This window comes from Marmota monax, unplaced genomic scaffold (assembly GCF_021218885.2).
Source record: "Marmota monax isolate L192 unplaced genomic scaffold, Marmota_monax_Labrador192_F-V1.1 WCK01_AAM20220418_F8-fsc00004, whole genome shotgun sequence".
In the NCBI taxonomy this organism is placed as follows: Eukaryota; Metazoa; Chordata; class Mammalia; order Rodentia; family Sciuridae; genus Marmota; species Marmota monax.
Genome location: NW_026692881.1, coordinates 26061331 through 26133419, shown reverse-complemented (window position 1 = coordinate 26133419; position 72089 = coordinate 26061331). Strand labels below are relative to the sequence as shown.

General features: G+C 41.6%; 1 long non-coding RNA gene across 1 annotated transcript; it reads right to left on the bottom strand.

Annotated features, from left to right (window-relative positions):
• Positions 1–18155: 18155 nt before the first annotated feature.
• Positions 18156–54674, bottom strand: LOC131424396 (uncharacterized). The gene is made up of 3 exons (XR_009227327.1): positions 54543–54674; positions 48779–48910; positions 18156–18764 (listed from the first exon to the last, which is right to left on the bottom strand). It is a non-coding gene; the product is annotated as an uncharacterized LOC131424396 (long non-coding RNA).
• Between the last annotated feature and the right edge of the window lie 17415 nt (positions 54675–72089).

Below are 72089 nucleotides of genomic sequence, written 5' to 3'. Positions count from 1 at the left end.
ACTGCAGCAGCAGCGGCTGCACCACTCACATTAATGTGACATTGACTAGGAGCCAGGCCCTTTGCGTATGCATATCATGTGTTTAATCTTCCCAACAGCTATGTAAGATAGTTAAGACTGGCACACTTTTTTACAGGAGAGACAACTGAGGCAGAAAGAGTAAGGTAACTCCCTGCAGATGGATAGTTAGTGTCAGGACTGGGACGAAACCCTGGCTTTTGGCTCTAGCATGCATGTTCCTTTGCTCATATGCTGGACACACAGGCCGAGGCAAAGATGGACCCGCCCCAGTCGACAAGAGCTAATGGCATATCATGTACTAGAATGTTGTTTTCCAAGGCATGAATCCATGAAGACTTAGGAAATGACTTTATTGATACTGAAAGCGTATTAAACAGCATCAGACACTGTGTTAGGGAGGGCATTTCCTTTTCATTACTGAATTCTCTCTGTTTCCCAATCTCCGGATATATCATGAGGAAGGCCTGGATGTCAGAGACTTTGGCACTGACCATGACTTGCTGATCCCACTTTGGAGGAAGAGAAAGGCCTCAGACACAGCCTACTCCAGGCCACAGGGCCCCATGGGTAGAACATTGTTTTGTCTTCGTTGTTTGTTTTTTATTTTATTTTTACCTTCTCTTGATGGGAAGTAATGCTATCTTTCCATTTATGGCAGTGATATGGTTTCATTTTAAACTATTTTTGTTTAAGTTAAAAAAAAAGAGCAAGCTGTTCTAATAAAGCAGAAAGTAAAGAGTATGGGCTATAGGCAGAAGACCCTGAACAGTACAGCAGCAAGTCAAGAACTGGGATTTGGGAAACAGCGTTGGGGAGGGATGGTTTGTAGAGCAACAAGCTGGACTCCGAGAAGATGACAAGAGAGTCTTTTCCTCTGCCCAGATGCTGTTCAATGCCAGTGAGCATAGAAGACATTAAATAAGAATCTCCTCTGTTCCAACCTGACATGTTAATATCTCTCTGAACTCTGAGAAACTACAAATTTAAGATGAAATAAACCTGAGAGAAATCAGTGAAGTGAAATGAAGAGGCTTTTTGGTGAACGGGAGGAAAAAGAGCCTCAGATCAGATTGGTAATGAGCTTTGTGACCTGGGCACATTTTCTACTGCCCCAGAGCCTTTGGACCATTATCCACAAACTGGGTGAAATAAAACCTATTTCACAGAGCTCTTGTGATTATTAAGTCATATAAGAGGAAAGATACTTCCTGACTCACCTTGTTGGCTCTTGGGAAGATCAAGCATCACCCCATAAGTTTTTAACAACTTTACCATGTGTTGGGAAGTCAGAGGATAGCCTTGGTTTTGACCCTCACACAGCCCAGGTGAATTGGAAAGCTCACCAAGAGGGGCCAGAGAAACAAAACCAAGCAATTTCCATTTATTGAGGAGGCCAGAGGTATTGAGTTAAGTGTTATACATGCATAATCCCATTTCATCTTGATGATAGATCTGTGAAGATTATTTACATTATTCCCATTTTGCAGATGAGAATCTCGAGACTTAGAGGCATAAGGAATTTATATAGTTATGGAATCCATGAATGGCAAAGCCAGGACTCAAACTCTGTTTTCTTCTTACACAGAAATTATCCAGGTAAATAAGGGTGGGATGGATTTTAGCAAGGAAGATAAAACTTTAGTAAAAGTACTTAGAGAGCCAGTCTTGTGTCAACCACAGCATCTTGCGAATTGTGAAGTGAAACTTGTGGATGCTCATTATTATCCCTAGTGTAGCATTTCCAGGCTCACAATTCCCCTGTGGTGCATTTGAAATTCTCCAAAGTTCCCGTGCAAGGAGGGAACTTTGCATGAGGGACCTCCATTATTAGAGCAATGCTCCTCAGTGCTTCCCAAGATTTGAAGATATAAGAATCACCCCAGGAATCTGGTTAAAATGCAACCTCCAAGTCAGTAGGTGCAGCCTAATAGCCTCCTTCAGGAGAAAGCAGGGCAAGAAGCCCAGTACAGCAGCTTCAGCACAGACTGTGGCTCCTCTGTCCCCACCAGAAGTCAGTCAGAGGGCAGCTGACTGGCTGGTCTGAGGAGCCATTAACTTTTACAAGTCACTACCATAGTGCTCCCTGGATAATCAGGCCATAGTGAAGTGGTTGTTATTGAGGCTAATGAAAAAGCACGTGAAACACGCAGTTAAATAGCACTTCAGTGCTGGAAAACCATGAGGAGATAGCCAGCCTCCCACCTTTGGTAGTAGATGTTTTGCTGAATTACTTAGTTATGTCTCTTTCTCTAGCCACCTAGGTACGAGGCTGGTGCACGCTGAGCAGGTAAGGGCATCAGCCCTGCCTTGGGGTGATCTCATTTAAACCTCTCTCCTATGCAACTGATTAGGTGAAGACTCTGAAACTCAGGCCAGTCCAGTGACTGATGACCCAGATTTGATCCCAGGTCTAGGACTCAAATTCCAGTCTGGAAAGGGGTTGCTGAATGTGGGTGGGATATCTGTGCACTACCTGAAGTTGTATACAAAAGGGTGTGTGTGTGTGTGTGTGTGTGTGTGTGTGTGTATCCTTTTGGTGTGTCAAGAGAATAACTATTAAAAAAAAGAGAGACAATAACTGTTGCATCACATTCTTAAATGAACTTCTGACTCTCCCAGAAGATGGATTATAAAACAGAAAAAGAAATGTCCCAGAGTGGTGATTTTTAGATCTTTCTCTTAGAGCAACCAACTTTTAATGTCAAAAATTTCCAACAATCTCAAGAGTGAATTGAGATCTCAGAGTTCATCACACAAGAAAACACATAACAACAAAAACAACTCTTCCAAACAAGTTTATAATCCAATCATCATACCATTATGTGTAAGCACTTAAACATAGGAGTGTCTCTGCCAGGTATTGCTTTAGTCTGTAGAGCACTTGATGTGCAAGCAGATTTGAAGACCACTTGCAATAACTTGGAAAGCAAACTCAGAAACGATCTAAGCTAGAGACACTTTTGGATGTGGAATTCAATAGGTCACTTAAGTTCTCAGACCTCCTTCTGAGGCCCCCAATTGAAGGCAAAGCCAGAAGCAGTGGCCCGTGCCCATTAGGGTCAGCTATGGGAGAATGAGGCAGAAGGACTGCTAATTTGAGACTAGACTGGGCAACTTCGCAAGACTCTGTCTCCAAAAAACAAAAAAGGCTTGAGGTGTTAGCTCAGTGATAGAACATTCCTGGGTAGTTCAGGTCCCTTAAGGAAAAGAAAAGAAAGAAAGAGAGGGAGAACGAGGGAGGGAGAGGGAGAAAGGGAGAGAAGGAGTGAGGGAGTGAGGGAGTGAGGGAGACAGGGAGTGAAGAAGGGAGGGAGGGAGTGAGGGAGGGAGGGAGAGAGGGAGGGAGGGAGTGAGGGAGAGAGGGAGTGAGGGAGGGAGGGAGTGAGGGAGTGAGGGAGAGGGAAGAAAGGAAGGGAGGGAGAGAGGGAGTGAGGGAGAGAGGGAGCGAGGGAGTGAGGGAGCGAAGGAGTGAGGGAGAGAGGGAGGGAGGGAGGGAGGGAGGGAGAGAGGGAGTGAGTGAGTGAGTGAGGGAGGGAGGGAGGGAGACAGGGAGGGAGGGAGAGAGGGAGGGAGGGAGGGAGTGAGGGAGAGAGGGAGTGAGGGAGTGAGGGAGTGAGGAGAGGGGGAGGGAGGGAGGGAGTGAGGGAGTGAGGGAGACAGGGAGGGAGGGAGACAGGGAGGGAGGGAGACAGGGAGTGAAGGAGTGAGGGAGTGAGGGAGAGAGGGAGCAAGGGAGAGAGGGAGCGAGGGAGGGAGGGAGGGAGTGAGGGAGGGAGGGAGGGAGACAGGGAGTGAGGGAGAGAGGGAGTGAGGGAGTGAGGGAGTGAGGGAGAGAGGGAGTGAGGGAGGGAGGGAGGGAGTGAGGGAGACAGGGAGGGAGGGAGAGAGGGAGCGAGGGAGGGAGGGAGGGAGTGAGGGAGACAGGGAGTGAGGGAGGGAGTGAGGGAGGGAGGGAGGGAGGGAGGGAGGGAGGGAGGGAGACAGGGAGTGAAGGAGTGAGGGAGTGAGGGAGAGAGGGAGCGAGGGAGAGAGGGAGCGAGGGAGGGAGGGAGTGAGGGAGGGAGGGAGGGAGACAGGGAGGGAGAGAGGGAGCGAGGGAGTGAGGGGGAGAGGGAGTGAGGGAGAGAGGGAGTGAGGGAGTGAGGGAGTGAGGGAGTGAGGGAGTGAGGGAGTGAGGGAGAGAGGGAGTGAGGGGGAGAGGGAGTGAGGGAGAGAGGGAGTGAGGGGGAGAGGGAGTGAGGGAGTGAGGGAGTGAGGGAGAGAGGGAGAGAGGGAGGGAGGGGGAGAGGGAGAGAGGGAGTGAGGGGGAGAGGGAGGGAGGGAGTGAGGGAGCGAGGGAGTGAGGGGGAGAGGGAGTGAGGGAGAGAGGGAGTGAGGGAGAGAGGGAGTGAGGGAGTGAGGGAGAGAGGGAGTGAGGGAGAGAGGGAGAGAGGGAGTGAGGGGGAGAGGGAGTGAGGGAGAGAGGGAGTGAGGGAGTGAGGGAGTGAGGGAGAGAGGGAGAGAGGGAGTGAGGGGGAGAGGGAGAGAGGGAGTGAGGGGGAGAGGGAGTGAGGGAGTGAGGGAGCGAGGGAGTGAGGGGGAGAGGGAGTGAGGGAGAGAGGGAGTGAGGGAGTGAGGGAGTGAGGGAGAGAGGGAGAGAGGGAGTGAGGGGGAGAGGGAGTGAGGGAGAGAGGGAAGGAAGGAAGGAGGAAGGGAGGGAGGGAGGGAGGGAGGCAAACCTCAGAGAGAGCACAGCTGTCCCCATGATGGCTCAGCATAGATTCTCTATTTGAAGAGAAGCTATATAATTTCTGCTGGTGTGAAATGAACAGAGCCAGGCACTCGGGGATTTGGGGCATCATTAGGTATCAGGTGGGGTAAGCCTAGGCATCTCCTGTGTTTCAGCCATGCCAAGACACAAGCCAGCCATCTCAGCAAATGCCCATGGGAGCAGCAGGGGCTGTTCCTGGACCACTGATGGATATGCAGGTGTCCGGGCAGTGCAGGTTGGCAGCGTTCTCCAGAATGCCCACGGAAGAAGCAGTCTTGCCAGAGAAGAAGTCACTGGAGCTGATAGGAACTTAGAGATGGCTTGTCCACTCTTTTCACAGATAAGAAAATTGAGATTGAGAAAGGGAATATGACTTTCTAGGAGACACAGCCGCACTTGACAAGGGTGAGTCTAGATGACAGAAATCCCAACTCATAATTCAAAATTTGTGCCAAAATACCATGTACCTGCAACAAGAGGCTGGAGGTCAGAGTTGTGTTAATCACAAGAAGCAGTTTATTCAACAGTGTCTACCTGTGCATAAGCCAGGGTGTTGAATTCACCAGTGTAACTATTGGCTAATCCCCTCCACCTGGCGATCTATACATGTCTCAGTTTACCCATCTAACGAGAAAGAGGACAGTACCAACCTCACAAGGGGGCATTATAGAGATGATATATACAAGGAACTTCTATCACTAGAAGAGAGGCCAGCATTTTCAAAGTGCTGGCCCCTCTACATTTAATCTTGGGGTATTGAGTGTTGATGTAGCTTGACCAGAGACCCAACGGGAACTGAGATTTGAATTGGGACTGTCCAGATCTAAAGCCACAGGTCAGTCTGCTTTTTCATTCTCGGTCATCTCTCTGTACTATGAATACCTTCAAGAGAGCCACACACAAACATAGACCCTTCGTAAATATTTGTTCATTTGAATGCAACTAGATCCTCACCTGATGCACATATTTGGAAATGAAACACAAGAATCGGCTCCCAGCCTTCTCTGGACATTGGTTCAATGTACACACTGCAGGCTGCTGGGAGACCACATGCTGTTGACAGGCATCACAGAAAAGAAGCAGGGGATGGTACCCCGATAGCACAGACCCTTGTCTCGATGGGATGGCATGGCCATGATTCCACTTCTCTGAGTTCAGCTCTAATATACAAGTATCAATAGCTGCCTTGTCTGTCTTTTCGAGCTGGCACTAAGGAGCAAGTGAAATCCCTTATATGAAAGTGTCAGGCACTGCAGGTAAGCTTTCCTCATCACCAGTATTGCAATCACAGTGACAGGTAGAGAAGTCCCAAGAGTACTCCAAAGCAATTCTGCTTCAGGGGAAAACACTGCATTTAAAGAGACATGAGACAAGAAGAATCCCGGGCTACAGAATGATTTATCTTCTCCAAAGGAAATCTATCAGGCCACTCCACTGATTCCCAGTCTTAAGGCCACTGTGTGGGGAAGGGAAAGTGGTTAAAATTCATGGTCCACCCAAATTTATCTTGTAGCAAGACTTAAGGGAGATTTACCTATGCAATTTAACAACATTTAAACTTTATTCTCCACCTGCCACCACCAAATTGACCCAGTTTTCATGGTGTTTGTAGCTTAGCAGCAGAGAGAAGGGAGATGCCCCACTCAATAAACACCAAAAACCTGTCAAAGGATCTGTAAAATCTAGGAACACCCCATCAGAAGCCCATTCAAATGCTCTGAATTGGATTCGTACAGTTCAAGAGGTGGAAAAGATCAGTAAATGATTTACACCAGACGAACGCACAACCTGCAAGTCTGCCCTTTCAAGTCAACTGAGAAAGTCCCTCCAGACATGTCCATTTCATCTGGACAGCTGCTCCCAGCCAGAGGGATGGGTGGGAGGCTGGGGCCAGGCCATCATCAACATCCTAGTGCACCCACAGTGTCCCCAGAGCTGGCTAGGCTACCAGCTTTGGGAGTCAAGCTGCAAAGATTCTTGGTGGCTCCCTCTCTTGGGAAGTTTCTCTAGTAGAGCTACGCAGCAATGTCCTCTCAGAGGTTAAGCCAAAAAGCCACAGAATTTCCTGATCATTCATTTTCCAAGCCACACTTATAATCAGAGCCAGAAAATTGAGATCTTTTCACCCCTCTGTTTTCATGTGGAACTCTTATTAGAATTAAAGAAGCTGCAATTATAGTACCTTGTCCGGGAATACTGCAATTAGTCACCGATTCAGTGAACCATCAAATGTAATCCAAATATAAACACTCGGACAGCAGGTGCCAATCCCCTGGTGAGCTCTAGAGCTAGTGAGCCCTGCCTGTCTTTCTTGTATGACACTGTCACCTGGTGAGGCCCAGACTGGCCTCAACTCATGAAGATGAGCCAAAAGCAGACTGCCTTCCCAAATATTCGTCCACATTGAGAGCTGGACTTCTAGGCAGTGGCTTTTATCTTATCACCACCTAGAGAAACTCAGAGTGGTGATAAGAGTGGACTCAGAGTGGCAAGAGAAGATAGAAAATGTGCATTGAGAGGAGAGTACATCGTCTTCCTCAGCTGGAATGACAGACTGGAAAAACCTCCTCAATTTTGGTAAAATGAATCGCTTCCAATGGCGAATGGCCCTGACCGCCATATTGGTTATAATCACAGACTCTGAAGCCAGACTCACTGACTACTTCACCACTGACAAGTGATCTCGGATAAGTTACTTAACCCGTCTGGGCCTCAATTTCCCTGTCTGACAAATGGAGATAATAGCAGAATCTACTTCATAGGACTATTGTGAAGATTAAATACATAAATGCATGTAAAGAACTTGAATACTGTCTGACACAAGCTTTTTGTTATTATCACATAGCTATTTAAAGAGCACATTGTTCCCAACCTGGGAAGGTCTTAGAAGAGAGTTTTTTCCTGACTATTCTATTTTATTTTGCCCTCATTTATAAGCCACCCTTTAGGATATTGGATAAAATACAGAATACTCAGATAAATTTGAATTTCAGATACATAATTAATCATTTTTAGTATAAATATGTCCCAAATTTATCTGAGTGTCTTGGGTTTTTCTATACTAAACCTGGCAACCCTACAATCCCATTACCTGTTTCTAATTCTAGTTAGTGAAAAATGCAATTGCTATATCAATGGGCTATATCCCCAGTCCCCATTTTTAATTTTCTTAACATAATGTCTTCCTCATTGGAATGTAAGACTGTGAAAGCAGTGGTCTTATCCATCCCATTTCTATCTATATTACCAGGGCCTGGCAGAGGACCCAACCCATGGTAGGGGGTTAACTCAAAACTCTTGCTGTCATTATCTGGATAAAGAAAGGAGAAGCCATTGGCAGCCTCGTCCAACTTCTTCCTCTTATGGTCTTTCTCAAATGTTCCTTTATAAAAATCTTTCCAAGGTCTGAGCAGGTCTGAGCACTCCATGTTTGCAGTTTGGGGACACTGACCTTTCTCAGAGCTCAGACTTGGCCCCAGAGTGGGAGCACCAGCATGGGACTAGGGAATGCACAAGAGTTTTCCTTTGAACTGTGAACCATCAATTCTCTGCATTACAATTCTGCCATAAACCTGAGCTCCATAGACTATAAGAAATGGACTTGCTTTGTGGCAATGGCATTGCATTTATCATTAAGGAGCTGAATGAAGGGTAGACCATTAAGCTGAGCATGATGTTTTATTAGTGTGGTTTTTCTGAGGTCTGTGACTCCACATAACACAATGAATAAAAATGACCTAAATTTCTCTTCATGAGACATTTTCAGGCTGCACTTGCTCAGCTGCCCAAGCCTGGGATGGGTTTGGTAAACAGCATCAGACTTCACGTCTTCTCTCCTCATGTAATGATACAGGCACGGCTTTCATTTCATTTTATTTAAATTTTTTTTTAGCAATTGGTAATGATTCCAATTTCTTGTCAAATGAAAATCACTCAATTTGTCACGATTTTTAGTTTAAAACAATGTTGGCTTTAAGAATTTGTGAACCAGAATGTTTGCCCTGTGTCTGAAATTGGCAACATTGGCCACAGTGTTAAAAATAAAAATAAAAATGGTGTTCCTGAGTGTGGCTGTAATTGCTCACGGCCCCTTCTGATTTGCAGTGTCCTATTTGCTGTGTCAGATGTGCTGCATTTAAACAAGAAACGACTCTCTGTGCTTTGGAATTGAGTTTTAAATTGAATGGGTAGTTATCTGAGTGGCACTGTCACCTGAAAACTCTGGTTTGTGAGTGACTGATGGGCAGTGGGAGAAAGCCATTCCATCTCGCCTCCTGGATTTGGCAACATAAGGGCTTAATTATCTACATAAAAGTTAACTACTTTGCCCTCAGGCTTCTATAACTAATTTATAGAAGAAATGGAAAAAAAGACAGTAAAATAAATGGACTTGCCCAATTGCATCTGGATGGTTATCACTGGTCTTTTCAAAAGGGGCAGCTGATGCGAACTGTGTCCTGAGCCACCTTCTCTGGATGTCACAGGGGGGAGTTGCACAATTTACAGGCGGCCATATTTTAAGGCTGTGAATATTGTGTCTCACAGGTCCCAACAGTTGTCTTCTAAATACCTGGGGGCTTTTTCCCCCTTTAAGAGTCATAATCTCATCAGGGGAAAGAAAAATAAAAAACTATACACACATCATGTAATCCACAGGATTACAAATATTAGTGAGACATTCTTGAAATTGTAAATAATGTTGAGAGGATTATGATGAAAGAAAAAAGCATTCACTGAAATGAAAGAGTTTGTGGATATATGGAAAGTGTTAAAGCTAATATATCCAGGGACAGAAAACTTACCAAATGATGTGTGCATGATTGCAACTCTACCAGTATATCTATGTAGATGGATACCCGCAGGAAGAGAAGAATGAAAATAATAATTGTGGAGAGCTGGTTGGATTAAAAGTTATTAACAACTATTTCTAATATTTCTTTTGAAAAGCAAAAATATTTTTAAAAATAATGGCTGGAAACAAAGCAAAGGTGGAAATATAGGATCAGTTTACATCTTTGAATATAGAATCTACTCTGATCATCTTGAACTCATTAAAAAGTTAAGGTCTAGCTTGTAGATTCCCTAAGTACTTCCCTAGAAGGAGGAAGCTGAAATTATTCAGAAAGCAACTTTCAAAAAGGAAACAGGAAGTCATCATGCTTTAGGAAAAGGAATCTCAGATATTAACCATGATAAGCTTATGAAAAGTTCAGGCCGGGGCCAAAGTTCAGCCCTATTCAGAGCTCAACCAGCACCAGGTGCTGACTGCATAACTGTGCTCTGCAGTCCTGCCTGGGAAGGAGGGACCAGGTCTCTTTCCGTGGTTGGGGAGTTGTGCACTTTCTTCACTGTTCACAGCCTTCACTCTGCTCATCCTTGACCCACAGCTCAGTCACTGTACTCAGCCCCCTCTGTTCCTGGGCAGCTTTCCCTCTGTGGCTTTGACAATGCATTCTCCTCACTGTCTGGGCCCCTGGCAGAGGGACAGTGACTTCGCTGGGGTCTGCTACACCTTGCTCTTGGGGAGTCCTAACTGCAGTCCTGCATCTCCCAGAGTAGCCCTGATCCGAGGGGCTGTGCTTTGAGCGCGGCAGGCTAGATGTCACCATGACACCTGTTCTAAGCCAAGGCCCAGAACTGCCAGGGTTTAGATGACCTGGTGCAGGTCCCCGTTTGCCCTTCTGCCCAGCTTTTCTGACACTCCCAGGCTTTGTGCTCCTCAGCTTTGGAAGCTCCATGCAACTCTCTACTTGGAGTCAGCAGAAAGTGGAAGTTCCCTTTCACTGAAAGCATTCTATTGTCATGAAAACAGGAGCAGGGGACGCTTATCTATTACTTAACTGCACTGTGACTTGGATAAGAGCAGAAAAGTTATTTAACCTCTAAACCTTGGTCAAATGTAGGGACAGTCAGAATACCAACCTCCCTGGGATAGGAAGAAAAGAATACGACAAGAGTCCACATAAAACATGCAGGGCAAGAGGGCACAGAGTGGGCATTTGCTGTGGTGAGCTAGAAGCATTCGTACTCATTTTCTTGTTTGTGAAACAGGAATTCTAGCACCTGTCTTCACCACCACCCACGGCAATGCAAGGTCATATTGTCACAGTGTCCCGAGCCCTGCTGCAGTGGCATAGGTATCCCATCTGCAGTCATGGGGCTCTTGGCACCAAAAAGCTCGTGTCTGCCTCATCGTACCTGCGCAGGGACCATTGTCCTTGCCTCAGAGATGAGGGGACTGGGCCAGAGTATTTGAGTCACTTGGCCAAGACCACCAAGATCATTGCTGGCAGGACTTGGTTTAAAACTAGGTTTGCCCAACTCTGAAGTCCATGTTCTTAACCCTATTTCGTAGCGCCTTTTTCAACCAGTCAAAAAATATCAGTTCTGCTATACATTACCTGAGAAAAATGGGTCAGTTATAACACATGCCAGTGAATTCAGAATTTTTAATGTGGGAGGTTTTTGTTTGTTTTGTCTTCTTTGAGTCATTTTTTATTTTACCTCTTTACCTTTTAATGCAGCATTTATGTATTGAATGTGGCTGAGCAGGGATGGGGAGAGGGTGGAGGTCACTCCAGATCACAGAGGGCCCTGGATGTTTAGACATTCTATGGCTGATGATTACTTCGATCTTTAATCAAGATTCCAGGGGCCAGGAGGGTGTGCCCATACACCTCATGAGAGGAAGGGTTTTTTATGAAAGAACCCTCTCAACCCATCTGACCCTGCTGGGTCAGAGAACACTTCTGACCTTAAGCTCTTCTTCCCTGTTTTTCTTTGCTCTGGGTTGTTGAGTGAGTTGTAATCACTCTCAGCTGCATTCAGAGCCTGTTGGCCATTTTGGATATTCAGGGTTAAACACCCTATTAAAGCGATCTTTGTTTTAAAAAACAGGAGCAAGGGAAAATAAAATATGCTTTCATTAACAAGAGAAAACAATAGTAATTTCATCTACATGTTATGGTTGGGTCCTAGATTCAATGAACTCTGAATGAGATGGAAAATATAATAAGCATGATTCTGAAAATTGAATAATCAGTATTACCCATAGTTCCAATTGTAATTGATGGAAAAACAGAAATAAAATAAAAGGATTGTTTGCTATTAAACATTTCTGAGACTGTCACCTTAAAAATGGGTTTATTTCTCCAAATAGTTGCCAATTGAAATGCAGAATAAGAAACATGATTTCCAAATTCAAAATATCGAATTTAAAGTCAATTTTGAAAAAAAAAAGACAAATCCAGATACTTTTAAATTTATAGGATTAATCTTCTGTCTTTCCTCCAATAACAAGTAAATTGGATCTGCGAAATTATGTTCAGTATATGATTTACAGCTGTGTAATTATTGTTTAAAGATACAAGTCTTCAATCTCTTCTGTTTCCTTTTGAAACTCAAATCCATTTCAAATCTTTTGTTAATAAGCAATTTAGTTCTCAGTGAATGCTTTCTTAGTGTTGGTAATTAAGTGTTATATTTACACAAAGGAAATAATGAAATACAATCTCATCCAGAAAGAACATTCTAAAACATTCCACTGAGTGCAAAACATGACCCCACACTGTTAGCATTTCTTTTGGTAAAGCCAACAACAATTCTTTGGGCTCTTTTACAAAGATCAGAAAAGAAAGACTGGATCCTCTGAAGGTCTGTACTTTCCAGGTGTGATAGTTGAGGAAATACTGAAGCAACTCAGTAGCAATGTAAAAGGAACATACAGCACTCCAAGTTCATTACATGATACTTGACATGAGCTCTTGCCAATATGATACAGGTTTTCTTCTTAGGCAATAAACACCTTCAGGATTTCTGCACACTTGATGCAATTATAGAAGTGATTGCTTTTTTTTAAGGTAGAAAATGGACACTCAAATTAATTAATTGACCAATATACATGTATGGGTCACCTCCTGATCATTGGGCACTTTGTCGAAAGATGCAGGAAATAAAAATCTGATCAAGATGGAGCCCACCCCCATGAATGTTCAGTCAGGTCAAGGAAACAAGATGAGTAAGGTTTTAGTAAGCAAAGGAGAGCGAGTAAGAGATTCCAGTGGTGTGTAGTGGGGTAGTAGAGGGTCTAAAGTCTTGGACAAAGGAAAGAGAAGGCATATTTGAGAGAGGGATAGTATTATATCTCATTTCCTTAGAGAAATGACAGGCAGAAGAGGCACTGGTCCTAGACTCCCCCTGAGAGACGAGAGCAGAAGCAGTACAAATGACCGTCATCTGTCATGGTTTGGACTGTGCATGCATATGTGTACCTCAGGTCATTTTTCCAGTTCTCTGTTTGTCTGTGCCTTACTGTTTATCACCTTCCATTCTGAGCCATTGCATGGTCCATTTGCAGGGAAAGGATGGGAATCTACACAGCCTGTCTGTGGAGAGGTATGCCATAGGAGGCCAGCATAATTCCATGGTCTAATGAAAGACATCTAAGCAGAGGAGACCCACTGAAAGAGAAGAAAGTAATTTCCATGAAGTGTCTCTCTGTGTCTGATTCAAGGGTATATACATTATGCAGAAACCTGAATCAGTGAGTCTTTGAGCTGGGAACATTCATTTAATTGCATTCCATAATGTTCCTGCCAAGTCACCAGGCCCATACATTCCCCAGCTCCTGCTTTTTCAAAATTGAAATCATTCCCTTTGCAGAAACAAACTATCCGTCTCCATGAGGTCCCATCCGGTTGGTCAGAACTTCTTGCTGGGTAGTTATTTGATGGTAAATTATATTAAGAAATTAAACATAAACCCCATTGGTAATGTTGATAGTATTCTCCACACACATGAAATATTTAAAGAAAATCAGGAGTTAGGGAACTATATTTGCACCCAAAGAACTTGTATAAGATGGATGTTCTCTGAATGCAAATGCAAGGTTTCTGTTCTAAAGACCCTCACAAATACCTAAGAGCTGACCTTTGCTTTGCTTTTTGTGACAGGGAAACATTTATTTAGTAATTTCCTGCCTCAGTTGGTCCTACCCATAATCCTCTGTGATATCCAAAGGTATTTCAGAAGTCCAGGGACATTCTGAATATAGAAGCAAAAGGGTGGAACCAGCCCAAATGGTTAGCACCATCTGCTAAGGTGTCAGACATATGAATGGACAGAAGAACCCTTATTCTTTGATGGATGAGCAGACGTGGTCAAATTTACAAGGTGGTTTCTCCTAAGCCATGGTATAAATAGCTTAAGGAATATGTCAAATTGGGGACAGTTGAAGCTGCTACTTGAGGCACATCTCACTTCTATCTTCAAGTCCACTGGGCCATTCCTTACAGGTAAACAGTGCCTCTCTATCCTGGCTGCTCATTAATATGAACTTTTGAAATGTTCTAGACCTGATCAGAGCAGACCAATTAAATCAATCTTTGGTGATGGGAGAATCCAGTCATCTAAACATTTTTATAAGTGCTTACAGTCAAAAGTCTGGTCAGAATCTAGAAACAGAAGTGGGGAATTTAATCAAAATAATTTTAGCCAGTTATCAATGAATGTGGGAAGCAGCAACCACCAGTGAGCCGGGGAGACACAAAGAGAGGGGGTTAGGGCTGTTGATACTTAGGAGCTGGGAGGAGGCCCCTGCTGGGGTGTGCCACCAGCTGCTATGAGTGTCTGGACTCAAAGGAGGGACCCACAGAGCTGGAGGAGGAGGCTGACTTCTGAGGAGGAGGTGCCCGCTGGCTACTGCTTATGTCTCAGATACAACTGATCCAGGGTTTTGGCAAAACTACAAACCAGAACCAGCTGCTGCTGCAGGAACCACAGGGTGAAGAGCCATTTCCAGGGTGACAGTGGCAGGAGCAGAAAGAAAATGGAATGGAAAAAAATTCCATCCATTCAGGCTCTTCTAGCGTACCCTATGGCAGAGAGGATGAAGGAGAAGTGCTGTTGGCAGAATCCCAGCCCCAGCATTTCAAAATGGAACATAGGAGGGTAGATTTAAAGTAAGAAACTGGACTCTACTAACCAGCACTGGTCACCAGGTGGTCCTACTGGAGTGGCAGGCCTGAGAATTATCGGCTATGGGAAGTCCTAGACAACCTAGCACTCTGCTCAGGGATTCCTCCTCTCTTTTGTGTCGCCCCCGACTCTAATCAGCTCAACTCTCCCACTGCTGGACTGCTCCCCCGGTCCCTGCATTTGCTCTCTGAGTTCCCCACCTCTGAAGAACTCTAGCCCTCCTTAGCTCTGCAGGATCCTACCCTAGGCAATCAGAGGACAGAGGCTGAACTTTGACTTCCCCAGTTGTTTGAACTCAGGATCCCAGGTGTCACATTTCCCTGGAGTCATCCAGCTCTGGTGGTCAACAAACGCTTGTGTTGATGATCTGCTCAAACAGTGGTCTTTAGCTATTGGATTTGGCGAACACCCAAATAAGAAAATTCTGTAATCCAGTGAGGTGTGACTGAATCAAAAACATCAGCCTGTGTTGTTTCCTCTAGAGAGCCTGATTGGGTTATTTTATTAGCTGTAGAGTTCACTACTTAAAAAACACTCCATCAGTTACATCAAAAGAGAAATAAGATAGTCCTTTGTGTCCTGAGGATCTCCCACATCTAATGAGAAGCTGTAAGTCTTCATTTCGTTCATCAGAATGAGGGTCAGCAGTCTCCAGTAGCTCATTTGATAAATATATATATTGACCTCCTACCAGGGTGCGGATAGGGTTCTAGGCATTAGACATCTCTAATGCCTAGAACATAGGAAAAGAGCTACCCTCGTGACCGGCACTTTTAACTTGGAGAATAATGAAATTTTTTAACCACAGTAATGAACAAATAAACATATTCAATACCAGATGCTGCATTAGTTATCCACTAATGTACAACAATTTCTTCAAAACTTAGCACCTTAAAACATAAAAGACTTGTGGTCTCAAGGTTTGTGAGGGTTGGGAGTCTGGGAACAGTGGGTTGGGAGGCTCCAGCTCAGCCTCTCTCACGAGGTTGGAGTCAAGGGCCAGGTAGCTCTGAAGTCTCACCTGAAGGTCTGTAAAGGGTTGGAGGGTCTGGTTCCAAGTTAACTCATGTGACATTATCTCAAAGCTTTGTCCCTCACCTATGGTTCTTCCCAGAGACCTGTTCACAACTCAGCAGAGTGAATGATCTAAGAGTGACTCAATTTTGGAAGTGGCATACCTTGCTTTGGATGTATTCTATTATTGGTTGTGACAGTGATCAGATGTGGGAGGAGAATGTCAGGTCATGAATGCCAGGTTGCAAGGATTGCGGGCACTCTTGGCCAGAGCCATGTAGGGAGGAGGAGAACAGGGGAAAGGAATAGGGAGGACAGGGGTTTGGAGTGAATATTGCTCTTGATGCAGATGGCCACAGAGGACTTCACTGACACAAAGCAGACACCTAAAGGAAGGGAGGAAGTAGCTTTGTGGCCTACATTCTAAAGGACTCCACCTTGGGTCACCTTTTCCCAGAGGTCCCTCAGTACCCGCTGTGCTTCCCCAGAGCACCTACTCTTACTGGCCAGAGGCTCTCTCTGCTGTCCTCCCCCTCCCCCTTTCACTACAGGCTGAGCTCTTCAGTGCTGCAGAAGACGTTTTGTTCATCTTTGAACCTGCAATAAAGGGTTAGTGATTGTTAGATGAATGAATGAAGTTATTCATTAGTATTCTCTGCAGTCTTTTTAAAGAATTTAGCTTGAATTGCTGTTTAACATTACTTAAAAAATAAGCTTCAATTGTCTTTTGGGGGTTTATACACTCTTGAACATAAAATCTACTTTTGTGCTATGTCAATTGCTTACAACACTGTTGGTTTATGAAGCACCATATGGAACAAAAATATGTGGTAACTTATTGAATGGGAACATTTTGTGAGAAAAAATATTTTTGTTCCCATGCAACAATGTTTCCATTAAATTGCTTCTAAATATGTAAAAAGAAAAAAAAAACTCAAGAGTGGCAATAGAATACCCTAAGGAATCTAGAAAGCATGCAAAACATCAGTATTATTTTGATAATGAAAAACAGATATGAATGATATTTCTTCATACTCTCCCCACCCCACCCCCCTTTTTTTTGCAATTACTTTCTTTGTAAATATATGTCACATGTTCTGATTTACCCACAGTCATACTACAGACAGCCATTTATACAGAAAGATAGCAAGTCACCCACAGAAATATGCCTCCTGTGCATTTGGGAGCAAAACTATCAGCCAAAGCAACAGCATCCTTTCCTCTCATCTGACTCCAGAGGTCTAACCTAATATCTGGTTTATTATCACTCCCAAATTTTATCCCGGAGAACTCAAGGTATCAAAGCTGAGGAAACTGTAATGTGCCTACAGATCACTGCATATTTTGTTAAATGTAGATTCAGGTTCCCAAGGTCAAGGATGGGTCCTGAGTTTCACCATTTCTTGGGTGTCAGCTGTTGAATGTCAAGGTACTAAAACAAGGTTCAGAGAGTTCAAGAACTATGAGTCTGCCTATATCCATAGGTTGTTTGAAATGTCTTTTTTCTTTTCCTTCACTTTTTTTGTTGTCAATATAATGAGGATTCCTTATAATAATCAAGAAACAAACTTCTTCTCAATTTGCAAAATAGTTCAACCATTTATTCTTCCATCAGACGATACTGATTTCAGGTCTCTGATCTTGAAATTTGATCAGTTTGAAAACCAGTTGTGTTCAGCTACGGTTTCATTTGACCAATTGCCAACGTTAAGAAATCTACAAAGTAGATTCCAAATCAAATTAAATCATTACCTCTTATCTCTAAAACAAAGGCTCTGTATTTCAAATGTTTTCAAGTTAGAAGCAAAGAGAAATAGTCATTAAGAATATAATTAAAAAGTTATATCGATCATCCCTGTTTTATTCAGTTTTTTTTCGCTGCTGTGACGAAAGGATCTTACAGAACAACTATAGAGGAGGAAAAGTTTGTTTCAGGGCTCACAGTTTCAGAGGTCTTAGTCCATAGAAGGCTGGCTCCACTTATCAAGACTCAAGATGAGGCTGAACATCATGGTGGAGTGTGTGGCAGAGGGCAGCCGCTCACATCATGGTGGTCAAGAAGCAGAGAGGGGACTCCACTCTCCAGATACAAATATATACACCAAAACCTCGCCCTAATTCCCACCTTCTCCAGCCATACCCTCCAACTTCAGTTACCATCAGTTGATTCCTATCAGGGGATTAAATCACTGATTGGGTTAACACTCTTACAACCCAATCATTTCTCCTCTGAACCTTCTTACATTGTCTCACACGTGAGATTTGGGGGGATACCTCACATCCAAACCATAACAATCCCATATAAAATTCTAGGTAGATAGATACCTTCTTTCTGTACCCCAACTATATAGAAGAAACAGGAATTTTACCCAAGATTTATTTCATTTTTATCAAGAAAATTTTCATGTGACATTGATCTGTTTCTCAAATTAGTGCATAGTCTGTACAGAATTATTCACTGCATCTTTTTGATCCTTTCATGTTCAAATTGTCTTATCAAGATGTGTAAATACAGGATCATATTGGTCACAGATTGTTGGCTTTCGTTTATTTAAATATAAATATTTAACAAAGTAGAAAAATGTATCAGAGTGAATGGGAGCTCCCCTGGCTTGTAATCACTAAAGCAGCTCACCCCTGGGCCTTGCCCCCTACCCAAACTCCAACCCCATCCTACTCCCAGAGTTCTCACCTCTGTCTAAGTGGGAAGGTGACACTTGTGCCCACGTTGAGACTCGTTGACTACGTCTCCACAGCAACAGGACCCAGCAAGATGCTCTTCCACCAGCCAGCAAGCTGCCACTTATGAGTCATTCCAGCCCGACTCAACTTGTCTCACAGCTCTCAACGTGCCTTGCTTCCACCAATGACAACTCACAGGGTGAATCAGGGTGTCTTAAAATGTCTACTTGGGTTTGGAGTAATCCTAGATTTGCCACTTCACTTCATTGGGGGACTCGCTGCTGCCTCAAAGACGTTGAGAATCATTCTGACTTCTAAAAATCTGAAAAAGAAAAGACAATAGAAACCCTATATTATTCCTTTTTTTTTTTTTGACATGAACAGAATCTTCATGCTTGTTGCCTTCCATTCACTTTTGGTTACTTTTAACTAGTTTTCATATTTTTCCTTGAATAATGTAACTTTGACACCATCTGGATCAGAGCTCACCTAGCACATAGGAGGTGCTTCATAAATTGATTGAATAGGAAGATGAATGAAAGATGGATCCCATACATAACCTCAACCCAGGGGGTGGAAGTGGTCATCACAATAACAAGTAACACATGTGTGTGAATAGCTAACATTTTACACAGTGTTCCTGGATGTTTGTTCACACTACCTTCATTGTGACTCCATGAAGTTGCAAGGAAATAAACCCATTTCACTGATGAGGATTGTGAGCCTCTTAAAAATATAACCAGTCTTAGTACCTATAATTATGAATGTTACATAACACTTGATAATAAATGACTGTTACTGTTTTTTTTAAAAAAAAAAAAAAATCACAACCAGTCTTAGAACATAAAGAGTACCAAAGTCAAGAGTCCCAGACTCCAGTTTCCCATTAGCTTGGTCTACTTAGGTACCTGGTCAGCACCCCACACCTCTCACCTCAGTTTCCCCATTCAGGAAAATGAACCAGCAGAGCTACAGTGGGGAGCAGATGAAGTCATTCGGTCAAGCTCTGGTAGTAGGATGGCCCTCTGCACGTGCAAAGCATCTCACACGCATGACCTTGCTGGGGGAAGTGCAGGGAATGGGTCTGGGGTAGTCAGGATAAGTTAGACTAACAGGGGAAGTCAAGGATCCTCTCCAGCCTAGAGCATGGTGGAACCTGCAGGAAAACTCCCACAACTTTCCCAAGGATCACCCTTCCCTGGGAAAGGGCTTGAATGTTCCCACAGACAAATTGGACCTTTTTCCTATTCCCCATTAGGAAAGTTGGCATCGCCCAAGAAGTGCACTCTTTGAGGAAAGGAAGCGTGCTTGCTGAGTGGGTGCTCAGTCATCTCCCAGCAGGACCAGGCCAGGACAATCTTAGAACGTACCTCGTGGGAATAGACCAGAGAGTGCTTCCTGAACTGATAGCCTGGGAGCAGGCAGGACATCAAAAGGGGCTTAAGTGATTCCAAACCTCATGGTAATAGGAATAACATACTGTGGCTCTGGGGCTCTTTTCTTTTCGTCAATATAGTAGAAGGAGGACAAAGAGTCTGGATTTTGTTCCTCCTCTGCCATCAGTTGAATGAACTCAGTCTCCTCAGATGTAAGATGGGGACAGGTTGGGATTTGAACCCATTTGAACTCTGTGCCTCAAACAAGAATCTGAGTCGAATAAGAAATTGACATGAGTCAAAGTGGGGATGGGGTCAGCATCAGCTTAATAACTGATACATCTGGATTTGGAAAACCAGCCTGGATTTACAGCCAGATATAATCCCCATTATGTCACCTTTTCCAAAGACTGAACCAAATTCAAGCAAAATAATTGGACAATCATGGCCACCTTCCTTCTCCTAAAAGTCATTCTTAGGGGAAAAAAAAATCCAACAACAGACAGCAGATCAGGTCACTCCCAGAACAAGAAGAGGAGGAGAGGAGGCCAAAAGGAAGCAGGAGTCTCTTGTTTGGTCCCCACTGGCCAGATATAAGAGCATTCTTCTCTTTTGAGGAGAGAAGCTGCAAGAGCCCATGACAGAAGCCTCCTCTGAAAGTGGGGGGACAGAGGAAGAGCTTCCCCTTGTAGGGGATGAAGGAAGAATGAAATGAGATCAAGAAACCAGAGCGCCCATCAGCACTAATGAGCATTGGTGGTTCTTTTCTTCCTTCTTTCTTCTCTCTCCCCAAATCTGCTCTAGGCAGTTCTCTGAGATGCGCTCCCTGGGACGACACTGTCTCCATTTGATGCTAAGGCAGAGGAGGAAGCACATCCTGGCTGGCCAGGGGCAGGCTGGGCCTACTGCGGTGGTCCCTGTGTCCCACCATGGCTAGCGTTTCCCTGGATGAGAGTCCCACTGGGGTGGTGACTTAGCTAGCTACTCTCTTTCTACAGGAAACACTGCTGTTTCTTGCTCCATCTCCCATTCCTTCTGTGGCTCCTTTGTAATAAAGGTCAGCATTTCTAGGTGTGATTCCTCTCTCTCTCCGTATCTCCTGCCTGTGCTCCCTGCATGATCCCACCCACGCCACATCTTCAACTGCAGGAATTATGTTTGAACTAGTGTCCAAGTCTTGGTCCCCCTGACACTTCTGTCTTCCCATTGTCAGCTAACACACTGGTGTCTAGATTCCCTTCAAGCATCGCAAACATTATTTTTCCAACAGAACACTCTTTGTTATCCTTCTTCCCTTGAACTGAGTCTTCTGGTGTTTTCCAGCTCTGTTTTCCTTAACTAAAAATCAAAATGTTATCTTCATACGCATTTTTATTTCACATTTAACAGATGCCCGGTTCTACAGTATCTCTTCCCCCTGGCCTCCTCTACCCCTCCCAGTGTTTCCCCGCCTCAGATGAGACCCTCATCTTTCACCTGACCCCTTGCAATGCCTCAGAAATGATTTTCCAGCTACTCGTGTCTTGAAGACATTAGTGACATATTTATCACAGTCAGATTCAGGGTCTGGTGAGGGCCTCTTCCTGGTTCATAGATAGCCTTTTTTTTTTCTGTATCCTCTCATGGCAAAAAAAGGGTTCAGGCAGCTCCATAAGATCTCTTTCATGAGAACACTGATCCCTTATGAAGGTTCCATCCTCATGATCTAACCATCTTCTAAAGGCCCCACCTACAAATGCCATCACAGAGAAGTTAGGATTTCAACATAGGAATTGAGGGTGACACAAATATTCAGTGTTCTCTTTTCTCACCAATGTGCATGCGCGCGCGCGCGCGCGCGCACACACACACACACACACATTGTAACTTGTGTTCCCTTGCATCGTCTGAACTTCCTTCACTCAGCACTCTGAGTCCCTCTCATGTCCTGTCCCTCCTTCCCTTCCGCCTTGACTCCCGTTCATCCACCCTCTATGCCTGAGGACCAAGCAGCCCTAAATTCATAGTACGATTCTCAGAAAAGCCCAAGCATGACCTCTAATGTTTCTCTGATTATTCCTCCCTCCCAGACCCTTAACTTTGAATGTCTCCTCCCCAAACACACACCTACTCCCTACCTTGTAAAGACAAGGAACATTTTTTTTTCTTTCAAGGGCAAGCTCACATGTCCCTGCCTTGGTAAAGCCTACCCTGACATCCCCTCTCTGTGCCGTCAATATTGAGCTGCTGAAACAGTTGTGCATAATCGGATTGTAGTTAATCCATTTGCATTTATGTCTCTCCCATGTACCCGTAGTTTCTGAAGAACAGAGAGTCATTTTCTTTATCTCTTTACTTTCAGCATCTAGTTATTTATTGATCTTCTCCCAGATATAATCACTGTGACATCTATTCCACACAGAGATGAACAGAAGCCTGAGGACAGGTTTGTCATGATAATATTCCTGATGCCACAGCTCTGATGATCAGGAAAACCTGTGAGTGGACCTGAGAACTTACACAAATCCCTACAAGTTTGACCTCAGTGCTTCTGTCTGAACAGTGATGGAAATACTAATAACCCTCCTAACAAGCAGTAATGGTAACATGAGACAATTTTTCTTTCAAAGAACTTTCATAACTAATGTCTAAGTTGAACATAATGAAATATGTCACTGTTAACATCACCATGAGTTAGACATTGCAGCTACACATTGGAGTGACTTTCATCTATGATACTTTGTAACAAATGATTGAAAAGATGATCCATATGCAGAAGATTTAAAGACGTGAGCATACAGAACTCAAATTACAGTTTTCTTATTAAGCCACAGAATATGATCAAAATTCTGATTTTATATTTAGAGTATTTTAGACTGTTTTTCATAAATCTTTACTTTGAAGTTAAACCTTTCTCAGAATCTGACTTTGGACTAGCGTGGACTTCGAAGGCTCTTCATAACTTTTTGAGATAGCAAAGAAAAGCTGAGAAAAATTTACACTGCTATGCTTCTGCAACTCAATCTACACTGGAATCTCTCCTAAGAGAAAGAACGAAAATACTGAAAAATCTTAATGTGCTAAGCGTTCATCACAATATTTTTTCCACAAGAGGAAAAAAAATGGAAACTACTAAAATGTCCAACTGGAGAATAATGGTTAAATGAATTATAGTGCCCCTGTGTGATGGGAACCAAAGCCGCCATACTATCTATGTGTAGCAACCCTTGTGTGAAAATATTCTGTGAAAGGCAAGGTAAAAACATATGCATGCAATATGAGCACAGGTATCTAAAAAATAAGCCCAAGATCCTAAGCAGCAGAGTTCAGATGCCCTTTGCTAGTTTCTGTGGCTTCTCCCTCTGGGAGCTGTTCATCCTGCTCTAGGAGAACCATCCTCCTCCTGTTGGGACTGGAAAGCTCCAGCAAGAACTTCCCATAGTCAGAAGCGCGAGTCAGAACTTGCTCTGCCAGTTTGCCCTGTGGGAAAAGGATTTCAATACTCTCATGTTCTCGGTCCGACTTCATTTCCCTGAATTTTTTAAAAATAAAATTAATGTTTGATTGCCAAGTAATTTATGCTCGCTTGAAAATATTCCTTAATTTTAAAGTTTCCAAACCATGTCTGGTTTGAAGTAAAATTGGAAAACAATTGCTCTTTCAGCCACCAAAATCTTTGGCAGCTTGCCTCCAAACAGAGCTTGGAATTACGTAACTCAGTCCACCAGAGAAACTTTTCTAAAAAAAGCCAACTTCTTTCTAAAACCTAACGTTTTGAAATAGCTCTGAAGCAGACTGTAAGGATTTTAGCCACTGTGGGGATGGTTTCAGAGTCCCCCCTTACAGGAGTGATACAGTGGGCAGTATTTCCTCAATGCCTCACAATGGACCGTAGATTGTAGATAACCCAAAGAATTCTTCCCCTTTCTCCAAAAGGATTATTAAGAATTATCAACTACTGGTGAATAAAAATAGAATAAAGCACCCTTGAGACACAGCTGTGGTTTCCGGGATGGCCATATTCTCAGGGAGTAGGCAATAGGCTGGGGATGCACACCTGTGGTCCTGCTTGCATGGGCTGAGTTCCTCAATCTGTCATGTGTCCACAGGCCTCTCTGTGGGCCTCACTGGGTCTGAATAAATCCCTGCAGGCCTTGAAGTGGACAAAATTGAATACCAAAATTGCCTAATGTGGTGGCTCCAAATACAGATTCCCAGGTCTCACCCCAAATCTGCAGAATTGCAGACCCTGGGAAGGGGACTAAAGAATCTGCATCCTAACCTGCTGTTTAGCAAGACTCATGCATCTGAGAATGACTGCTCTAAAGACAGACTGGCCTAGAGATTGTAATTGTACACTGTTGGTCTAGAATGGGTCTTGGGTTTCCTTCTTCATCTTGCTTGGATCAGGGGTCTTTCTGCAGTCTTCTAGGGATATTAATGGGGCAAGTTACAAATTAAAGCAGGGACTCCTCAAGTGTATTTCTTAGAAAACTAGTGCTTACTAGGTAGGTTATGAGGAAAGAATCCTTTAATCAAAGAAGCCACTGTATCCTCTCTCCCTTCTTGAATACCTATAGGGACTCATTCATTAGGTGAGCCTTCTAAAGGCATTGAGAAGTCTTGAGTAAAGAGGTTTATCTCTTCTGGTCCCAGGAGTTCTCTGACGGTAACAGAAAGGTCTTTGTGTATGTGTGTGTGCATGAGTGTGATGCCTTTGTCATTCTGATGAGCCAGTGATCTAGAAGAACCATCTACTCATCCAGAAGTCTCTCTACTTCAGTCCACATCACAAGCAGTAAGTTGGCTGGAATGGTGGGAAAGTCACTCCACTTGGAGTAATAAGACCAAAATTTTAAACTCCTCTCTGACATTTGTCAGTTTTGAATTGTGTCCCTTTTTATAACTAAAACTAAAGCTAGGAGGCCTCCTGTACATTTTACAGGATTGTTTGGGGGACCACAGATAAAACCATCTTACTGAATAGACAGCATTATCAAAGTCACCGTGTCCTCCTCCACCTCTTCCTCCTCACATGCTCACCCCTTGGAAGGCCATCTTCCTCCCTGAGCCCTAATCCTACCTTTAACAGTGGGACCTTAACAAGATGACAGTAGGAATTGGTTGTGATACAAATATTGCATCGAAGGTGGATTGGGTAGTAGTCCTCGAGTCACTGTGTCTCGTCACTTGTGTGACAGGCTCTCAAAGAACCTTCTGTATAAGTTATTGACTCGGGCATGGAAACCTTCTCACTGAGCTGCAGGTCAGTAGTTCATGAAATCGATTTTCTTCTCTAGAGAAACTAGCAGTGCTAATACTGTTATTAGTATTCCCCGTCAGACATTGGAGGACAGAACACTTTCCTCAGTTTTCCTTGGTGTGTGCTCCAGTGTGGTAGTTCTCTGTAGAAATATGCTTCCATTAGCAGCTACCCCTCCCTTTCTCCCTAAGGGAGGGACCCCATTGTAGAAAAGGGGAATAAAGACTGGAAATAAAGGTGCAAGATATTCTTAATGGCCTTAGGAAAATAGCCATGAATATCTGTCATTGGCTCCGTATAAGTATAACCAGGAGCCATACCCCATACATCTCTGGGCCCTTTATAGTACTTGGCACCATTCTGACTGCTTCCTAGGTGCTCAATAAATATTTCTCCATGAATGGAGAAACAAATGAATGAGGTCTGCCTTACATCACTCCAGCATATTTTTCTCTGGCTTAATGAAGCCTCCATGAGCCATGAGACATCCTTCTCATGCATAGTAGGCTAAACTCTATCATAGGGTTGGAAAGTTAATACATAAAATACACTCAGGATTTCCAGTTGCTCCACGTCTCAGGCTTTAAGCAATGAAAATACTGCTTCTCGGTGAGATGGGTAAAAGAGGGAATTCACTGAAATTCAATACTGGACAGTCAGAGTCTCTAAGATTCAGAAATTTGGGTGCATTGAACAAAGAACAAGAAGAGTGCATTGGCACCAAACCAGATGTGGCAGCAGCACGAGTTCACCACGGAGGGGAGGGAGCTAGGATGTGGCTCAAGCGGTAGCGTGCTTGCCTGGAGGGGAGGGAAGCACATAAACAGAGAGAAACATAATGGACAAATTTGGCATGGAAAAACCTGTAGATCAGAAAAGCAGTCTCAGCTTAGCTGATCCAGAGGCTTCACAGCAAACTGATTGACAAACAGAGAGCCAAAGCAGGAATCATCTTGAGGAGGACATGCTGCAGCTTGCCCAAGCCATAGGGTCCTGGCACCTACTCTGTGACCTCGGGTTTACCTAGCAGAACATGAGTGAAACAGGCACAAAGAAGATTGTACTTAGGGGAAGTCAAGTCAGAAATATAGAGAGCAGTGCAACATGCTTTCCTTTTGAATCTGGGAACTGACCTGACAGATAAAGGGAGTAGGGAAAGTGAACAGGTGGGTGGATGCACACAGGGACTGAGCTAGGGAAGGCCATAGCTGTGGGCAGTGGAGAGAGTGAAATCCATGGAGAATAGACTCCTGTCCCATGAGTAGAATTCTTGGAAGGCTCCTGAGATCTAAACCCCAGCAGAGAGCAGCATCTTCTGAGCCCTAGGAGTGTGTTGACCTTGTCTCTCCAAAGCAGATACTACCCAACAAAGCCCCCCAAGCCTGGTTAGACCTAAACCCCAGCTGCCTGGCCTGACCCTACCCCTATCCCCTCAAAGAACTCTGCAGCAGCCCCACCCTGGGAGTATATTGATCTGGTCTGTCTGGACAAAACTCCAATCAACAGTTCTTCCCATTCCAGCCTCTCTTATATTGGTGAGAAGGGAAGCTGAGAGCCATTTCAAACAGCTTTGGTTTTAAGCCACTCCAGCTTGCAGCTCGATGAACAACACAGGAGAAAGGGTTACCCTAGCCCTCACTCATCCTACATTTTTGTGCATTTTTCTTTCTTTCCTTTCTGATCCTACTAACAGACTGATTATCTTATTCTCTCTCCCTTTATTTTTTCTATTCTTTCTCCTCTTTCTGTCACTTCCTATATTGCTTCTGCATTCTCTGTTCACATTTTGAACATTCTAAACTGTCTTCGATTTTCCTATCACAATTTATTTTTTCTTAGCAAACTGTATTTTTAACCATCTTTTAGACCAATTTGGTTTACATAACTCCTGTCCCCACCATTCTTGATGTCACAGTTATTAGTACTGTGGATAGCATAGTTGACACTGGTTGCTTAATGCCAGATTTAGTTCCAATTATTAATCATCTTTTGTGTTGGCGATTACTGATGCCACCTTTCCTGTTTTTGTGGTAATTAGTGTTGTAGATTACATAGAAGGCACTGGGTATTTATTTTAATGTTGTATATTGTTTACTTCAGTTGTTGGTATTATTTGTTGCCCCCCTTTTATGTGAGGTGCTAGGAATCTACAGGAGATACTACCAATTTACAGAGTAAAGGCTGTTGCTGAACTAAATGTAGCCAAAAGACAGTGCACCTTGCTTCGTACACAAAATAATGACATTCAAACTTCAGCTCTACTTTAATATAAAAAATGTAAGAGAAAATAATCCAAACTAATGACCAGATCTCAAGTAGGAATGGCTAAGAGACTCCTCAAGTGTCATTCATGGATACTCAGAAACTTTATAAACATATGGAGATTTAACAATACACTTTTTGAATGATGAATGGGTGTTAGAAGAAATCAGGGGAGAAATTTAAAAATTATTATAACCAAACAAGTATGGTGATACAACATGACAGAACCTCGGACACACTATGAAGGTGGTTCTAAGAGGCATGTTTATAGCTATGAGTGCTCCATAAGAAAATCAGAAAGATCTCAAATAAACAATCTAATGATGAAAATAAAGGCCCTTAAAAAACAAGAAAGGATCAATTCCAAAATCAGTAGGAGGGAGATAATTAAGATCAAAACTAATATCAATGAAATTGAGAATAAACTAACAATAATACAAACAACCAATGAAATAAACAGCTGATTCTTTGAAAAGATAGACAAGATTGATAAACCCTTAGCCAAACTAACCAAAAGAAAAAGAGAGAAGACCCAAATCAATAAAATTAAGAAATGAAAAAGGAGAAATCACCACAGATATCACAGAAATTCAGGATCATTAGGGACTATTTTGAAAGCTTGTACTGCAATAAATTGGAAAACTTAAAAGAAATGGATACATTTCCAGTCACACATGTCTCACCAAAATTAAATAAAGAGAATGAGGAAAATCTATACAGACCAATAACTTCAAATGAGCTAGAAGCAGTAATAAAAAGTCTTCCAACAAATAAAATCCAGGACCAGATGGATTCTCAGTTGAATCCTACCAGAATATTAAAGAAGAACTAATGCCAGTGCCCCTCAATCTACTGTATGAAACAGAAAGGGATGAAACATTTCCAAATTCATTCTCTGAAGCTATCATCACCCTCATACCCAAACCAGATAAGGATGTATCAACTAAAGAAAACTACAGACAAACATCCCTGATGAACTTAGATGCAAAACTTCTTAATAAGAATATTAGCAAATCATATTGAACAATATATTAAGAAGATTGTACAATATGACCCAAGTGGTTTTATCCCAGGGATGTAATGTTGGTTCATCATATGCAAATCATAAGTGTAATTCATCACATGAACAGAAATAAGGACAAAAATCACCTCATCATCTCAATAGACACAGATAAAGCCCTTGACAATATTTAGTACTCAATCATAATAAAATCACCACAGAAACCAGGGATAGAAGGAACTTACCTCAATATCATAATGCCTAAACATGACAAATCCAAATTCAACATTGTAGTGAATAGGGAAAAACTGAAGGCAATTTTTTTAAAATCTGGAGCAAGACAAGGATGTCCACTCTCACCACTCCTATTCAATACAGTAATAGAAATTCTAGCCAGAGCAATTGGTAAGAAAAAGAAATAAAAGGGATAAAAATAGGAAAGGAAGAAGTCAAATTATCACTGTTCACAGATGATATGATCCTATTCTTGGAAATTGCAAAATATTTTACCAAATGACTGATAGAGCTAATAAACAAATTCAGCAAAGTAGCAGGTTACAAAATCAATTTACAAAATTCTTCAGCTTTCCTATACACCAATGGTTAATGTGTAGAGAAAGAAATCTGGTAAATAATTCCATTCACAATAGTCTCAAAAATACCTAGGAATAAATCTAACCAAGGAGGTGAAAGATCTCTACAATTAAAACTATAGAACATGGAAGAAAAAATTGAAGAAGATATCAGAAGATGGAAAGACTTCCCACATTCATGGATAGGCAGAATTGATATTGTTAAAGTGGCCCTACTAACAAAAGCAATATGCAGAGTCAACATAATCCCCTTCAAAATATCAATGGCATTCTTCACAGAACTAAGAAAAAAAGTCCTAAAATTAATTTGGGAGAATAAAAGACCCAGAATAGTCAAAGCAATTCTAATCAAAAAAAGAGCAATGCAGGAGGCATCATAACACCTGACTTCAAACTATACTACAGAGCTACAATAACAAAAACTGCATGCCATTGGCATAAAAACAGACACACAGATCAATGGTACAGAATAGAAGTGACAAACCCACACAGGGATAGTCATCTGAGTCTTTACAAGTGTGTCAGAATCATACATTGGAGAAAAAAGTCTTTTTTAACAAATGGCTCTAGGAAAACTGGTTATCCATATGTAGAATAATGAAACTATCCTTATCTCTCATTTGCTCAAAAGTCAACTCAAAATGGATCAAAGACTTAGAAATTAGACCAGAAACTATGTAACTCCCAGAAGAAAAGGTAAGGTCAACATTCCAACACATAGGTGCAGGCAATGACTTTCTCAATAGAACCTCAGGAAGTAATATAATAGAAGTTCAGGAAATAATGCCCAGAGTTAATAAATGGAATGGGATCAAATTAAAAAGCTTCTGCACAGCAAAGGAAACAAGAATATGAAGAAATAACCTACAGAATGGGAGAAAAATCTTTGCTAGCTACTCTTCTGGCAGAGGATTAATATCCAGGACAAATAAGGAACTAAAAAAAATGTAACACTAAAAACTAACAACCCAATTAATAAATGGGTAAAAGAATTAAACAGTGCTCAAAAGAAGAAATACAATTGGCCAACAAATATATGGAAAAAAAGGCTCAACATCATTAGAAACTGGGGTTAGGAAAATCAAAACTACATCAAGATTTTATCTCACTCCATTTAGAATGGCAGCCATCAAGAATATAAATAATAATAAATGCTGGACAGAATATGGAAGAAAACATAGGTTTTTACATTTATAGGATTGTAATCTAGTAGAACCACACTGGAAAACAGCATAGAGATTCCTCAAAACACTAGGAATGGAATCACCATATGACCCAACTATACTGGTATTTATCCTAAAGAATTAAAGTCAGCATACCATAGCAATACATGCAAACCTGTGTTCATAGCAATACATGCAAACCTGTGTTCATAGCAGCACAATTCCCAAGAGCCCAACTAGAATCATTTTGTCAGTAGTTTAATGGATACAGGAAATGTATTATATACACAATGGAGTTCTACTCAGCCAAAAAGAAAAATGAAATCATGTCATTTGCAGGAAAATAAATGGAACTTGAGAACATTGGGGTAAGTGAAATAAGCCAAACCTAGAAAGTCAAGGGTTTTTTCTCTCATGCATGGAAGCTAGTGAGGATAAAGGAAAAGAAGGGTTTGAAGGGGATCTCATTAAAATTGTAGGGAGATCAGCAAAATAGATGAAAGGGACAAGGAGAGGGATGAAATTTGCCAAACTATATTGTGCACATGTACAAATATGTAATAACAAATCCCACCATTATGAATAATTATAATGCACCAATAAAAATATGAAATGTGAAATAAAACACAAGAGGAAAACAAGGAAGAAGAAAGCTGAATACAGCATCCTTTGTGCTCTCTAAGATCTGACAGAAGTTTACAGGGCCATGGCAGGGGAGGGGTTCATTTTATTTTCCCCCAATAGATTTTAAGCTCCCGGATGGCAGGAACCACCTTCAGTATCACTATATCATTCTTATCTTTACTCTTAACATTAGAACTCCATGAGGATGGGGACTTTGTCTTGTTCCCTGATGTGTTCTGAGCATTAGAAACAGTGCCTGGCATACAGAAGGTCCCTGCTGTCCTCAGTGACCATGGAATAATCATTACTAATGTTGATTGACATGTATGCTTCCTTCTTTTCAGTCATTACACCAAAGGCTTTGTAGTTGTTATTTCAACCATTTAAGGAAACTGGGAAACCAGGACATTAAAAGACAACAGAGCTGTGGTTCAGGCCTGGGCATTCTTTTTTTTTTTAACATTTATTTATTTATTTATTTTTTAACATTTATTCATGAGGGAACCCATGGTTAGGACACAAGCCAGCAGGTGGTCAGAGCCTCACCTCCGGCAGGGTGTGGGGAAGCATGAAAGGAAGGAGGTGCACCCAGGAACACCCATTCCTCTCCTAGAGACCCAGACACAGTCCCGGTGACTCAAACAGGTAGGGGTAACAAGAGATGAAGAGTGGCCAGAGTGAGGACCTGTGGGATGGGGCAGGTGCAGAACCCCCATCCACTCAGAAATCTCTTGGATCTCATTTGTCTTCCTCTTCAAGGACGTCTAAAAGGTCATGTGCAAATTTCTTCAAGTTGGCTTCTGGTTTCTCACTGTGTACCCCCAGGACGCAGGGCCCCTTGGGAAGGGCTGCTGCAGGGACACTCTCCGGGAGGTTCTCAGGGGCCTGGCTCTGAACGCAGAAGCTTCCGGGGCTTCTTGGGCTGCAGGAGCCGGCACCTTCCACAGATGCACATGTGCCCCATGTGCCCCGGAGGAGCGTGAGTGCTTAGGGCGTGAGCGCCTGCACGTGTCGCAGGTCTCTCTCTTTTAGGCCGAGGCGGAAGGCCAGGGTCAGCAGGGTCAAGCGGGATGGAAAGGGGTCCTTCAGGAAGTGGTCCTCCAGCATCATCGTCTGCTCCTTTGTGAAGAACAAAATACTCCACTCGGACGCGAATGGCTCCAGTAGCTCGCGAAGTTTTTTCATCTCCTCCCTGGGATCCAAGCCACCGAGCAGTCCTTCCAACTCAAACTCGGCAATGACATCTCTTTCCAACTCATCCAGCGCAGTCAACAAATCCATAGCAGCAGAGGCTCTGTTCAGAGGAGTGGGCCAGGCCTGGGCATTCTGACTTCAGCCTTGCCCACACTTCTTGCATTACACCACCCACAACCTCACGGTTCCTTGTTGGACTAGTGGTGAATAATTGTCCAGTGAGGAGACACAACTTCATACCAAATGTATGCCCCAGACTGCAGATACCAGAATGCACCTGGCATCTCTGATCTTAGAGGGCTCAGCCCTTTGACTCTCCGACACTGCCCAAAGGCTAATGAAGGCAAAGAGTTGGGCTTGGCCATGTGAGCAAGCCACCCTTAAACCCTGCCCAGCCAGGCAGCTAACAAGATCTTTATTGACAGGGAAATAAAGACATCAGAAAGAAATATGATCCTCTCTGCCCTGTCCTTAAGTGAAAAATGAGTTGGGGCAGAGAGATAAAGCATCACTTCTCCTTTCACAGATGCTTTCTGCAGTTTCCCTCGAGTGGAACGAAGGCAGCCAAGCCAACAGCAGGACCAGTGATTCAACTACCAGCAGGACAGGGTGCCAGAAACCTGACCAGTGGGGAGCAGAGGGAGGGAGCTACACAGCTCTCCATGGAGAAAGCCCAGAGGAACAAGGAGGGACATCCCTGTCTGTGCCAGCAATTGTGCTGAACACTTTCCATGTGAAATGCAAATGGGAATGTGGGTGGGGGGGATGTTATATTTGGTAACATGTAATAAGAAAAGTCTCCTGTTTTAATGATTACATTTAACTCATTTCAGTAAATACTGACAAGTCACCTACTCAGTGCCTAAGCCTTCATTAGGTATTTTTGTATCTACCTTATAGAATGAGGAGGAGGAGCAGGAGGAAGAGAAGAAGGGGGAGGAGGGAGAGGAGGAGGAAGGTGAGGAGGAGGAGCATGGGGAGGAGGAGGAGGGGGAGGAGGAAGAGGTAGAGAAGGAGGAGGGGGAGGAGGAGGAGGGGGAGGAGGAAAAGGTGGAGAAGGAGGAGGGGGGAGAAGGAGGAGGAGGAGAGGAAGAGGAAGGGGAGAATGGGGAGGAGGAGGAGGAACAGGGGGAGTAGGAGGAAGAAGAAGAAGAAAAAAGAAAGAAGAAGAAGACCAAATGTTGTGTAGATTCTACAGTTTACAATGTGCTTCTACCTCTGCTCAGTATGATTTGGTCCCAGATGACACCATGGATTAGGCACAGTAGGATTTGTTATTTATTATGCCTATTTCACAGTTGAGGAAACCAGAGTTCAGGGAACAGCCACCAACATCTAACATTGATTAAGTGCTCAACCCGTGCTGGGAACTGTGCAAGGAAATGGTACACATCATTTATTTCCACAACAGCCATATAAGTACAGTATTATCTCCATTGTACAGATAAGGAAATTAAAGCTTCAAGAGACAATGTCTGAATACAGTAGGTGACAAAGTGGGAATTTACACTAAAGAAGTCCTGTGTCCTTGTTCTGAAGTTCAAGGCAATCCCGTCATCAGAGGTTAAATAATTAGCCCAGGATCACACAGCTTTTTAGACAAAGCTCCATTCATACCCAGAGCTCTTCCCTCTATTCTTGCTGCCTAAAGAAGTTATATATTAATACTGGGAAAGTCCCTATTTTAGGGTCATCTATTATCTGCTACAGGAAACAAAACAAACATAACAAAGCAAGGTCAAAATTTGGACTTCACCCTATTAATAAAACCTCCAAGCATATAATATCGTTTGTGTTCAGCATAGACAAAATTCGTCTGTATGCCATCATGAGATCATTGGACTTCAGTATGCACTAATGAATGGCATGCTTAGGTAGTGGTAGTCGCTGTCTATAGCTCCCTAGGTGTTATTCACATCTCCTTCACCCTTTGCATTTAGACAGAGCCAATTGATTAGTTTTGGAAAATAAACTGTGAATGGAGGTGGCTTGTATTCCTTCTAAACAAGAACAGGAAAAATACATGTGAACTTTCTAAGTGCTCTTTTTTCCAAATATACTCCAGATGGTAAAATTTTGTCAGCCTGGGCTCCTGAGTTTCTCTAAAGAGAAAAGCTACTGCTGACTTGCACTAAATGCTTATTATGAGAAAAATAAATATGTATTGTACATTAAGCCACTGAAATTTGTGGTAAATTTGTTATTGCAGCATAACTTAGCCTATCCTAACTAATACAGTGGCATGATAGCATTTGAAGGCAGAACACAGCAAGGGAGATTAGGATATAAACTATGCCTTAATGATCCTGTCAAAGAAATATGAACATGAGAAATTGGAGGACCAGAAGAGAGAACAGATTCCCAAATTAGAGGGAGACAGAATTGGCCACCACTGAATCAGACAAGTGGGACAAGGCCAAAAAGAACCCTCAGTGCCACAGCCAGGGGTTAGGGATACAGCACACAAAAGTTTTATATTTAGAGATAAGGATTGGCTGGGTCATACCATCTGGGTTCCATCCTGTAGGCAGTGGTATTACTGTTGGATCTTGTATAAGAGAGTGACAGATTGAAGGTTCTGCTTTAGGAGAATACAAATGACAATGGTGTTGGGGTGGTTGGCATTTGGAGAAACTGAAGTCAGATATACAAGTTAGGAGCTTCTTTCCAAGGCAAATCTATAATGTTCTTAATACTCTAAGTTGGGTCTAACTCCCCTGGAGTTTACTGATATAATGATTTATGAGGTAAGAGATTAGTCTGAGGAAGACCACAGGAAATTCACTCCACAGGAGTGGGGTGTTGTTCCCAAAGGACAGATCCAGTTTTTTTTTTTCTAGAACTTTGCATACACATGTCCTTTGTGGCAGTCACATTAGGCTGGCCTGGAAAAACTGAGAGGAAAGGAAAAAACATTAGGGAGTGTCCCAGCCATTAACCTTACAAAGTCCTCTCGCAGGGACAAGGTGTCTTTGTTCCCAGGTTATAGCAATGTGCTTCGTTTATTTATTAACTTACCAACTACCTAAATCATTAATCATAAGTATTCACTGAGTACCTTTTAGATGTCAGAAACTACAGTACCTACCAGGAAAACAAAAAATGAGAACTTAGACATGATTCCTTAAATTCTGGACAGAGTTTCAGTCTAGTCAAAAAGTAGCAAAGGTATTTTTGTCACTTCTTAATGTCTAATCATTAAGAACAGGAATCCCAGGTTCTCTTAAGGAGAGGGCATGATCTAGGTTGTTGGATAAAGAGGGATGTAACTGAAGAAGTGACAAGATGAAAACTAAAAGACATTTTAGGGTGTCAGGAAGATGCCTTCAGAGGCAAAGGCAAAAGACCATGCCGTATTTAAATCCTGAGACAGAAAGCTGTGACATCTCGAGTTCAGAAAGATGAGGAGAGAGCCAGGAAAGATAAAAGTGAAGAGGGAAAAATCCCTTAGCCATGACCTAGCCAGCCCCCTGAGAGCACCAGGAAGCCCCTGGATGGCTTCATGCAGTGATTTAAATCAAGGTGTTGATGTCAGTCTAGCTGAAGCTGCAATTATCCAAGCAATGGATGATAATGGCTTGGGATGGGAAGGGGATGGTGAATCTGAATGCTGAGCATGAAAACTACAAGACCTGACAGGCTGGGAGTGGGAGAGAGAGGAACATAGGAGCCAAGGCGCCTTTGATTTTTCCAAGTCACAGAACTAGGTGGATGGCATCAGTGCTGGACAAAGACCTGCCAATGGAGAGGCAGCCAGGTGTGGGGAGGAGGAGGGTGATTGGTTTGGTTTGGAACACGTGGGAAGAACCCAGGCTGGGGCCATTGTTGCTATTGCCTGCTAGCCCTTTGACAAGGACACTTGAGGACCCCTTGTTTTTCAGGTGGTGTTGGGTCCTGTTCTCAGTGCCTTCCTAGAAGACTCAGGGTTTTAGAATGACTGGTTCCTTCCATATCCTCAATCAGTGGAGCTGGAACCACTCTGTCATGGCGTCATGGTGTCAGCAACATTTGCAATAGAGTTGTCCGAGCCACAGGATCTGACCCTTTCATCTTCTCTACTTTATTCTTTTTTATGCTTATTAAACCCCAGTTTGGCAGCTGACCTAAGATCCATAATAAGAACTTTTTACAGGAATAGATACACGAAGACCAAACAAAATTGGGAACTGGGGCATAGCTAATGGTTTGGGGTTTTCCACTGTTCATAGGAGAATCCCATCGACATCCCAGAAGAATATAGCATTTCAAGGTTCCATAAAAGGAGGCATTGTTTCTGGCTTAGGGGATCAAGGAAGAATTTCCTGGGAAACTTGTGCTTGAGTTGCCTCTAGGAGGATGTGACTTAGACAAGTGATGGGAAAGGAAGACAAGTCCTGGAGAAGGAAACAGCAATGGCAGATGCCGTAGAGAGGAAGGTGGGGGACATGTTTTCTCACCATATCTCCTCCAGAAGGTTCCCTGTCCTGAGCACAGAGCCCCAATCCATCCGTATTTGGTCAGAGTGTCTGCTACCAGGTACCAGGGGAAAGGTGTTAGACTGGGCATATGACCACAATGGACTAAAGTAAGAAGAGGTTGAAGACATGGAGGAAATGGAACTTAGAAAAGAACTTCGATTGCCTACCTGCTTTCTTCTCTTGCACACCCAGACTGTGCTCCATGTATAGAATAACCTACTCATTATCCCCTATACACATCCCCCCTCCCATCCTCCTACCCGTAGGTAATTAGGCTTCTCCTTTGTCCTTCCTCCTCCATTACCTCTGCCCAGTCTGGCATCTCCCCCAGGCTGCAGCACAAAGACTGGCTCCCTAATAGCCCTCCCTTGCTCACAGGCCAGAGATGACACCTCCCTTGCAGCGACTTCCTGGGGTGTCTCTCATTTGGTTCCTCTTTCTGTCTGAGCTTATATTCAATCTATTTAGAGTCATGCTTTGAGGGCTCCTTGAGCTACAGACTGACTAATACCTCCTCAGAGACCCAGAACAGCTGAGCACATAAGTGAAAACTCCACAAATGTTAAACAAATAAGGACCGAGCCTGAATCTAGAACTTCTGGGACCTCTTTCCCGTTCTGCCACTGAACTACAAAAACACACAGAGCAAATATAAAGCCAACCACACCCACAAACTACTTCAGAAACGAAACTCAGAGCAGCTAGGGGGTTATAGCCAAATTTGCTTTGTCTGGATTTTACAGCTATACCTATGGAACAAACTGCTTCCTGACACTATTTTGGTAGTTCCTCAAGGGCCCAATGTGCTCTGCTGAGAGGTGGAGGATAGATAACTGTAGCAGGAAAAGTCTTATTCTGTGCCCATTGGGCAGTCCATAGTGATGGCCAAATGCTACTGTGTGCTGTGCCTAGATATGCCCTGTGTACACATGTGCACATGTGTGCAGGAAAGTACAACTATGGTGATAGACATGTGCAGGACAGGGTATGGACACAGGCATATGTCATAGTCTTACAAGCTCAATCCCCTATTTTGGAAAATTTTGATCTTTGCTTATTCACAAGCTGAGAGAGTGGGAGACCCAGAAAGAGAGAAGGAAAGATCTATTCCCCAGTGGTAATCGTGTTACCAAAAACCACCAAGAGTCATCCTGTTTATCTTTCTCATTTATCCAAACCCCAAACAGCCTTCTGCAGCGAATCGCATTTCAGCAAGGCAGATTATTCTGTCTGTAGCATAAACTTCTAGCTGCCTCTCTCTCAAGAGCAGCCTCTCTAGCTAAATATAAATCTCATTATAATAGCAACATTTGGAGAAGTAATGCTATTTGCCCTGATTTAGAGAAAACACAACATTGGCTCTGGCAAAGCTGATCTTTTTCCTTAGAAATTTATCAAAGGTGCATAATTCAGAGGCAATAAGAACACTCCTCTGGCAGTGTAGCACTGGTGTGTGTGTGTGTGTGTGTGTGTGTTTGTATGTGTGTTTGTGTGTGTGTATGTGTGTATGTGTGTATGTGCTGTGGTATAGAGAGAGGTCCTGATGAATTATTCAGAACTTCTAATACCTCTTCCAGGGAATGGAGGTGGGCTCTCTCTTTTTTATTTCCTGACATGCAAGTAGTTTCTGGAGACCAATTCACAAAATTCATAGAGCTGAGAAAAATCAAATGGTTATTTTTTTTTTACTACACAATTGAGACTCTTCCAGTTTTACCCCTAAGGGAATATGAAAACAATCCAGGATTGAGTGCTGACCTCTGCATTTGAAATTTTGAGTGTTTTAGGTGTAGAGCAGGGGCAACTGGCTATTTCCTGAAGGAGGATACGGGGTTTCAATGGCTACAGCACCAGGGGAGAAGTGGGCAAGAATAACATGTGTTCCTCTCTTTGCCTGGCAGATCACTGCCTGTCTGAGCCCATTCCATGTTTAGCCCTGGGAAAAGGAAGACAGAATTTGTAACTGATAGATAAATAAATAACCTTGTGGCCATATTCTAAAGCATAATTTGCTGCAAACTGGACCCAGTAAGGCATTGTGTTGAGATAACAAACTCTGGAATCAGACTTGCTAAACTCAAATCCCAGTTCTACTTCTTACAAGCTAAGTGAGCTTGGGATAGTTATGTAGCCTCCCTGTGTCTTAGTTTCCTCGTTTATAAACTAAGTTGATAGGATTGTTTTGAGGATTAAATGAGTTAATACATAGAAAGAATTTAGAACAGTATCTGGTATACTGCGTATTAGTGTCAACTACCGTGTTATCATTGTTCTGTGTGGTATCAGTGAAACTCTCCATGGGGGCCTCTTTCTGGCCCACATTCTTGTGAAAATCACAATACAAGAGAGGATCCAATTTGTATGATTACGAATTACATGGGTTCCAAAAGTGCTGCAAAGGGTTCAGGGCATGATGGTAGGAGATAATACATCTGACCATTCATGGTCTAGGATTTCTCTGGATCCAAGTCAAAGACGTGCTGAATTCATTTTATAAAATTGGCTCTTTGTTTCTGACCATGAAATTGTCAGGTCCAATTTTACCATCCATGTGATTTATACAAGTCACTACTCCTCTGTGAACCTCAGTTTCTCCATTTCTACAATGTGGAAGGTGGCACCAATGGCCTCTGAAGAATCACCTGACTCCAAACTGTCCATCTGCCATCCTGGTCTTGTATACAGGCTTTATGTGATAATTGAACTTTAGCCTGGGGAGTCACCCCTGACCCAGGACTCAGACTGGAGTGGGGTCAGTCAATGACTTTTGATTAGTTGGCATCTCAGTCTTAGTGTGGTGAACAGAATTATCACAAGCAGGAGGATCCTGCCTGATTCTTCCACTTGGAGTATCATTGTGAGACTAGACCAATAACAAAGACCAATCAAGATGAATTAACTAGTTTCTGGGGGTAGTCACAATTGCCTCCAGAGGGCTGGTGGTTCTCAACCTTCTTCATTACATGGCTTTCTAAGAGCTCCTTGGAGATCTGTATTCTGCTCATCTCTTCTTCCTGAGGACACTGCTCCTAATGCATGACCTGCCATTCCCAAAAGCCTTTACAACTCTGTACTGAGTGTCTTTGTCAAGTCAGGGGCTAGTAACCACTCAGAGAAAACAGGGGCCAGCCCAGCTTCTTCCTGGGTCTCCATCTCCATGAAGCTACTGGTTTCTCCTCCCTTACAATCACAGGGTGGGATTTGAGAAACTCCATGATCAACTGCAGTAGGAGCACTCCTGTCTTGATAAGGCAAGAGAGTTGAATCTGTTCCCAGCTGAGAATGAGTATTCAAAAAATCCTCAAATAAGGATTGAACGCCTACCACATACTAATGTAATCTTTAAGCACAGACTAGTACTAGAAGTTGTAGGAGACATTTTACACTTTTTCTCTCTTTAATATTTACAATGACCTTCTGAAAGAGTTACTAGTTCCATCAACATTTTCCAACAGGAAAAACTGAAACCCTAGAACTTGAAGAACATTCTGGTAAGTAACATAACCAGGACTTGACCCAGAAATTAGAAGTATAGTAGGAAATATGAAAATACAATAGGGTTGGCCCCTGCCTCTTATAGTGAATTTTCTGGTAGAGAAACAGTTTGTGGGCTCCACCTTGCTTTGTCTTGTGCTGCCATTCAGTGTTTAAGTACCCAAAGAGAGACAAGACAAGATACTATGCAGATGATAAGATGTAAGAGTTAGCTCACTGTGACTGACCGAAGGGAGGAAAGCTTGAATGGGTTTCCATTCAGGCACTGGAGGAGAGGGAGGGATCCTGTAGACAGGTGAGACCAAAACAGTGAGGAAAATGGTACCCAATCACACCATTCAAGATTCTTTTCCTTTCTAGCTATCCTCATCTAAACATGCCAAGCTGGTTGATGAACAAGGAAAATATTGCTTGGGTGTTCAGTCACATTCAGAGATGTACTGGCCTGGAGACTTGGGGGCTACCTGTAGGAACATACCCCAGGAGAGTAATCTTAATGGTAGGTGGCAAGGCTCAAATCCAAGTCAAATTAGCTGTTCCTAAGAGACAGCTCCTTACATATTCTCACCAAATGCCATTAGTGGTAGAAAATATGAAGAGACACTACCATTACACTCATCTGGTTTTGTCTATGCTCATATTGTTCTAAAACATGTCTGTGTTTATTTTAATCTGCTTATTTATTAATTCCACAGATGTTTGTTGGGTTTCTACTCTGTCTTAGGAATTATTCTGGTCACTAAGAAAAAAAAGGAGTAGACAAAATCAACACAGTCCCTGTCCTTAAACATTATATTCCATTGCTTCTTCCACATCTTGGTGGAACCTGGTTCCATGGAGATACACATCACCCATCTTGGCTTTCAGTACCCTCAGCGCATTGCCCACGGGAGTCCTGCAGAGCATGCTTGTCCTAGGTGAGGAGCAGAGTCCTCGGGAGAGACCCCTGACATGCCATGGGAACAGGAAGGACTTCCCTACTTTATGAATTTTTCTAACAAATATTTTAATAATCTTCCAAATCTGCCCATCAGTAAGAGTCTAACTCTCTTCCTTTCCCATTATCAACAGCCCCTAGGAAAAAATAAATCCTGTTCCTATGATGTCTCATTGTCCACATTTAACATCTCTATTGGCCATGATGCTTTGGCTGCCCATAACAATAAATCTAACCCCAAGTGATTTGAGCGTGAGTACCTCATTTTTTTTAATCTCATTTAAAGTGGGATGTGTAGTGGATGGTTAGCAGGTGTCCAAACAAGCATCACGTGCCCATATTACTTCTGCCTTTCTCTCTGTCACACTCAGCATGTTATCTTGCTCTCCAGGCCAGCTCCTTTCAATCCCCAAGAAGACTAATGCATTTTTAACTGCCACACACAAGTATCAGCAGGATAATGACGAGCCTGTTTTCCTGTAGTGCCTTTTGTTTGGCTGGTTGTTTTCGGAGCAAAAAACCGTTACCCAGAAGTCCCCTCTATGGAATTCCATCATATCTCCTTATCAGAACTGAGTCATGTGACTTCCCAAAACCAGTCCCTGACAAGGTGACTAGGCTCACTGGGATTGGCTGCCCTGTGCTTTGTGAGAAGCTGGGACCTCTTCAACTAAGAAGGATTTATAAGCAGGGAAGAAAAGAGAAATGAGAAATGCCTGCCAGGTAGACAACAAAGAGTACCCACCCCACGGTTGAATATGTTGAACTCTACGACAGAACTGCCTGATATTATGGGAAATGAAAGCCACAGGCACTGGTTGCTTGCTACATGCCGGACACTGTCCCAGATACCACAAAACATTTATTTCCATTCATTCTAACCCTGAGCTTTCCTTAAAACCTATCTCATGATCTGAAGTTATTTTTCCTGCTGATTTGCTGCTTTGCCTCCAAGTTCTAGGAGGGCAGCAATCTCATTACTCTTGTTTGCTGTTCCAACATCTAGCACAGAACATGGCACACCATGAGCGCTCAAGGAATATTTTTGAAGAAATAAATAAATGAATTTCTTCTAACATGCAAAAATTTTCCCTCTTAATCTACAGGCATTCTTCCTATTTTCTTTTAGGCAAACTGGACACTAGAGATTAGGTGACTTGCTGAAAGTTGCTTGGGGAATAGGTGGCAAAGTCCAATTTTAAGGCGACTCTCCCAGTTTCCAGTCCTTCCTTTGTCCCCAATGCTGTGACTCCTGTCCATGTGTGAAAACAGCCTTTGACTGAAGGAGAGTCCTCTTCCCTGGACAGTTTTGAGCCCTTCAGCCACTAACTCTAGCCATGCTCTCAGTCACCTCTGCTTCTTCTCTTCTCCTGTTCTGGAACCTTCTCTACTCCCCTGGGCCAAGCAGACCCTTACACATATTCATCCATGCCCTAAGTTCAGTTCAAGTTCCTCCCACTTCCTGACATCATCACCATCTATTCTCACCTCTGTTTTCCCATCTTCTATCTCTAGCTTAACTGATCTCCCAGGGAGAATGCAAATCCTCAACTACCCCAATTCTTGGGAGACAACACTGAATAATGGAGAAGCCTCCAATTCTACAGCCAGACCATCTGTGTGCAAGTCCTAGCTCCTCCTCTTGCTGATGGTGTGATCTTGGACAAGATTCTTCACTTCTTTGGGCCTCCATTTCCTATGTGTAAAACGGGGATAGTCATGACATGTACATCTTAGGGTTGCTGTGAAAACTGAGTTAACATCTGGAAAAGACTTAATTCAAAGCAAATATTAAGAGCTATGAGAATGTCAACCACTGTTTTTCATTTTTCTTCTTTTCTTTCTCCAGTACTTCCAGACACGGAGAGGATGTTGAAGACATTCCTGTTAATGCAAATTCGCTCTCTGCCTGATTCCTCCGTGAATGCTTCTGCCCTACTAGGCTGCAGATTCCAAAGACAGGCATTGCTTGTGCTTTCCCCTTCCTCTGTACCCTTGCACGGTCTACCACAGTAATAAGAACTCGACAGGTACTTTATAAATCCTTATGGAAATGAACCAACCAAAAAGGCCTTGGGGAAACTTTTCATTTGCATTTCTGACCTTCCTTTCCTCTCGGCTTTAACCTGGCTTCTCTTCTTCCTTCCTGAAATCGGATTAAGCCCCAAGGAGGATAAACTGATAGTGTTTCAAGTCATTTTCTTAATGGATGAGAATTGACTGTAATCCTTTTGTTTCTTGGCTACTGGCAGTTTGGTCAGGCAGGTGACTGAGATGAAGATTTTAATCACTCCCGAAATGTGGTATTGGCTTACAAAATGTCAGCCCTGCACTGCACTGCAGAGTCATTTACGATGGCATTGTTGCTGAGGGAAAGGGTCCCAAGAAATCTTAATTGGCCTTCAGCTAATTTCAGGAACCAGACCTTCCTTGTAATTTGCTGCAAAACTGGTACAAATCTCTGAAATAAGATCAGTCATGGGACACTGCAGTGAGAACAGTATAGAACCTGGCTCCAGGCCAGGTTTGTGCACCACAGATTCGTCCAGGAAACTGGGACCAGACTCGGCCTCCAAAACACTTGTTCTTGGCAGGAATGGTTCTTTTTAGGCCCCAACTTTTAAAAACCCTGGGAAGAGGTACTCCCAAGAAGCTTCTCAGCTGCCCTTTGATCTACACTCACATGACCCTGGTGATTGAGTAAAACAGGATAGTTGATTAACTTGGGGAAGGAGGCTCTGTTCCCCACAAAAGCGAGTCTGAAATCTAAACTAAAAAAACAAGAACATTTTAGCCGAGGCCACCCTAGGTGGCACCTGGGCTTACACACACAGTAAGACCTCATTAACTTAGAACACAGATAGCAAATGCATTTCATTTCTCATGACATTTCTGATCCATTATAGTGGCTGCTGAGAACGCTGTGTTCAGAGGGATCCTCCTGCTGCATCTCAGCTCAACAAGAAAGAAAGCTGTGATTATCCAGCAAGTCTGCTGTGGTAGAGGTATAAGAAGTGAAACCCACATACCAAGTGTTTGCCACTTGGAATAATGGGGGAGGGAGGCAAATTTCTGTCTGAAATGCTGAAAAATTTATAAAGCTCTGTTGTGTTAATTTTTTCAATTACTGTTTTCCATCACAAACAGAAACATAAATCATAAATGTAAATGTCCAAAGTTTGAGAACCTATTGCAAAGTTTCCAACCAGTGGACTCTCTCATTCTGTATTTCCTTGTCACGAGAGCCCATTGACAGGTTTGTCATGAGGGACAGGGATCTATATTGAGCATCCGTTCTATGGTAATGAAGGAAAGAGAACTAAATTCCCAGGGCTGCTCATGGCTAACTCCCCCGTGAGCGGAAGTGCCTTGGTGGACCTAAACATGCACTACCTATTTCCGTGAGTGGGTTCAGACAGACCCTAAAAAGAGAACTCTTACTCATTCTCACCATCTGGAAGAATCAGCTAGTGAGTAACTAACCTGTTCCCCAGAGTTTGAGATCTGCATCACTCGAGGGAACCTGGGGATTGAGCAGAAGTCTCTCATCAAAGGCACCTCTGGCCTCCCCACTGATGACAGTCATTTGGCAAATCTACCCCTCCACTGTCATAATGACAGCTTAAATGGTGCCTGGAGATATTCTCCCTTTCCTGAGTACAGGATAAGGAGAAGCAACACAGCAAGAGACAGCTCTTTGCATATTTTGTGGGATTCTGTAGTCTAATGGAGGACACCCTGATTCAGGAGAGAAGGAGGTTTCTATGCACGTCTGAACCTGGAGTGCCAGAGACTGTCAGGAGCCCCAGAATAAAGAAAGTGCAAAGATTTCTAAAGACATTTCTCTCTTGGAAGAGGATAGCCCCTATGGGTTCCAGTGGAAGTCAAGAAATGTTTTCTGTACAGCAACCACCATCAGGTCCACATTTTGTCTCATCAGCTCCCTTTTCCAGTGGCTAATACAAGACTTCAGCATCACCAGGAAAGACATTTGGAAGAAATCAACAGAATTGGGCTAGCCATTGCTCACAAAAGTCATTGTCCTCCTGTCTCCGTCCCCATTTGGACATCAATAGCTGTAGAATCATCCCTGGTTTCTAACAAACTTTTGATGAGAATCTGAACAACAATTTTTTCTGTTCACCTTCTCATGAAATTCTCTAAGGTCGAAAGAAAAGGACTACAGTTAGTTAGAAATTAAGAAAAACTCACTTAACTTACCCAAATACACTGGGTTGCTTTGGTATTGTGATTCTCAGTTTGTAAACTGGAATTTGTTCCTACCATCTGTGTCACAGAATGGGCCATGTGAAATTCCTCCAATCTCGCTGGCAGTCTGGCTTCAGGGGCACCAGCAGATTGATTGTAAGCTCACTGAGAACAGAGGTCGATGCTGTTCTGTTAGACAAACATGTATTCACTTAACAGATATTTATTGAATGTCTACAGTGGTTGTACACCAGCACACACAATCTCAAAGTGAATACAACAGATGGATGTTTCCCTTCACAGATCTGATGATCTAGCTGGGGAGAGATGGATTATAAGCAAGCAACTCAATCAATAAACAAAATCCTCACAGGTAGTGACAAATCTATATTGTACTATGGGGGAAAAAAACACAGGGTTAGAAAATAAAAGCAGTAAGAGGGATCCCTTCCGATGGATGGTTCAGGGAAGAGCTGAGACCTACATGACAAGGAGTCAGCCATCATTTCTAGCAGAAGAGATGGTGAATACAAGGTGCCAAATATGGGAAATCTTGACATATGTTAGAAACAGAAAGAAGGCTACCATAACTAGAACTTGATAAGTGAGAGCGAGGAAAGTCAGAAGAGGAGACTGGTGGAATAGGGAGGAGCTAGATCATGTTGTATAGTCTAGGTTTTATTCTAAGTTCAATGAGAAACCATTGGAAGTTTTTAAGTAAGAAAGTGGCATGATTTGATTTGTATTTTAAAAGCTTACTCTGGCTTCTATTTGTGAAATGGATGATAGAAGGTAATAATAGGTACATCTTATGTACATTCTCATACTGCATCGGTGGAGAGAGTATAAAAGGAAAAAAAGAGCTGGCTTTATTCAATGGGTATAGCGTATGCTATTATAACAAAAATATCCTAAAATACAATGCAGTATTTCAAAGAAGAAAGAAGTTGATTGCTGTCTTGAATAAGTTCATAGGTGACCCATCCAGGCCCTGCCCTATAACATCAGCAAGGACACAGGCCACAGACTTGACACAATCATGACCAAACTGTGGCTTCCATCTCTGGATCGCAGGCAAAACCTCTACTCTTGCCATTTTCCATCCATGAAGAAGGGGGCAAATGGAACATTTCTAGAAGCGTGCTGGCCAATGTCAAATGACTAACTCTCTGGGGAAAGAACTGATAATGAGCTGGTTTTCATGGTGTTGATATTTCTACCATGGCTGTTTCAAACTATCAGCTTGACCTCACTGAATTCAGAGTTGGAAAGAGATTTGTGCAGTAGTATCTCAAAGGTGACTATGAACTGGCTCCAGCATACCTCTGGCTCCAGAGCAGAAAACAAATCCCTGTATAGAAGCTCCTACTCTGAGCTCATCGCATATAGATGCAGATGAAGTAAAGCACACTCAAGAATACTAGGCCATAAAGTTTTGTGGAATCCATATATTGATTTATACAAAAGGGTCCAAAACTTTACTTAAATTCACAGAAAAGGAAACTTTTTAAAGACATGCCAGAGCACATGGAATATGTCAGGCAGTGAGATTACTCCATGTGAAACTGTAATGGTGGATACATGTCATTATACATTTGTCAAAAATCCATAGAATGTACAGCATAAGAAGTGAACCCTAATTTCAACTATGAACTTTAGTTAGTAATAATATGCCAGTATTTTTTCATCAGTTATAACAAGTGGAATATACTAAGAATAGAGGAAACTGAGAGGAATAAAGGAACATATTGGAACTCTTTGTACTTTCTGTTCAATTTTTAGTAATCTTTAATTTTAAAAGTATATTAACTAAGAACTTTTCTAGGTCTACATATGTGTATGTATGTAAATGTGAATGTGTGTGTCTGTGTACAGGTGTGTGTGTTGGTGTGTATGCATGTCTTTGGGTTCATGCCTGGGTGTTGGTTGAGGAGATAGAAATGATAGGAGACACCTCATAGATATGATGGCAGGAGACCTGATTGGCTTACTGTCCCACCCTGAACCTCCGACTTATCATACTGTGGGACTGAATGATGACTCTCCAAGGATGTTCATTTCCTAAACTCCAGAACCTATGAATATGCTTCTCATATGGCCAAGGGGACTTTGGATCTTCAGATGGATCTTCAGATTATCTTGGATTATTCTGAAAGAATCAATGTAATCATGAGGACCCTTATTAAACAAAATGAGGGAAGCACAGGGATGAAGATGGAGATAGAAAGGTATTACACCACTGGCTTAGAGTACGGAGGGTAGCCATGAGCCAAAGTATGCAGGCAGCCTCTAGATGCTCGAAAGGCAAGGAAACTGGTTCTCCCCTAGAACAGCCAGAAGGAATTCGGCCTGCTAACCCACTGTGGGACCTCTGACCTCAAGAACAGTGAAAGAATAAATTTGCATTGTTGTAAGCTATTAAGTCTGTGGTAATCTGTGGCAGCAATTTGTGACAACACAATGGGACGTTAATACATAGACCTTCAACCTGGAAAGCTGCTCTCTCTTCTGCTTGTCCTTTTCTTCCTTCATTTCTCTTATTTTCCAATATTTTTTTTTAGTATCTACCTTCTATTGCATAAGAAACCACCCAGTCACATAAAGTTGGTGCCTTCTAGTTATAAAACTCATGAATTAATTTCTTGCCCTTGACCTGGCCTCCTGATCTAAGTTCTTTATGGGGCTCCAGTTTCTAAGACTTCCTGCTGGTAAACAGATACCTCAACTTCTTTTAATGTAGGGTATCAACCCAAACTAACATCAGATGCGAAGCTGTATGGTGGGGAATCATGAAATATACAGCTCTGAGTGGGGGTCAAAGGGAGACTGTGACTGCATCTGAACAGCGAGCATGTGGAACTCATAAAGGAAACCTGGGATCTGGTCTTTGTACAGGCCTGTTGAGTTCATAAAGCGGAAAACTGCTCCCATATCACAGACCACACCCCTAAACCAGCCATCATCTCAGACAGGCAATGTCCTAGGTCATAAGGGGACTAGCAGTAAATTACAAACAGATTAGGTCCTAAGGTGGAAAAATACCTCAATCCATGTCTCCTTTTAAAGGTGGATCATAAAATCTAAAAGTATCCCCAAAAATGAGTTGCAAAGAAACAGAAAACCAATAGTTCAACGTCTCTTTAGAGCTGGGTAAATTGTTTCTCCTCCCAGCCCTCAATTTCTTAAAAACATGGACAGTAAATGACTGATTCAAGTTTTGGCATCATAAGTTCAACAAGGATGGCACATCTGTTTTTAACTCCGGATGTTTCAGAATGCAGTGAGTTGAAATAATCACACCAACTTTCTAAATTTTAATATTGAATCACTTCATTCTTTGTTCTCTCTGTCCCTGAGCTTTCTTCATCTAATCAACAAGTTTTCTGAAATCATTTAATCAAGGAAACACACACACACACACACACAAAATTGGGAGGAATGCTGCACCAGTGAGGTGACATGTGACAGGTGACAATATCTGCAGTATAATTCAGCCCTTCCCACCTTCATCTCTCTTTGCTTTCTTTCCACGAAGCTGGGAAATGCCAAGTGTCAAATATTTCCATTTACTTAAGCCCCGTGAAATGGAGCTTTTATTTCTCAGAGAGAACACTGAGCAGGAGGCTCTGGAGAAAGCTCCATTTACACGTCCCAGGATGATTTTCATGCAGGAGAGCAGAAGAGGAGAAGGAGGCCACCAATTAAAGCGGACCCTCAGGCGCCAGCAGCTCATTACAGGCATATGTTAAACTGAAACTGCTCAGGAACCCTCCACTGTGCTCACCTCAGAGTGACGGTCTGCCTCTTAGAATGAGCTCCAGGCTGATGACAGAAAAGTATTTCAGTGGTTCCAAATGACCAGTGCAGGTAACTGACATTCACCATTTCTGCAGGGGTTCCTTTAGGACTGCATCCACTGTCATAAATGGAAAATCTTACATTAGCTCAAATACAAGGAAATGCCCAAACTCATGCATCTCTAACCAAGACTGGCAGAATCCACTTGATAGGGAGAAAGGCAGACAATATATGGCATTGTAGTTCTACCAGCTTCTGAGAGACAAGCTGCATACAATGGCATTCTCAAGGTGCTCAGCTTCAGGCTCAAAGTACAACCCAGGGAAATGACTGGAAGAGACAGTTCACAGAAAAAACAAATATACTCAAGTAAAGCCATGTGGATAAAAGTTGACCTCACTTGCAATCAAAGATGTTTAAGTTGATATAACAATAAGAAACATCTTATCTGTAAAGTTATACAAATATATCTTGTGTGTGTGTGTGTGTGTGTGTGTGTGTATATATATATATATATATATATATATATATATATATATATTTCTATCTACTTCAGTTCTAGTGAAGTTGGGATGTCATAAACATTTTCAATGTGTTAGAGACCATCAGTTGGTTCAACTATGTTAGAAAGAAGACCAGTCATTTACATCTAGAACGTTAAAAGTGAACCTTTTGAACTAGCCATACCACTTCTAAGAAGGCATTTAATACATGAAATCTTTAAAGCAGTATGTCTATAGCAGCAAAAAATTAAAACATTCTAAATAGCTGCTGGATAATTATAGTGCACTCACAGGATGGAATATTATGTAGCCTCTCAAGTGGTGATGAACATTACCTTCAAACATTGCAAAATACAGATATTTTCATGTTAAAATTTTTAAAAAAGGTTAAGATTTATATAAAGTCTGCTGAAAACTTGAGAGAAAGAAAAAAGCCTGGAAGGAATATAAACATCTTATAATGCAATTGGGCAGTAAGACTGCAGAAGATGCATTTGCTATTATTTTCATTTTCCAGTTTTTACAATGAACACACATCTCTTATAATCAGAAAAAAAATCACCTGTTTTAAAACATAAATAAAATGGAAAGTGCAAAGATAAGGTAGCCCATTTATGTCTCTACTTTGGGAAACAAACTCACATCATGTTCAATCCATTTGCAAATAAAACTCTAGTTTTCCTATGCAGATATTAAAAAATAAGAAGAGTAAGGCAGCTGAAATGCTCCTCTTTTGATGCCTGCAGAGCTATTAAAGAGAGGATTTGTGATAATCCTGTTGATACAACCCAGACAACCTTACCTATTCCAGAGCTCAACTTGAGCACAAAAAATGTCATAGAAAGACAAACAGCATGGGGTCACTTTGCAATTAAAAGAATTGCAGTAAACTGGCTGGGGGATGGACTCATTTATCTGTGTTTCCAAAGTTTCAATGACAGATTTCTTCAGAGGGTAAAAGAAGAAAGCACTGGAAGCTAATATCTGTTAATAAGTTGAGAAACACTAGAGCAGAGGAAAGGTCTCCTTTGCCCTTTTGGAAATGTTAGGGCAATAAAATTCCACAATAAAATGCTTTGGAATCTCTCAGAGTTGCATGTATCCTGGGACAAATTACAGTCCTAGCCATAGAACAATCCTTTGCAACAGTGTTGAGATTAGGAGTTTAGCTCATATCCAGTCCCAAACAATTTTGCCCATAGCAAATGAAAGAAAATTTACTTAAGAAGGTGTATTGGGAGGATTAGACTAATTCTAGATAGGGAAGAGGGGTGGGAGGGAAAGGGGGGAGGGGATTAGCAAGCATGGTGGAATGTAATGATCATCATTATACAAAATACATGTATGAAGATTTGAATTTGGTTCCAACATGGCTTATATACAAACAGAGATATGAAAAAGAATTGTAATGCAAAAAAAGAGTACATGTATAATGGCATTAATTGGCATGAACATACTTTATATACAGAGATATGAAAAATTGTGCTCTATATGTGTAATAAGGATTGTAATGCATTCCACTGTTGTTGTGTATTTAAAAAATAAATAACACACACACACACACACACACAAAGCATGCCAAAGAAGGTGTATTTTCAGGAGGTAGTTGTTATCTTCCTTTCAAGGTTCCTGATCCATTGAATCTGTGGACTTGAGACTTCTAATAAAATGTTTTGTCATTAAATATATACAGCAGTAAAAGAGAATATATAGTAGTCCCTCTGTATCTGTGGGGGATTGGTTCCAGGACCACTTAGGAAGCCAAAATCCAAGGATACTTAGGTCCCTTATATAAAATGCCATAGTATTTGCATATAACCTACACAAATCTCTTTTGAACTTTAAGTCCTCTCTGGATTACTTATAATACCTAATGCAATGTCAGTGCTATGAAAATAGTGCTATATTTTATTATTTAGGGAATAATAACCAAAAAAATAATACCAAAAAAAAGTCTGCACATGTTCATACAAATGGAAGTCTTTAAAAAATATGTTCAAACTGCAATTGTTTGAAGTGCCTGTGGGTATGAAGGGCAGACTGTAGTGTAGGAAGCAGCTAAAGAAAAATTCTGTATAAAGATGGCATTTCATCATGAAGTCCAAATAAACAAGAAATGTTATGAATAATGCCAAGCTTGGAACACAAGAACTGAGTTTCTGCACATAACTTGAGTTTGCTTCTCCTCTTTAAGACTGTTTCTATAATTACAAAAGGGAAACAGAAGGGGCAGAAAGGCAGGCAAATGGGACTGGATTTGCATTAGATGGGTCCTGAGTCCCATCGAATGGTTAATAATTGTTCTCAAACCCTAAGAGGATGGACATCTTCCTTCTAGAAACAATCCTGCTGAAACTGTAAACCACAGCAGAGATCCACTGTAGGTGTCCCTGTGGCTGAGTCTTCCTTCAGGTTGATGATGCTGCATGGGTCTCTCTGGAGACCATGATTTCAACCACACCCAAAACTTAATTGTTCAATCTGAAGCACTTGCCTAAGAAACCAGAATCAATTGCTCTGTCTCCCAGCAAACCTCAAACTGCACATTATTCAAAGAATGGTCCCTGAGCTCACAGCGGGTGTTCAGGCAAGCTCTGAGCTCTGAGGTGGGGGTGGGGGCAGGTCAGACTCAGTCTTGGATAGTCTCTCCTTCTGTGCACAGAGAAGAAAGCAGCTGACTGGGGACTCATGGCCCTGCCTGCTACATCAGCTGCTGCTACAGTGCTTAGCTATGTTCCCAAGCTATAAGGGCTAGTCAATATTTTGAATATAACCCCTGGCTCTGCATATTTAAATAATAATATAATAGCAAGAGCAAGTCATTACAGTTTGGGGGGAAAAAAAGCAATATTTAACTGAAATTCTTGAATTCTAATTTCAGTTCTGTTATTTGCTTGCTAAATAGATTAAATCGACCAAATTTCTCTGGAGCTTGGTTTTCTTTTCTAGAGAGCGTCTGAGCTTATTCAGAAGGATTTTTACTGTTTTGTTTTGCTTTGCTTTTTACTGTTTTGTTTTGCTTTAACCTGGCTTCAGGGTCTATGTAAACTTCATGAAATTGTGTGCAAAGTCCTGGGTGTCATTGTATTTTTTTTTCTTGCAGACGATCTGCAACTTTTATCAGTCTCAATAGGATCTATAATCCAAAAATCAATTAAAAGCCATTGCTTTAAAGCAGAGCCAGTGTTTACACACAGGAGGGGCTTAGTGGCTGCATGCTGTCTCAAACAATCATCTGGAAGCTGTGTTTACACAGCAAGAACACTCATTTCATTTACACCATATGATACAGATCAATACAAATAACAAAAATTTTCTAAAGATGCTATACCCCAGACTAAGAAAACGCTGTTTGTCCATGCTGTGAGTTGTTTGTCCATGTTTTTTTCCTCAACCAGTAATTGTATTATTAGGCTCATTCCTGACTCTGAGGTCTCTAAATGTTCCATCATTTCCATTTGGGATAATAAGAGATGGGAAAGATCCAAAGAATAGATGCTTCTTCAAGGAAGGCAAGCCCAGGAAGCCACAGGAGCATGCAGGGAACAAAGGTATGCTGCCAGCAAAGCCACCTGGCCAGGCAGATGGACACCTGTGCTGAATCTGGACCATTCCACAGCTGTCCTGATGGTACTTTTTAAAAATACAGCAACCTACTACCAACCTACTCTATTGGGGTGGTGGTAGAAATGAGGCATTGAATGAATTTTAAAAGGATGGTAACATACTTTGCCAGGGAGGAAAGTTTGATTAAATTTACATAATCACCAAGTTTTAAATATTGACAGTCTCCATTTCGGAATTGGAAATCATTCCTCCTGGAGGTGTGAACATCATTATTTGCAAGGAATAATCCACAGGAAAACACACAAAAGCAAGAAAATAATATTATCAAAACTCTGCTGGGTGCTGTGGAAATCAGCATTAAGTAAGCCATAGCAAATCATGAAATAAGAAATTTTGCCTCCACAGAGGCCTCCCTGGAGAACTGCATTAACTCAGAAAACTTAGTTATGAGAGAGCAATCCTTTCCTTGAAAGCATAAGTGTGCCAAAGACTATGTTTAAAATCCACACGGACTATTGTTCAGCCATAATGACCTCCCCTGAGAGTTTCCCAAGAGCTCATATGGTATCATTACATGACAAATATACAGAAATGCAGAAAGTCATTGGATGATGATGATTTGAGATGATCTTAGGATAATTAATAGGTGGGTAAACTCCCAGTGACCACCATATAAACAAAATCACCACCACAGCTGATAGGCACTCAGTGAAACATGACACCATAAACAATTTTGATGACCAAATGTTAGAAAAATGGTAGTAAATTATAGTATGCCCATAAACTAACTATGATGCTGCCAATGAAAATTATGCTCATGAAGACTATTTAAGGACAAAGGAAAGTTTATGATGTGCTAGATAAATAAAGAAAGATGCAAAATTGTATACAAATAAAGCCATATATGTAGAAATTAATAATCTCTCTAACAGAGATAACCAGGAATAACGTGTATCCAGCCTCTTTCTATAAAAGTAGATTTCATTTTCTTCATAATTCTGTGTTTTAAAAAAAGTAACTTAAAAATACTGTACCATCTAGGGTTCTCCAGAGAAACAGAACTATAGGAAGCATATATATTCATAGAAAATGTATATATTATAAAGTGGATTATATATTTATATAATCTATTTTTTAATAGATTTCACATATTTTATATATGTACATACATATGAACACATAAATATATATATTCTTTCATTCCATGTTCAAAGCCCTAAGAACCAGGGAAATTGATGGCATAACTCCCAGACCAAGTCTAAAGTCCTAAGAATCAGTAGTGATAATATCTGAGGGCAGGAGCAAATAGACATCTCAGCCCAGGAAGAGAAAACTCACCTTATCTTTTTGCTTTTGTTCCATTCAGACCCTCAACATTAGGAATATACTCACCTAATTGATAAGAGTAGATCTCCTTTATTCAGTCTACCAATTTAAATGCCAATCTCTTCTAGATACACACACACACACACACACACACTCACACACACACACACACACACACAGAGAGAGAGAGAGAGAGAGAGAGAGAGAGAGGGAGAGAGAGAATGTTTTACCAGCTACCTGGGCATCCCTTACCTCAGTCAAGTTGACACATAAAATTAATCATCACAAATACCATCTTTAAGATGCAAGTATTTAGAAATAAATAGTTCTTCCCCAAATAAAAAAGACACATACCTTTTCCCTAAGATGCTAATCAGCAACTTCTGATAAGCTTAAGGGAAGGGACATCAGTTCTACTGCAGGCAGGAGCTTAAAACTCCTTGCTAGTCTTCTCTCCAGATTTTTTCCCTTGGATGCTCTTGAGTCTAAGACAAAGCACAGCAGGTCACAAAGGCCCTTGTTCTGGTTCAATTATGGAACCCAGTGCTTCCTACCCATGACCTCCTAACAGTCCCTGAGGTAGAACATCATCTGTTGCTGATACTTGGAAGCTAGTTTGAAGTGGGATTGCATGTATGGGTCTAAGAATGGTAATGGTTTCAGAATCGAGATTCCATGCCCACCATCAGTGGTCAATGAACCTGACTCTGAGTATTCATCTGCCAGGAACATATTCTCCAAGTCAGGTTTCAGAAGAAAGGGCACAGGCTAAATCCTGGTAGAGTTCTAGTTTTAGCTGTTATGAGATATGTAGCCTTGGGCAGATGATTCAACTACTCTGACTTCCAATTTCCTCACTTGTAAAATAGTATCTATCCCCAGAGTGTCAGAAAGGATCAAATGAAACCACATATGCACAGTTCTGTGGCCAGGGCCATCTGTGTGCTTTGGCATCAGTCGTCAAGTTAGGTTCTCAGCCCAGTGAAGTGTGCTGTGATAATATACTGATCCAAAAGGTAGGTCATCTGTCCAGAGTGAGCACAGAGCCCACCACAAAGACATTGAAAAATAGCACTAACTTAAGATAGACTTCAATTAAGAGTTCAAGTTAGAAGTGCTAATTCTATAGGGAATTCAGACTAGAAAAAGCTAAATAAAGACTGATGTAATCAGAGATGACCATTGAGGAGCTGACATTTGAGCTGGGCCTTGGTGGCTAGGTTAGAACTGTATCTTTTGCTCTGTCTCACTAAGGGAAACACATTTATTCACAGTAAAATGTACCCAACATGACTATCCTGCAACTCCAAGTCCAAGAAGAAGACAAATTTGTTTTAACTATTTATCTTTCCTTTCTCTCCTTCTCCTTTGTCTCCTACTCCTCCTTTTCACTTTAAAGAGCTTAGAGTTGACATATTTAAGAAGTCTGGTAAAAAAGGGAAAAATGTCAAAAATGGGGACACTCACAGAAACCTGTGACTCCGACCTATAGGAGTTACGATGGTAAGCCTTCTCTTGTTTACAGAGGTTCTTGGCACTCAGCTGGTTGTGTGGTGAGACAAACGGCTCAGATTTTACCCTGAGATGGATTCAGTTTGGTAGAAACATTAGCCTGCATGGGGTACTCGTGGTCATTTCCAAGTCCTATCCAGAAGCCCACTCCCCATATTTATCCGAGAGAGGGAAAACCACTGCTCCAACTAGCTCCCAGTGATTGTTCATTGACTTTTGGTTTTGTTTTGACATACAAGAGATATTTACCAGTTGCTAAATGTTGGTGCACATGACATGCATTACTCCTATGCTTGAGGACAAGCTGTTAAATGAAAGAGGCTCAGTCCTTGTTTTCATAGGGCCACATTCTGGGAAAAAAGGTGATGACACTCATGCAAGCAATCACATGCAGAAAATGATTTCAGATGGTGTCATGTGACACAAAAGAACTAGGCAGGACAATGGGTACTGAGACAAAATGGTCACCAAAGCCCTCTGGAAGGAGATACTTTGAGCAGAGGCCCAAATAATGAGGAGACCTATCCCTTAGCAACATGAAGCAATGCCCCTCACTTTTCCTGGAGTAATGAGACATGCTACAGCATGACACTCTCTGGCGTGTTCTGTTGGTTTGTCATTTTGTTTGACAACAAGCAGTAACTGAAGATCCATCTTGGGGCACTTGTATGAAGAGGAAACCACAATGGATATACATAATTGAATAGGCTAAAGCTTTGCTTCTTATACCATACAAAATTTCTCATGTAAAATTTCTCTCCAATTAGACTAGGGTCAATAAGACAATTTCTTACAGTTGCACAGAAAAGAAACAGCAGAACTCTCTGAAGAAATCTACAAAAGCTCCTCAGGGTGACATTTGCACTGGAACTTAAAGAAAGAGTTGGTATTCTCCAGATAGAGAAGCATAGAACATTCTGGCCAACAAAACAGCTTGATACCTGTGACTGGGGTATTTCTGGGAGAATGGAGAGTGTGCTGTAATTTTATGTATCAATTTGACCAGCCATTGAGTGAAACATGCTACCACAGTAAACATTCTTTCTTGGCATGCCTATGAGGAAGTTTCTAGAAGAGATTAGCATGGAAGTCAGTGGGCTTAGTAGATTGCTTTTCCCAGTATGGGTAGGCATCATCCAAACCTTTGAGAACTGAATAGAACAAAAAGAAAGAAAGAAAGAAAGAAGGAAGGAAGGAAGGAAGGAAGGAAGGAAGGAAGGAAGGATGGATTTCACTTTTTTTTTTCCTTCCTGGCTCATATTCAACAATGGGACATCTCATCGCATCTCCTTTAGTCCTCAGACTAAGATTAAATCCTCTGTTCCCTTGCCTTACAGGGTCAGGGCATCAGATTCAAAATGAATTAATTATACCATTGGCTCTTTCATGCCAGCTTACATATGGCAGACCATAGGAATTCTCAACTTTTACATTCACATGAGCCAATTCCCCATTTAGAAAAATCTCTGGTTATTTCTCCAAAAAAAAATTGAATAATGCAGAGAAACTTGGTAGCGAGGCTTGCAGGACCACCTGGGTTCTAAAACAAAGCACATGGATGCCTTATTAAAGCAGTGATATTTGAGTCTGCTGACCAAGAGGGGCCATGGAGATTGCAAAGCTAACACATAACATGGTGAGATGACTGTGTTGGGAAGATCGATATGTATGATACATATGCAGGCAGAGAGACTGGTCATCCCACCTGATTAGGGGAGGAAGCGAGGTCCAACTGGGCCATTTCTATGCCAGACAATATGGGACACCTCAGCATGGCAGTAAGCCGACTGAGTTGCTTGATGAATTGAACAAAACACAACAAATAGACAGGTGTTCAAGGAAGATTGCTAAATCATAGTCATCAGGAAAGCATCCCGGGAAGCCCTCTTCACAACTAACACGGGCTCATTCATCTCATCTGTCAGTCAACAAGTGTGAGCCAAACACATCCTGTGTCTAGGTGCAGGACTAGACCGGTGTTTTAAAGCAGAGAGTCTGCCTGTGTTCAAGGAGCCCACAGTCTTGAGAAGGTGGGGAACTCCTGCACAGAGAATAGTCTAACTGTGCTGAAGCATGTAGAGGGAAGTCAGAGGAAGAGCAGTCAATCCAGGCGAAGCAGAAAATCTCCTCAGAGTGGGTAATGGCTGAGCAGAAGCCAAAATCAGGTGGGGGAATTGGCCAGGTGAGAGAGAGGGAAGGGGGCTCCAAGCAGAGGGAAAACAGTAAGAACAAAGGTCTGAAAGCAAGCAAGGTGGAAGCCTGGCGTCAATGCAAGAAAGGGTGGGAGAGAAGCCTGACAAAATAGATAACGGACGTTTTCTGCAAATGTGTGATGGGAGAAATGAGAGGGGAGAAAGGAAAAATGCAAAATGATGATGGAAAATTAATTGTGCATTTTCTCAAGTGCTGAATTCCCTGCTGCCTACCCTTTGGCAAGGTAACCACCATATGCCAAAGGAGAAAATTGAAATGTGCTTTTTTTTCTTTCTTTCTTCTTTCTAATGCTACACAGATGAATCAGTCTATTGGGTTCCCAATAGAATCTCTATTTTCTTTTCAGTACATTTGTTTTACAGCTCACAATGTGTGGCTGGGGAATCCGACTCTTCCCTGGATTTGAGTCCGTCTTCTTCAAGACGGGTGGCTGCTCACCCATTGAGATCTCTTTTCCTGTGGAATTTAAATTGACAGACTTTCTCCCATGTCCCACAATCTCACCTGCCATAAATCTAAGCAGCACAAATAAATCTCATCATTACCAACCAGAGAAGTTTTACCGTAGGCACTTCCAGAGTTCGAAGAGTACACACAAAATTGGGACAGCATTGAAGCAACCCAGAGCTCCAGGAACTCACACCTGGTGGCAGACATGGCAAGCATCGATTATCTGTCCCTTCCAGATATTAGATAATGTGCTGACATATTAATTTATCCTTTCCTCTCAAACCACTTATTGGTACATGGCTAAGACAGGAAACCCACGGCCATCTGGATAATTGGAAATATTCCTGCTCCCCTCCTCTCATCTTCCAGCAACACACTTTGCAGACCAAAGTGTCTAGGGTAGAAAATGAAATTCATGAATGGCACCAAACATTTTTATCATCTTCGGCTTCTGGACTCTTTATGCAACTTTGAGTATTCTGAGCAAGAAAAAGAGAAAATCCACAAAAATCAACCTGCTCATTTTTTTTTTCTATTCTTCTCTGTATCCAGAGTTTGGCACAGAGCCTGGCACACAGAAATTGGCTTTATTTATTTTTTTCCATTGAGGATATTTTTGAATGGTGATAGTTTCATAGGTAGATAGGCAGGCATATACCTTACATTGGGAAATAAGTTAGGCCAATGGATTTCAATTTATTTCAGCCACAAAATCTTTTCTTCCAAAAAAGGAAAAAATATAAATACATGAAATTTCTCATTAAGCCAAGAGTTTCGTTTCAGCCCTTAAAGATGCCCCAAGAGGCACCAGGACATCTTGGAACAGAATGTGTTAAGATCATAGTCCTTTATGTTGTCTTTTGATTCAGTACCCTCTCCCTGAAGGTCCCTCAGGCAATGCCCAGCCATCCATCTTACAACTCACGTCCTGCAGTCCATGAGGAAATAAAGGAAGCAAGAGTAAAGATTAGCATTATCCTGATTCTCATTAAATTAATTTAATCAGTGTCATACATTCCATGAACATATTTATTGAATAAATTGTGCTCAGTGGAGTTCAGATATGAAACAGATTGCCTCTAATTGATATGTAGAACAATGTTCTCTCAAATCTCTCTTTTTTGGTTTATGTACACCTTGAACATGCTCATAATTCCAGTTTAAATCCTCAGTCTCATTTCTAATTTAAGGCCCATTTCACTTCTCCCTCTAATCCGAATTCATACCCAACCATTACCAGAAGAACCTGCAACAGGAGAGAGTATGTTCCGCCCTTGGGATCCTCTTCCCTTCATTTAGAACACTTTCTCCTTCAGGGTGCTCAAGCAGGAAGTGCTAATGAGGGGAAAAAAGCAAAGAGTATTTTGCTCAAATAGGACCATGGTTGCTTGAGTGGACTGTCATTGTCCTTGGTAAAAAAGATTTCCAAATTCAGGCCCTCTTGAGGGATCATGGGTAAGTTTTATGAGGCTCAGAAAGTAGCTTCCTCTCTGCACAGGGGAAATCCACCCCAGTTTGACAGCTTCCTGGAACCTTCAATTGTTTCATATCCGGTCTCTTGTTCCACGTACCACCCCACCACCAGGGGATATTAGCAAGATGGCTTGATTTGAAAAACCTTCCGTGTCCAATTTTTTTAAAAAAAATACTTATTTATTTTTTTAGTTATCGGCAGACACAACAACTCTGTTGGTATGTGGTGCTGAGGATCGAACCCGGGCCGCACGCATGCCAGACAAGCACGCTACCGCTTGAGCCACATCCCCAACCCCCGTGTCCAATGGACTTGTGTGATACTCCCGTGTACTTGGCCATGCTAGTTGCTTCATTGTTGATGCCAATCTCTCCAGTGTATCTCCGTCCAATTTTGTTATTCACTACTCAAATAGGAACAAGTAGTAGATGATCAGTTTCACTAACCAAGCAGACCTCTTACCAGGAAGATCCATTCCTGTCTCCCTCATCTTATAGGTACCACCTTCATCTGAGGAGTGATTCTTTTGGAACAGACTCTCCATTACTTAATGTGACTTTGGATGTGACCACAATTATCTTCTTCCTACTGAGAGGAGAAAAGCTGACAATTCATTGACTCAACACTTTTCATACAATCTTTTTTCTCATCCCACATGCCACACCCAATTGTCAGATTCATAAAAATACATACAAAATGGAGGGAAATTGTAAGATGTCAGCTGTAGTATACTTGTTGAAAACCCTGAGAGGCTTTTGCCTTCCAGATATTTTTTGACTCTTCATGAACTTGGGGCACAGAAATTTGGTCCTTAGTTGCAGGTCCTGATTATGACTTTCCAAACAATAGAAAAAGGTTCCATTTAATATCTTCCAATACAATGAACATAGAGTTAGTGACTTAAGAGATTTCCCAAAGACAGATGATATATAGTCCCTGACCTTTGAAACTTTTTAAGTAATTTTGGAGTCATGACACACATACACACTTGTAAATGCACACACGTACACACAAGGAACTTTAGCAAGACAACTGAGTAGGTTATGAGCTCTTATGGAGTTCTAGGAGCATGGGAGAGACTACTGATGTTGTGGTTCTGAAAAATTATAAACTGGAAGATAAAGAAGTCATTGGGATGGCATTGTAGTCTGAAGGGACTCAGCCAAGGTCACAGTGTGGTGGCAGAATGTGTGAACAGGGTATACCCATGTGGCAAGCCTGACATCTGGCTAGTCTGGGAGGATCATACAAAGGACTCAGAAGCAGCCAGGATTGGAGAGTCTCAAAAGGTGGCCAAGCAGCTGAGCAGCCATATGGCCACTTGAGCTAAGACAGGACATTAGGATGGCACAAGCAGAAGAGTTGGGGAAATGCAGCAAGTCCAAGTCTTTCCTTTAGTTCTGTCTACATCAGAGTCAGGAGAATGGTTTCTTCACTTTAGTAGACATCTAGATCCCATTCCTGGTGAACAATCTGGCTGAAACAGTCACATGGGGCCAGCTGAACATTTGCAGGCACCCAGAATGCTGGGGCAGAATCAGCCAGACTCCAACCCTCTGGATTTTTTTTTTTTTTTTAATTTTTGCACCTAAATCCACAGCTCTGCTTTCCATTGTACTTTCGCTAGCAGATGTCATGACTCAAAACAGGCTCAATGCTTTTCCTCAGCTCTGCAGAGTTTACAGATGCCTGGGACATGTGGCTTTTCAAGGTCTCTCAGTGTGATGCCATGCCAGAAGATTGAGAGAATACTGGGGGACAAAGAGGTGAGGATACTACTGAGATGTTCAGGAACCTGCTTCATAGATCTCCCATTCGGGGTCAGGAAGACAAACAGTTCTTTGTCAGACACTTGAATTACTTCTAATCTCATGTAATTCTGACTTCCTTCTCCATGGAGGATAGGGTAGACAATAGTTGTGTCCAGTTCTTGGACTCTAGGATCTCACTTGTTAAAGGAGAACTGTCTGGGTCCCAGAGGTCATGACCATGACAGAGAGTTAGGAGATGACAGTGCCAAGAATCTTATCCTGGAGCTAACTATCAGATGGATGAGGCTGTTTCTAGATTTTGATCTCAGAAGCTGGGCGTGAGCTATGAGCATAATGGTAGCCACCAGCTGAATGTAAAATGTGGACTTTTTGCAGATAAGAGATTCTCTTTCCAAGGGAATATTTACTCTGATGTAATAGATGAAAAAAGAATGCCCAGTTGTCTTTTGATTCTGTGTTTTCTTAATTCCTTAAGTTCTGCCTCTGTAGTTAGCCCAAGAGAGGGAAAGGGCTATACCATTAAAATAAAATTCCTGAGGCTCACACACGAAACAATGAGAACTGAAGTTTGGGACCTTCATCTGGTTCAGGATCAAATTAAGCGTTTTAGGTTTATTTTTACTGTAAAGAAGAGGTTCTAAATCCCAAGAGGACAGGGCAATATATGTGACAGACCTATTTACTGGTGAGATAGACAGCTTTCTTCTAGCATGAGTTCCCTTATACAGGAATAATCCAGATGCTTATTAAAAGACACACACCCAGTGGGAAAAACTCAAAGACAAAAAAGAAATGAAGAAATCAAAAACCTAAATCTTGCACTATTTACAGTAATCATAGTGTTGATGATCATGTTGCTACTCTTATTTTAAGATTACTGTGTGTATTGTGGAATAAAACAAGCAATTATGTGATATTCTAATTTTACCATCCCAGGTATCCTTGAGAACTGGGATTATAAGTGTGGGGAAAGGGAGATACAGTTGTGATACAGAAAAATAAAAGCGTTAGGTTTAAGGAAGTACTAGTATAATCCATCATGCATTTTGTTTTAAAACAAATAAACCAGAAAATATCTCCTAATTTTGTGCAATGAAAAGTTATAGAAAGTCCTTGAAATGTTAACCATAGCTAGCACCTAGATTTCATTTTTAAGATTCTCTTTCTGGTAAAGAAAATGAGGCTCCTTGAAGCTAATTGAAGATCAGAAGGAGGAAATGTACAAGATGAGCCTGGAGGTTTTGCCATCAAAAATCAAAGAGGGGTTGCCAGACCTGGTAGCACATGTCTGTAATCCCAGAGGCTTGGGAGGTTGAGGTAGGAGGATCATGAGTTCAAAGCCAGCCTCAGCAAAAGTGAGGTGCTAAGCAACTCAGTGAGACCCTGTCTCTAAAAAAAATACAAAATAGGGCTGAGGATGTGGCTCAGTAGCCAAGTACCATTGAGTTCAATCCTCGGTACCCACCCCCCGCCCCCAAAATCAAGAGGGTCATATAGAAAGGACTGAGGCCCACTGAAAGTGAACTGGCCCAAAGCGGGATAAATGAATTTTGATATGCATTGACATTAGAATAGATGGAAATATACTGAAAGCATTTAGATCCACCACCAAATTCTTGGTGGCAATAATAGTTTAAAAATCGTAACGAAGCTCCATTTAAGGAGGCATCGAAGAAACTCTTTGTTTTGAAAACTGGTGAGGTAAAAAAATCAAGTATGTATCTTGCCTTTCCTATGTGAACTGCATAACCGAGTAATCAGTCAATATGGGAAACTTTCTCTTTATTAAAGTGTCCCAGGTAATGAATGAAGAAAAGGTGATGGAATTAGAATATCGCCATTTGTCATCTTTCCTGAATTAACAATCCAGACATTGATTCTCAGCAGCTGCCAACATAATGAAGAGACTGCCAGGCACTCTGCAACTCTAAACAGGACTCCCAGTCACCTTTGATTCTGCTTGCTAAAAAAGGACACCCAAATCTGATTGACAGAAAAGACTGAGATTATGAATGACATCGTGGGAATGCGACCAACTCATTCTCCATGGGCTGGGGGGAAAGAATCTCCAACACATACATTTTAAGTTCTTTTCACAGCAGCAACAAAGCTACAAATTAAGAGAGCTAAGATATATATATATATATAAATTAAACACTGGATTCTACTTCAAAAGCATGTTTTTAAAAAATGTTTATGAAAATTCTAAAATTAATTTATAATAGCAATGAGACAAATAAAAGCTGATTTGAAGTTTGATATTAAGAGATTATTATTATATTTGCCATAATAATATTGGGGCTGGAGATGGTGTTAAGCTCTTAACTTTTAGTTTGGACATTATTAAAAGCAGCTTTTAGCTTGGAGGTTGCTAAAGCAGTGACGGAGATCAGGACCTGGATTCAAGTCATTCATCAAGAAGCAGGAGGAGGGATCAGGGAGAGCAAGACAGAGAAACAGCAACAGTCAGTCCAAGGGTGTACTACCAGGTCACTGAAGTGGTCTCCGAGAAGGGGACACATTACCCGCTGAATCATCCTTCTGAAAAAAAGAGAAGCTGAAACATCATCTCCCAGCTGCCGTCCTCCACATGAGCTGATAACTCCGGGGCTGGTGACTCCACACATTTCAGAGAAGGTACTGAGGCAGAAAGTGGCAACGCTCAAGGCACACACTTTTGGAGCCACGTTGTCACTGTCAGAGACTCTGGGCTCCCATAGAAATCATGGCCACAACGGCAGCTAAAATCAGAGACAGCCAAGTAGATGTGACAGAAGAGCTCCTACTATGGATTTGTGTTGTACTATTTACTGACAAAATGCTGGGGGCCTGGGATTGGCTTCTAGGTGATATGGAGGGGGGTGTACAAAAGTAAAGAAATAAGTGACCAGGAGAACACATCTGTTTCTGCAGAGTAAAAGTACAGGGAATTTTAGTACAATAGGTCTGTCTCCTTTTGTTTAACATTTCCCATAATAGGAAGGAAGGAAGGAAGGAAAGGAGGGAGGGAGGAAGGAAGGAAGGAAGGAAGGAAAGGAGGGAGGGAGGGAGGGAGGAAGGAAGGGAGGGAGGGAGGGAGAAAGGAAGGGAGGGAGGGAGGGAGGGAGGAAGGGCGGGCTAGAAAAGTATGACATTAGCAAAGAACCTCTTGCTCCAGTAAAAATATACCTAATGCAAGGGCATTTGCTGTGTTAGCACACAGTAAGTGCTCAGTAAGTGCTAGGCATCATATCATTATTGTAGAAACTCAAGGGACAAGGAAAGCAAGAAAGGTAAGCAGCTCAATCCAGTTGACCTTGGCCCCAGAGTCTGGGGCCAAGTGACCTCATGTAGAACTTCTTAGGGATTCTATTCATTTGACATATTTTGAAATGATCAGAAGAAAAAGAAAATACAACAAACTTCATGCCACACATGCACATCTGCAGGGGACACTGGTAACTGAGATGGCATCTGGTTGCCCAGAATATTTCCAGTGCTCACCACTGAAGAAGAGAGTGGAATGACACCCCCTATTTGCCTCTCAGCAGATGCCATCCTCTTTACCTTATCCAGGGGCTGAGGGAGAGGGCCCAGCCTGGAGTCTGGCAGGGAATGAGAGCACCAGAAATGTTGGAAATTGTACCGCTGTGCTGCTGTTACCGCTGAAGCTTCTAGGAATCATTTCCGCTCTCTTGGCAGTGAGGACTCCATGAATAGTTGGCCTTGAACTCTACTGTTTTTTAGCTTTTTTGAGTTGACACATAATAATTACAGGTCATGTTTCAGTCTTTGTATACATTGCATAATGATCAAATCAGGATAATTAACATATCCATCACTTTATACATTTATCATTTCTTTGTGTTGAACATTCAAAGTCCTCTCTTCTACCTCCTTTGAAATATATAGTACATTATTATTGACTGTAGTCACCCAGTGTGCAAAGGAACACCAGAACCTCTCTCTCATCTCACTGTACCTTTGTATCCACCGACCCGCCCCTCCCAGCCTCTCCTCCCCCACCCTCTCCAGCCTCTCATCACCATTGTCCTCTCTACTTTTATAAGACCAACTTGTTCAGGTTCCATATGTGGGTTCTTCAATGAGATCTAGTCCTCACCTGAATACCTTCCGTCTTGGAAGGGCCAGTGTGAGATCTGCAAAACATCAGTGAAGAACCCTGTGAGCTGCTGAGCACCATGAGATCGACCCCGTCTCATAAAACCTTGACCAGCTAATGTTGTTCAGGAAGTGGAAGACTCCGCTTTCCCATTCTTTGAGGCTTAACTAGAAACCTCTTCCTATCTCCCTGGTTACAGTCTTTCTAATGTGCATCCGCTCGGCTAGCTGCCTTAGAAACAACACTGAATTGTGGCAAACTTGACCACGTTATGCCTGAGACCCATCCACAGCTCAAAACGAGAGGAACCAAAAGCACAGACGTCACTTGAACTTATAACACTTCCGAAAAGCATTTTGACTAATCAATAGTAATTTTCTTTCTTGTCGTTTACCTCTTACACATGAAAAATTGAGTTCCAGGAACTGTTTGGCTGTATGAATATTCTAATGAATTAATCTTTTATTTCATTTTACTTGTTTATAGAAATCTGGTATGAACTTAGTGTAGAAAACCCCTATTAGTCAAGTCCAAGTTCATATTCAACCATTTTAGCATTCCAGATGAATGTTAGAAATGGTACCTCAATTACATTTATTGACTAAATCTTATTCCATTTATTAAGCTATTTTGAATAATTTCTGTGTAATGGGAGAGAATGCTTCTTCATTAAAAAGTTTTCTCTGTCTCTCTCTGTGTCTCTCTCCCTCTCCCTTTCCCTCTCTCCCTCTCCCTCTCCCCCCCCCTCTCTCTTTCTCTCTCTCTCTCTCAGCACCCCCTCCCTCCTCTATTGGGCCACCCTTTAAAATCTAATGAGAACCATCGACTTTCATCTTGTGAAAGTGTACGTACTCACAGGTACTCTTTGCTTCTTTGCTTGTTTGTTTATGCTCCACATTCATGGACTCTGAGGGGTTCCAGAGATACCAAGTTAATAATAAAAACTGGTTTAGATTTCCTCTGGTGGCTGAATGGTTAACTCTTTCAACAAAAGCAGTGGTTCTGCATGCTTTCAATGGTACAAGCATAAAATGTTGTATCCCAAAGTTCACAAGCCTCTCCTAGAAACCACTCACTGAATTTAGGCTAAATTCACCAAAACTGCACATGTAAATTAACCAAAGATAAATATGTCCTTTTTATAAAGGGGCCACATTGGAAAATTTTCACTCCCCCTCCCTGTAGGACGTGGTTCATTGGTAACTGTCACTTCTACCCACTCAGGGCTGCTTCTTGGGGTTTTATGGAGGGAAACTGACTTATCACAATCAAACTGAAGTTTCAGAATTCAGAAGAAAATTGACACCTAGATAAGGAAGCACTAAATCAGGGGGACAAAAATTAAGGATTGGATCTTCTGAGAGAGAAAAGGACATCTCAGGCAGTGTGAATCCTAATTTTGTATCTTCTAAAAGCATTTGTATCGAGTTGGATCTCTTCAGTCAAGACCCTTCGTTCCTAATTTGAAAATAGATGAAAAACATACTGAGCACATGAGATTTATGAAATATATGTGGCACTTTAAAGTCATGTCTCCTTAGCTAACATGCTACCCATAGCCATTTTCCTCTCTATGAGTATATAAACCTATCAAGATAAAAAATAGTGACAGTCCTATTCTGTTTCTCCCATTTTTTAATTATAGCTATATGTCAAACTAGTTGATTGATTTAAAGAAAACTATATAACTCTTCTGTGCTCCAGTTTCTTATTAATGTCTACCTGGCTTGGAGTTTGTAGGTAGTCAATTAGATTACCTTTGTAAGGCACTCAGTACTTTATATGACATGAATATAATATCAGTTGAATGCAGATAGTAATGAAAGAGGTATATTATCAACCTAAGATAACCACTAAAATGGCAATGAAAAAACTAAAATGGCAATGAAAGGTTTAGCTACTCAGTCAATAAAGAAAGTTTAAAGGGAACCACAAAATATTTACAGAATATTAGAAATATTCATAGAATATTAAAAAATTCATAGAATATTAAAAATATTAAAAAGAAAGCAGAAATAGGGGTAAAGGTGAACAAGATAAAAAGTAAATGGAAAGATGATAGATTTAAACCTAGCTACAACAATAATCACATTAAACGTAAGTACTCTAAACACCACACTTAAAAGATAGAGATTGACATATTGGATTAAAAAAATAAAGACTCAACTACAAATTGCCAATATGAAATGCATTTCAAATATAAATGCACAAAGAGAACAGTAAAATGATGTAAGACAATATACTTTCCTAAGATTAATCAAAAGAAAGCTGGTTTATCAATATTAATGTCAGACAGAATCAATTTTAGAGTAAAACAATATTACCAGGAATAAATACATTCATTTCCTAATGATAAAAGGATTGACTCATCATAAATATGTAACTATGCCAAGCCTTGGTGCACCTGTCAAACATGAAACAAAACTTGAGGAACTGTAAGCTGAGATAGACAAATGCATAATTTTAGTTGGCACAGCTCAATATAGGGATGTAGTTTAGTATCCTTTTCTCAATAATGAATACAACAAATAGACAAAATCAGTAAAGATATAGAAGATATGAACACTACTGATTAATTTGACTTCATTGATACTACAGAATTTTCCAACCAACAACAGCAGTATACACATTATTCTTAAGAACAAATAGAAACTGAGTTAGACCATATTGTAGATCAAAGAAAGCCTTAAGAGAACAAGGGGAAAAATAAGAATTGGGTTTCTGGGAGGAGAAAGCCACCACCTAAGTCATACAAAATATCTTCTGAAACACGTGGAATTAAATTAGAACTCAATAAAAAAAGATCACTGGACAAAAACCTCAAAATACTCAGACACCACACAGCATACTGATAAAAACCCATAGGCCAAAAATGGCATCCAAAGATAAACTAAAAAGTATTGTTTAACTAAAAGAAAATAAAACACAACAGATAAAAGTTGTGAAGTATTGCTGAAGAGTACTTAGGGGAAAATTTAGAAGTGACTATATTAGAAAAGAAGAAATGTCTCAAACTTAAGACCTTACCTTTTCCCTTAATAAATTATTTTAAAAGAATAGGAAGGTAAGTAGAACAAAGGAAATAATCAGAATAGAAAATAATTATAATTAAAACCAAAAAAAATACACAAATTAATTTATAGATTTAAGATCATCCTAATTGGAATTCTAACAGGGTTTTTTTTTTATAAAACTTGATAAGCTGATCTAAAATTCAAATATACATTCAAAGGACCTAAGATAGCCCCTCAAAAATGATTTTAAAAACAAAATAGGAGAATTAACATTATCTAACTTTAAAATTGAAAGTACAGATTCATTAACCGGGATGTATGCTACTGGTATAAAGACTGGCAAATAAACTTTGGATCCTCCTTTTTTCATAGATTCCATATTTGCACATTCACCTACTTGCTCAAAAATTTACATAGGGCATGAGGAAACTTTTGAGATAAGAAATATTTTCACTTGATATTGTGTACGATGATAGTTTCACAGATGTATAGACATGTCAAAACTTATTCAGTTCTACACTTTAAATATGAGCAGTTTATTGTATGTCAATAAAGCTGTTTTAAAAAATTAAAGAATCAGTAAATATTAACATCTGCTTTCTATCATGCCAAACTGAGATTTTCACACATCCCTGAGAGTTTACTCATTTGCAGAGGCTTTGAAAACAGCAAAATAATGCTGCAGAAAACACTAAATAGAATATAAAATTTCCCATGATGTTTATATTCCCAGTCAGCAGCAATCATATATATATACATTAAAACTAAAGGAAATATCTATTTCTCTCTCTCTCTATCTGTAGATAGGTAGGTAGATAGATAGATAGATAGATAGATAGATAGACAGATTTATTCATTTTCTTATAGGGCAAGCAGTTTGGGGTAAAGCAAAGATGGTTTTATGTTGCATTTACTTAATTCTCAGATACATTCAGGAGGATCCATATGTTCTAAATGCAAATAATTTAAAACAGAGAATATCAAAATCTTTCACCTCCTGATCTAAATGTCTTTCAGAGAAAGATATAACAATGGTGAGAATACAGTACAAACTGTAATGATATGGTGAGATATCAGTACAAACTCACACGTAGTTTGATACAGATAGAGAAAGAAACAATTGTAGATATGTTTATATATACAAATTAGTATTTGTGCAAAAGTGTCCTTAGCACTGTTCTCCAGGGACTCTAAGTAGCAACAAGCACTTAATGGGTTTCTAACGGGTCTTGGTTTCTAACATCATTCTCCAATAAAGGAATCAGACTCCTTGTAGGAAGAAGGGCTGGTTCTAGGACTGGGGGGGAGAGAAAAAAGAGCAGGAGAACAAAGTACCTCATAGCGCCAGAAAGCAAGAAAGTTCTCAAACAATAAAAGGGTAGGGTTTGTCAAAGGGACACAGAAGCCAATCTGAAAGAGATTCCAATGGCTAAAGCTAGAAAAAAAAATGACTAAAATAAACAGCATAATATTGGGTCATAATTCAAAGCCCATACTAATGCAAATATGTTATTCAATAAATAAACATATGGAGGGAAGCATGCCTACTTTACAGAATTCAAAATAATATATGTACATACTCCAATTTCCAGAAGATAAAGTTTAATTCCTTTTCCAACCTTGAATACGGACTGACCTTTGAAGTCACTTCCAAAAAATGAATCTAAGAATGGAAAAATAGCACCTTCACAATGGAGGGTTCTGGCAGACACCGACTTAACTAAGTGAACAAAATTAGTATCACCAATGGCAGGTCATGCTGTTAGCAGGGATGCCCTGATGTTATGTGAGGAGAAGGGCACTCCACTTCTGTGGCATTCTCCAAAAGTCACAGCCCCAGTTTTCTAACTGTGAGGAGAACATCCTAGAAACAAAACTGAGGGGCAGCTGACCTCATAGAAAAAGAAAAGAAAAGAAAAAGAAGGACTGAGGCACTGGCAACTGGCACAGACCAGAGGAGGAGACATCGGACGTAAATACAGTGTGGTATCCTGGATGGAATCCTGAAACTGAAAAGACATTAGTGGGAAAACAGCTGAAATCCAAATGAAGTCCAGGACTTAGATCGTAGTAATGTCCCATGATTACTCTCTTAGAGTCTCAACAAATGAACTACTATGTGAGAGATTGGGTTGGGGAAATCTGGGTGATGGGTGTACCAGAAATCTCTGTATTCTTTTGGCAACTTTTCTGTGAATTCTAAAATAATTCCAAAATAAAAGTTCATTTTGAAAAATTCCATCTCTTGGTGAAATTGGGCCTATTAAAAATCTTCACAGGAGTGACAGAAGGTTGTCACTGTGAAACTGCTCAACTGGATAAATGATTACTGAATTTTTGTTCGGCCTCTGGCATTGAGACTGTTCCTCTGAGTAGGAGGTGGAAATACAATTGTTCTCTTTCCTCTGGCCTCAGAAGTACCAGAAAGTGCATCTGCCCCTGAAATGATACTGGCCACCCCTCACATCACCCTCTAGAGAGGAAATGATCTGAAACAGCTGTGGACTGCATGTGCCATCTCTCATGGCAACTGGGGCCACCAAGGTCCAGGCCTGCCAAGGGTCACAGCACAGGATTTTGGTAGCCTAAGGGATGGCAGGTGGGGAGGGGAGCTAGCTGCTCCCGAGCTCAGTGAATCTTTTCTGTTTAAGTAATCTGGGCAGCCAGCCAACCCGATATTTTAAATATACCAAGAATTTTGAAAAACCAGCCTTGGATGTACTCAGATGCATGCCATCCTTCCCAAGAGGCAGAATCACATGCTTATCCAATTTGCCAGCTGACAATTTGGCCATCTTGCTGTCTGTATCTCAAAAAGCAATTTGCACAGACTCAAGGCTCATCCTGAGTGAAGCTAGGTGGACACGTGAGTGGCCCCTGCTCTCACTTGGTAAGTTCTGCTTTATTTTTTAACATTTTAAGAGAAGACCCTGTTTCCCAACGATACAAGTTGCCCAATCAACTTCAAATCACACTCTCTGGCAAGGTCGCTAATCTCACACCAGCTCTGAGAATTAATTTGTGACAAGCTTTAAGGAGAGCCCAGCATGCACCCTTATAATCCATCACTGTATACGCCAGCTGAGCTCCTCCACAACTTCACTCAACATCTTCATCACAGTGACCCACTCTTGATGCCAAAGTCTTAGCAATTCAGGAAACATTATTTAACCAAACGATCTACATTTAAATTCTTCAGACAAAATTAGACCCTTGGAGAGCAATGTCCAATTTCGAGAGCCCATAGTTCGTATCAGGAGGTCAAGTTTTACTAAACGCCATGTGATAATATACATCTGCTGTACCCTACAGACCCTGCCTGGGTGTGAGTGTGGTCCTCTACACAAATCCCTCTTTGGTCTT